Source organism: Stegodyphus dumicola, chromosome 5, assembly GCF_044657685.1.
Source record: "Stegodyphus dumicola isolate Sdum_Otavi_A_Nest chromosome 5, ASM4465768v1".
NCBI lineage: Eukaryota > Metazoa > Arthropoda > Arachnida > Araneae > Eresidae > Stegodyphus > Stegodyphus dumicola.
Window position 1 is genome coordinate 206,263,901 of NC_140772.1, and position 67,173 is coordinate 206,331,073.

General features: G+C 33.2%; 1 protein-coding gene across 1 annotated transcript; it reads right to left on the reverse strand.

Annotated features, from left to right (window-relative positions):
• Window positions 1-33,473: 33,473 nt before the first annotated feature.
• Window positions 33,474-58,590, reverse strand: LOC118185220 (uncharacterized). The gene is made up of 6 exons (XM_035355045.2): window positions 58,462-58,590; window positions 43,356-43,443; window positions 41,214-41,333; window positions 37,235-37,332; window positions 35,511-35,613; window positions 33,474-33,745 (listed from the first exon to the last, which is right to left on the reverse strand). The coding sequence occupies exons 1-6, from the start codon at window positions 58,473-58,475 to the stop codon at window positions 33,506-33,508; spliced, it is 663 nt and encodes a 220-aa protein (XP_035210936.1). The 5' UTR covers window positions 58,476-58,590; the 3' UTR covers window positions 33,474-33,505.
• Between the last annotated feature and the right edge of the window lie 8,583 nt (window positions 58,591-67,173).

The window sequence follows — 67,173 nt, forward strand, 5'->3', positions numbered from 1 at the left end:
CTGGAAAATATTAAGATAAAAATTTATCTGCAAATCTTTGTTTCACAATATTATTTGCATTCTTATAATATCACTAAATGCCTTTAAAGGAAAAAATTCTCACATTTCGAATCTCAAATTCACTTGCATAATTTGTCCTCAACAAATAAACCACTTTATGCAAATATAATAATTTTCTACCACACAGTGCCTAATTTATCAGATGCTAGTGAATTCAGTATCTTGGATACCATCTGCTTAATCAAACTGAATAACGACTGAAAACTTAAAGTGCTTGTATAATTCATGTGTCATTTGGGCTATATTCCCTAAAGTGAGAGGTCATAAAAATTTCTCTGTTTCGTGTTTGTTGCTATGGCGAAACCAAGCGCAATTATTGATATTTAAAAGAATTATCTTTTTCCTACTTCGCAGAAACGTTATGCATGCTTACCTTAGGGTGTGTTTCTGTTTTATTACATTTTAATTTGAAAGATTTTTCAATTAGTATTTTCCGATTAAATCTATTATTTATAATGTTTAATGCTACGAAGATGGAGAAAATGCAGTAAAAAATCGATGATATCTGACAGAACATTTTAACGCGTTATCTCTTTCTAAAGAAGAACAAGCAGGAAAGTCATTTAAGTGCTATGTTTTATTACATGCTTTTAAGACCACACAATCCATTAACAACTCATTTCATTGGGAGTTTACTGCGTCGCTTTTCAACGTAAATCGCTATATTACTTTACAACATCGTTCAGGCTAGCATTTGACCTTCAAAACAAGGTTCAATATTCGCATAGCAACTTAGTTTAGGTAGAATTCGTTGACGTGGTACGGTTTAATAAAGCTACGTTAGTGTTCGACACAAAACAGATACATTAGTTCAAGATCATCTGATTAAAAATTACGAAAAAAAAATCTGAAAAGTTTCAGATTTTAAATTACGTCCAAAGGGGCGTTTTTTTAACATTTTGTGTGTTACCTTTATTTATTAAATATCATGTTATTTGCCCTTAAACCATAAAATTCACTTCAATAGCTATGTCACGAAATAATTTTAAAATGAGCCTATCTTTAGAATTTCCGACACACAGTTCCACGCGGTGGTGATAAAAAGGTTTTGTTTTCCTCCCGTAAAGTGTTGCCATTGCTCGTTTTTAAATCGTTGAGTTCGTAACTAAAAAATTCGATTCATTTTTGAAAAATATGAAATCGATAATAAAACAAATTCCAAATTTCAAATTTGTTCTTTCATATGCCATATTCGTAGGGGATTACGTCATTAAAAATTCCATGGCTCTATGTACCAGACGTTGTTTTATCACAATGCGAGAAATAGACATACATTTATGCAGATTTTTCATTATTTAATTTCTGCAAACATAATGCAGGACTCTAACATTTGGTGGCAACAGTTTGAGAAGTGAAACGGACATTTATAGTGATTCAACGCAAAATCGTAAAACGAACAAAATAGTCCTTCGGGGACAAAACCCCTTTGGTCTAAAAATCGCAAAACGAAAACAATAGTTCTTCAGGGACTAAAAAGACTCTTTGGTCTAAAAAAGTTCTTTTCCGTTTCGCCGGCGCAAATCTCGCCAAGCCGACTTAATTGACGGCAACATAAAGTATGCAAATAAAAAATGTTCACAAATGTTAGTTCTAAGAATTTTTTATTTTGAAGGCATAATCATTTTATTATCGTTTAAAGTTTTGTAAAAAGCCAATAAATTTGTAAAAAGCCATTAATTTAAGAATTTGTTATACTTTCATGGTTCAACAAGCTGATTCATATCACGTGACCCCAAGTGATCTCATCTCACGTAAACTATGCTCCAAAAATCTATTTCTCTCAGTAATTATCTACATTAATTTCAAGTTAAATCTTAATTTGGAATACCAGTGCAAGAATTATTTCAACTCGTACGAATATCTTACTAAGAAATTATGTAAAATCTCAGTTCCTTACTTCGCTAGTATATTCTCATTAGAATTGATGAATTTAATGCTTGGCTTTGCCTTTTCTATATTTTCGCCTTCCGGTGAGCGGTGTGATTGCACCCTAATTGACTTAATTACCGCGAATGGCCTTAGGGCATAAAATTGTACTATCTGGTAAAAATTCTATGCAATTGTATGCCAGTATTGAAAGAAACAATCAATTTGATAAGAAATGGTTGCGACTTGTTTCTCAAAATGAGACTTAAAAGGTTACCAGTGAGGATATTTTGTTTGGCATCAGTTGTACCATTACTGACGTCTTTATCGCCTGCGTCGGCAAAATTGGAAAAGTACCAAAAAAAATCTGAAAAGTTTCAGATTTTAAATTACGTCCAAAAGGACGTTTTTTTTTTTTAATATTTTGTGTGTTACCTTTATTTATTAAATATCATGTTCTTCGCACTTAAACCATAAAATTCAGTTCAAGGGAATATCGCAAAATAATTTTAAAATGAGCATATCTTTGGAATTTACGATACACAGTCGCGCGCGCTGGAGATAAAAATATTCTTTATGTACAACGTTACCATTGCTCGCTTTGAAATCCTTGAGTTTGGTAATAAAAAATTCGTTAAAGTTTTACAAAATACGAAATCGATAATAAAACAAATTCCAAATTTCAAATTTGGGCTTCCGCATGCCCTATTCACAGGAGGATTACGTTATTCAAAATTGAATGGCTCTAGGTACCGTTGTTTTATCACAATGCGAGAAACATACTTACATTTATGCAGATTCTTCATTATTTAATTTCTTTAAGTATAATACAAGGCTCTAATATTTGGTGGCAACAATTTGAAAAGTGAAGCAACGCTTGTAGTGAATCAGTCCAAAATGCCAAAACGAAATTAATATCTTTCTGGGCAAATTGCCACTTTGGTCTAAAAATTTTTCTTTCCGAAATTTATTTTTTTTAAAGTAAAGAAACTTTATCTATTATACTTTATAAAAAATTATTTTGTATATATCAAGTAATTATAACAATAATAAGAAAGGTACTACATTCTCCATTGAGTTCTCTTGATGGTTGGTACCTACAGCTGAAAAAGGGAAGATTCGTTATTTGAATCTTTGATAGGACTCAGCTGATTTTCCAAGATTTTTGTTCTAAAGAAAAAAACTAATAATCTTCCCATTTTCATAACATTTTTATAATAAGATGTTATTATATTAGTGCCTATACAGAGCTATTGCATTAGGAAGAATGCATTGATTTTAAAATAAATCTATCAAGTGCCCATATTCGATTACTTAATTTTGTAAAATTATTAACAGTTCATATGTTAAATGATATTTAACTTTCAACGAACTTCAGTTTTCAGTATTTTATACTTAAACGATGAATAAGTATATTCAAATGTATAAGCAAAATTCTCCTTAAGCTTTCTGACATGTAGAAATAAAGAGGCGTTTTTCTTGACGTCTGTACGTATGTACATACAACGCAAAACTCATAAATGATTAGCTGTAGAACATTGAAATTTTGTATATGGGACAAAACATCTAGTTGTGCAACTAACATTTAGATCATCAACAACAAAACATCTAGTTGTGCACCTCCCCTTGCTATTGCAATTGGCAGCACCAAATATTAATATAGGTATATATCCATTCCCTTACCCGGCTTAAAGCCCTTACCGGCCTTTATTTTCGTAATCGTTGGTCGTAGTCATATGCTTCCAATTACAGAAATGTTTTAAATGAGAAAAATAATCAAGTTTTAGTAATGTCCAATTTTAAAAAAAAAAATTAATTTTCGAATAACGAAATCTAACTTTTATTGCGTTCTTTCAGCTCCCATACTTATATTTGGGAGAATTTTATGAAAAAATAAAATTATGAGAGGTTTTGCCCTTACGACAAAAATTGACCGGGATATTTAATTTTAAAATTTGAAATTTTTTATGTCATTTTCAACTTGCCTTTGAGAGATCAGTTAATTGCGTTAGAATAATTCGAAGAAATAAGTTTAAATGAAGTGCAGAAAAAAAAATATGCATAATTTAGTAGGCCGTACAAGAAAGTCATTTGGTGTCCACATCAGATTTTTTTCCTCATAATTATACCAGTTAGTAGATCATTTACAGAGTCTGGTTATTAATAATTTAGAGATCTTACAATAAAGATATAATGAACTTTTTCATGATCATATGTAAACATATTTCTGCTTCATTTCATACATAATTATACTTAGGTTTTTGATTCCCAAATAACTGTTATTCTTTTGCATGCTGTGAGGACTTCTCTTCCTTATGGTTGGTATTGCTGCTTGAGATAAATTTGTAACATTCTAGATTTCCTTTTGCTATCGCGGATGAATATATATCTGCACTGAACGTCGTCTTTCTTAGGCAACCGCGTAGATTGAAATCAAAATCTCTGGAATTTTGAATGGTTACACAGGGTGGTCACCTGATCACCACAGGGTAGTTCAGCTTACCGAAAAATATCTGATATGGATACCACCTGACTTCCTTGTACGGACTATTAAATTATGCACATTTTTGCTACATTTAATTTAAATTTATTTTGCCTTTGGCGCTTAAAGTCTTTGAGCTAAGATTTTATGAAAGTTATAATGAAGAATTGTTTTCTTTTCCTTTATAAAAGTATTTAAACGTAAAACATATTACATTCCTGTCACATTTAATATTGAAAAATGTGATGGGAAATAAAATTATAACTCCGCAAACGGACTAACCTTAGAAGCTAGAGAATCTAAGAAGGATTTTTGGAAATAATATCAATTCAGAAAAGTATCCTAATATTACCAAATATAGCGAATATATCTACTTTTTTTAAGTTTTCATACTTAAGTGAATCATTTTACATTTTTCATACTTAAATTTCAAAAAGGCTAAACATCTTTCCTTACTCACTGATTCTAACAGTTATCATTATCTTTTTCCACTTATCATTATCCCCACAAGCTTTTTGGTTTTCTGGTATTAAAAGCTTCAAATGTAAACCAATGACGGCCTCGTTAAGCTTCCTATCACTTAAGCAACTTTAAAATTGTTGATAATTCTACAACTATTGCATGGAGATTAACTAAAGGCATAAAAAATCGGAACATAAGAACAACACAATTCAATCCCTTTTAAAGCAACAAATTCACAATTTACCAACATATAAGAACACAAAAATTGAACTCACTCATAAATATCGTTCGAATAGATTCGAGAGCGTACAAAATAGCTATTTTCGTTCTTAATTCATTAGCTTGAAATATTATAAACACGAAAAAATACTAAGAAGCAGAACTTCCTTCATTCAATTTTAGTAGTAAATGGGAGGTCTGATTAACAGTGAATATTATAGACTGTTTTAAATATTTAGATATTTAACAGCAACAAGTTATAGAATTATGTGAATCATAAAATTTCAAGGAAACAACGGTATTAATTTAGAATTCAAACAACAAAAAACAGCGTTATATTTGCAAATTTTCACAGGACTAGTTTCGATAGTTTTGTAAGAATCTTAAGTTTGACCGACGTTTATTTTGTTTTAAAACTTCACTATCATCTCTTATTTTCTACTTCCGGCCAGAATAAACGCGTTAACTTGTTTATGCAAATTTTATTTGCTAACGCTTAAATATTTAAGTTGTGGCTTTTTGCCAATAACAGAGTTAAATGGGAAGAGAGAGAGCTTTCTTGCGAGCTTCAGTCAGTTTGCTGTCCGCCTTTTTAAGGCCAGAGGTTTTAGTTCTCTTGTAAGCTAAAGACTTATTGTAGTTTCCGCAGTTTGCGTACTACTTACGTAGTAATTTAAAAGGCCAGTCTTGTTGTTAGTCATTTGTGTAAAATATTAAAAGTTAGCTCTTATTTAAATTTTAGTTAATTAATAGTCTTATAATTTTACAGTCAGACCACAAGCGGTTTGGTCTTTGTATCCCGAAGTGCGGGAGCGCCTGTAATAACATGGAAAATAAAGTGTAATTTAATCTTGTCGTCTTTGCTACACTCCATAGGACATAGTTTGTAGTCAAATTCACTGTCTAGTCAGGACATGTCATGTTCGCCAAACAGATAAAAAGGAACAGTAGTCCTGATAGTTTTACTGAACCATCATTCTCAGCTGCCAAAGCCAAGTCCTGTAAAAATTTGCAAATATAACTCTGATTTTTGTTGTTTAAATTTTAAATTAATATTTGTTCGGCGTGTTATTTTATCTTAATTTATCTTAAACAACGGTATGCTTCCATTTATTTACTGTATCAAATCAAAGTAGAGAGTCGTTAAATATTTTTGTAATGCTTTTGACAATAAAGGCATTGAAATCAGAAGCATTTCAAAAGAAATAATTACAGTATGTAATCTTTTAAACTTTGATTGAATCTAAATTAAACATCGTCTAGTCTGAAAATGGCTCGTGTAAACAAGATTTCAAAAGGAAAGCTAGATTTTCCCTCTTCGCAAAAGCAAATGTTCTCATTCCATAAGTAAATAATAAAAGCAAATGTTCTCATTCCATAAGTAAATAATAAAAGCAAATGTTCTCATTCCATAAGTAAATAATAAAAGCAAATGTTCTCATTCCATAAGTAAATAATAAAAGCAAATGTTCTCATTCCATAAGTAAATAAAGTTATAAAAATCCTGCAGTTAGTACCGTATTTATGCGAATCTAATGCGCATCGTTTTTGGCCAAATGTAGTATTCAAAATTAGGGTGCGCATTAGATTCGATCGCGCATTAGATTCGATCGCGCATTAAATTCGAGTGCAAAGTTTGCCGATGACGTCAACCAAATTTAAATCGTAACAAAGGATTACTGTATTTCTCGACTACATTTACCGTTACATTTATCGTTGACACATTATTGCATAGAGGATACAAACTGCAGAATACGTAGTCAAGAAATGGAGGGCAAACAGAGAAGAATGTCATATGACGCTACTTTCAAACGTAAAGTAATTCTTTATGCTGAAAAAAAGGGCAATAGAAAGGCAGAGAGAGAGTTCAACGTAGCTGAGAGCAATGTTCGCTTGTGGCGGCAACAGAAATTGGCACTGTTTGCAACTAAAGCTAGTAGAAAGAAATTCACTGGCCTTCGCAAAGGAAGAAACCCTAAAATTGAAGAAAACGTTTTGGAATTTGTACGTGAAAGGAGGGAGAATGGACAACCTGTGACTAGTGACACCATAAGAAATAAAGCAAAAGAGAAGACTGAAGTTCTTGGAATACCGAAACAAGAGTTTAAGGTTAGCCGTGGATGGGTGGATCGGTTTATGAAGCGGATGGGCTTATTTCTAAGACGCCGTACAACAATATGCCAAAAGCTTCCTGCAGATTTTGAGGGAAAACTACTAACATTTCAGCGGTATGTCATCACACTTCGGAAGGAAAAGAATTTTTCAATGGGGTAAATTGGCAACGCTGGCGAGACGCCAATTTGGTTTGATATGCTCGTAACTACACCATTACGAAGAAGGGGACTAAGGAAGTTATCATCAAAACTTCGGGATGTGAAAAACAACGCGTAATAGTGATGCTGGCAATAACAGCAGACGGGTGCAAACTTCCCCTTCCTTAATCTTCAAACGGAAAACATCCCTAAAACCCCTAAGAATGAAAAGCTGTTCCCAGATGATGTCCTGATTCGAAACCAAGAGAAGGGGTGATGACGGAATCATTAATGCTTGATTGGCTCCGAAATGTATGGTAACGCCGTTCCGGTGGGCTCTCCAATCCACCATCAATGTTTTGTCTGGACGCAGTTCGTGGGTCATCTCACCAACGACTTAAAAAAGAAGATGCACAGCCTAGGCAGTGATCCTGTTATAATTCCTGGAGGGATGACGTCTGTGTTACAATCCCTGGACGTTATTATAAATAAACCTTTTAATGGGTACGTTCAGGCGGAGTACAAAAAATGGTTTTGTGAGCCAAACCGTGAATTGACACTGACAGAAAAAATAAGCGTGCTGGACCGCACATTGTTGCACACTGGGTTTCTGCTGCCTGGAAAAACATCGGAGCACCAATGATTACGAAATCTTTCAAGAAATGCTGCATTTCAAATTCATCGAATGGCAGTGAAGATGACGTGCTCTGGAACGCCGAGGATGAGGAAAGAAGAAATGAATCTGCTTCTGACGAAGAGAGCTGCGAGGATTCCAGTGATGAAAACATTAATGAATAAAGACGTTTACTATTAATCACTGATTCTAGAAACTGTTAGCTAGATAGAAATATTACGATTTATTTCATGTTCATATTTTACGATAGGTACCGTATATACGGTAGTGGTAATTAACAATGATTGTTTCACATAACAATAGCCCACTAATAGGTTAATTCTATGTTCTGCTACTTTACGTATAAATCCATTGTTGTATAAAATATGGTATCTAAATTTAAATAAAATTATCATACCATTGATTGATAGTTTATATGCAAATCCATTGTTGTATAAAATAAGATTCAATAAATTCCTCATACCATTGATGCGCATTACATTCGCCGACAAACAGTTTTTTTATTATTTAAAGTTTTAAAATGGGGATGCGCATTAGATTCGATGGCGCATTAGATTCGCATAAATACGGTATTTTTAAATGCAAGATAGGTAATTGTATTCGTACCAGAGGTCAGAAACGCTAAGCGCAAACTATTTTTACGCTTTTTTGTTCATGTTACAGAAGAGCTAGAGGAATGATTGTAATCTAACACGCAAAAGTCTCTGATAATCTTGTTTACCAGAAACTAAGCATGAAAAGTTTCTAAACAGTGATATTTAGCCCGGGCTCAAATTCCAGCGCGCGGGGCTGTGTACATTGACGTTTTCGTGGTTTTCTTTATGTGTGACATGACATATGTGATCTATTCATGGACCTGTCAAGGAAAAGATTATTGTCGCAAATACGCTTCCCAACACTTTAAATTCTCTTTGCTTCGTATGTTAGAATTTCTCCACCCGGATGTGGACACTATGTAAATTTTGAATTTCGAATTTGTTTTATTGCGTTTTTCATATTTTGTAAAACTTTAACGAATTTTTGATAACAAACTCAATGATTTCAAGGCGAGCAATGGCAACATTGTCCGGGAAAAAACATTTTTAGCTCCAGCGCGCGAGACTTCCTATAGCAGATTTTAAAGATAAACTGCTTTTAGATATTTTAGTTCAAAAGAACATTAGCCCAAATGTTCTCGAAACGTGTTTGTGTATGTAAATGAAAAAAACGCCCCTTTAAGGGTAACATAAAATCTGAAAGCTTTCAGATTTTGTTTATTTTTTAAAAATTATCTTCATTTCTTCTCTAACTAGGAATCCACAGCAAGCTATGACTTTCTTTTACGATAGCTTACATATCTTATTTATGTATAATAATGCCATTAGACACACTAACAATTTTCCTATCAGGCTGACATGTTTTTGTAAGATCATCTCCGTTACATTATTTTGGAAGGTATAAAAATGTATTTAAGGGGGCTCGTACACCTTAAAACCTTTAAGATCTTTGAATATGTTACCTTTGCAAGAATTGGAATAACTTATTTATTTTAAAAGCAATTACTTCCAACTTTTTACAGCTCATTAAATAATATAGCTGTTTTGGGAACTAGTAACCAAAACGTTTTTGTTGCCACAAATATTTTTTATAATTTAATCCTGCTTCGTAACAAAACTTCTTACGCTTTCACATCATGTTTCCACCTTGCGCGCATGATATTTTAAAAATGGTTAAAGGTACATACTTGAAATTTGATGGAATTCTTTATATTGGCAGTATTTTCTAACTGAACGAAAAATCTGATGAATATTTTATTATTAAAAAAATTTATACATGAAAGCATTACAGATTTTTTTGGTAAAATACATTTCATAAACTAACTCAAAATAAGAATTTAACATGAAATTAGGATTTTGAGTTCACAGGAGTTCTCAAATATTATAAAAGCTATATATTAAATATGGAATTAAATTATACAAAAGAATGTTTTAAATTGTGCGCGCAAGCTGGAAACATTACGTGTACACATAAAAGATTTGTCACAAAGTAGTTTAATTTATAATAATATTTGTGGCAGCACAAACTTTCTAGTTACTAGTTCCCAAATCAGCTACATTATTGAGCTGTAAAAAGTTGGAAGTAATTACTTTTAAAATAAATAAGTTATCCCAATTCTTGCAACAGTAACATATTCGAAGATCTTAAGGGCTTTAAGGTGTATGATCCCCTTTAAAGACTGCTGAGTCGTCATTCAAGATGCTGGAAAGAAGAAGCATCGCTTAATGTTGCGAATAAAATATCAATTTAATATTGTATCAAAGAAATGACCATCGATCGCCAGTATGATTATCTTTCTAAATATATCTCAAAGAAGGTTTTCATTTAACGTGTCTCATCAAACGTTCTTCTTTGAGATTGAGACTTTTTTGTAATGATCTTATGAGAATAATCTAAATCAAATATATAGGATATAGCGTTCGTTTTACTATATATTGTTGCGTGCGTACGGATTCGTTACTAAATGAATGCACAAGTCCGATGAAAAATGAACAAAAATTTATTATTATCACAACAAAAATGCTTAAATTTTCTCAAATTATCACGCTGTATTACAATATCTCACAGTAGTTATCTTTTAACTACTCAAATATCCAATAGAACGTAATTCAAAACAGCTAAAGAACGCTAATCTGCGAATTCGCTACAATCAACAAGAGCAGTTTTCTAAACAACAACAAATTAAGCAACTACTACAAACTGAGATGTTTTCCTCCTTTTATAAGATTTTAAAATCACGCGCTAGAATTTTCCAGCACTTTCTCGAAATCAAAAAGAGATATTTATTTATTTAACGCACGCGCTCTTGTATTTTTAATTTTTCCGGCTTAGCTTTCTTTTAATATTCGTCACGCGCTGCACTGCGCGAGAAATAAAACCATTTAATTTATAATTGAACTAACATTAGCTTTTTAAATACCAAATTCGTAACACTGCCCCCTTCCCAAGGACTGCACGTCCCGGGCAGTACAATCCCTGGACAGGAAGCTAAACTTACAACTGTGGCATAAATGCAACTGAGGCATAAACATTACATCACAATATCAAACAACATGAACAATAAATGCAATAACTAACTTAAACACATCAAATGCTATCAAATACTAAATACAAAACAAATACTAAATACAAATCAAATCAAATACACATTTAAAAACATAAAGGACCATGGTCTGATACTATTTACAATTATTTACATTACGTACTATGGCCATAGTAATGAGCTAACCTGTCGTAATGAACGACTTTAGGTTTAGAGTTCGAAGACTTACGAATCCGAACCATGACGTCATTTAGTCTGTTCAGCACTGTATACGGATCATCCGAAGGTGACTGTAATTTAGGACTCAGTCCTTTTCGTTGAATCGGGTTCCACAACCACACCTTGTTTCCTTTGTTGGATCTATGTCTAGTAGCTCGCGTGTCGTATCTGGTCTTCACTTTCTCCGTCGCCAAGTTGACTCGCTTTCGTGCAGAACGGTGCATCCCCTCAAACTGGGCCTGGACATTTTGGATGTGTTCCTCAGGCGATGAAGGCGCATCCGTACGGCGAGCAAACAGGCGGTCACAAGGCAGACGAAGGTCTCGACCGAAGAGCTTCTGAGATGGAGAATAGCTGGTAGTCTTGCGTTTCTTTTCGACCCTAGCATGATTTCGGCGGCTTCCCGAGCTGGGTCTTTCGGACAAGGCGTCGGCATTTCCAAGTGAGGATCTCTTCTGAGGATGGATAGTCATGTCGCCAGATGCTGAAAGCAGTTTGTTGTTTTTGAAGTCTAAGGAAAAATTGTATTTCCTTAAAAAGTCCAATCCGAGTATGCATGGATCTGTGATATCCGCCACATAAGCCGTGTGATGGTAGGCGGCACTTCCAAACGTGATGTTTACGTTTAACTTCCCAGTTATGTCGATCTTATCACCAGACGCAGTCTGAAGGGTAACACAGGATGGCGTCCAAATAAGTTTATCTTTAAACTGTTCAGCTAAATCTTTCCTAATGATGGTAACATTAGCTCCTGTGTCAATGATAATATTGCAAGGAACTCCATCGATATTCCCATTGATGGACAGTCCGTTATTGTTGCCACTCACTATAGAGATCTTAAGCGCTTTAAAACAGGGTTTTTCATTATCTGGCAACCTCCGTTCCTTGATATGGTCATTAATTTGTTTCCTGCGTCGTTGCTCAGAAATTGTCTCAATTTTCGTACCCTGGGGTGTTCTGCAATTCTTTCGTACGTGGCCTTCAGCTCCACAGTTCCAGCACTTTGGTTTCTTGTCAGTCCTTTTCCTTCCCGTGGCATTTAATTGTCTGTTTAAATCGTATGCCTTATTTTCCGTGCTCTGGGGAGTTCTGCAGTTCCTCTGTAGGTGGCCTTCAACACCGCAATTCCAGCACTTTAGGGTCGGTTTTGTTTCACCACTATTCCGTCTTAAAGCATTCACTGGTCTTGTCAACTCACCCGTTTTATTATCCGTGCCCTGGGGTGTTCTGCAATGCCGTCGTAGGTGACCTTCAGAACCACATCTCCAACATCTTACAGCCACTTTGTTCTCACTGCTACTCCGTATCAAAGCATCGACTTGTCTGGATAAATCATCTAAACGAGCCATCAATTGGTCCCCTGGGTCGTGGACTCGCACAGCTCTGACTGGGTAGCGATCTCGACGAGTGGCTTGCTGGGCTGCCTCAAATTTCATGGCGTACACTAGAGCACTTTTTAAATCTTTTACATCCGCCATTCGTAGAGCTTTCTGTATTTCAGTATCTCGGATGCCGTCGATAAAGTATTGCAAGGACAGGATTTCCCTTGTTTCTGTCGGGCATTCCGAAAAGGCGAGATGGGACAGCCTTTCAGCATCCGCGGCGAGCTCCTGAAGTGTTTCGGTAGGCTTCTGTTGATGAGATTTTAATTGGAGCCTGCTGTAGTCTTTTAAACACTTCTCCCCAAAGCGCAACTCCAAGGCGCCGGACAGAGCTTCGAAATCTAACCTTTTGTTTTCGGGAAGAGTCTGAAGGATATCCGCTGCGTCGGCTCTTAGAGAAGCGGCGAGATGACAGGCCTTAGCTTGGGAATCTCATCCATTCGCATCCGCCACGATAGAAAATTGTGTCTTATACACCTGCCAGGAGGTCTTCCCATCATATGTGGATAGCTTCAGAGGTGGACGAGCAGGCATTGGTAAGAATTTAAAATCATCACTCCTGCTCCCTGCCGATGCTACGAATTTCTTTAAAGTATCCATTTCTTTGGCAACTGCAGAAACTCTCTCATCAATTTGTTGTTCGATTTGGTGTTGGACGGCACAAACTCTTCCTTCAATTCGTTCCTCCACAGCAGAAACTCTCCCTTCTATATGTTATTTTACAGAAGAAACTCTTTCTTCTATTTCTTCTTTCACCGAAGAAACTCTTTCTTCAATTAGTCCAACTTTATTTTCAACTGTGTCAATTCTGCCTTCCATAGCTTCAAATTTATTTTCTATTATACAGGTAATCTCTCTTTTCATTTCTTCTTGACCTGCTTCAATCTTTTCTTGACCAGCTTGAACGGCTTTCATTTCGTCCTTAACAGATTCCTGGCCCAACTTCATTTCTTCTTTAACGGACCTAATTTCTTCTTTAACAGAGTCTTTCATTTCTTCTTTAAATGTAGCAAAGGCTACCATGAATTGTTTTAACTGTTCTTCCATCGCTCTTGTGATTGGCATTCAAATCCCACTTCTGACACCAAAAATTGTTGCGTGCGTACGGATTCGTTACTAAATGAATGCACAAGTCCGATGAAAAATGAACAAAAATTTATTATTATCACAACAAAAATGCTTAAATTTTCTCAAATTATCATGCTGTATTACAATATCTCACAGTAGTTATCTTTTAACTACTCAAATATCCAATAAAACGTAATTCAAAACAGCTAAAGAACGCTAATCTGCGAATTCGCTACAATCAACAAGAGCAGTTTTCTAAACAACAACAAATTAAGCAACTACTACAAACTGAGATGTTTTCCTCCTTTTATAAGATTTTAAAATCAAGCGCTAGAATTTTCCAGCACTTTCTCGAAATCAAAAAGAGATATTTATTTATTTAACGCACGCGCTCTTGTATTTTTAATTTTTCCGGCTTAGCTTTCTTTTAATATTCGTCACGCGCTGCACTGAGCGAGAAATAAAACCATTTAATTTATAATTGAACTAACATTAGCTTTTTAAATACCAAATTCGTAACAATATGTATACGATTGGTATATAATGTATTATTTAACTAGATCATTGATAGCTACTGAGCTTTCATAATGTATAAATTGATTTCAGAGCGTCAAATTTGCTTTAATGTCCAATGTGATGTTAATTTATTAAACTGAGCTAATCTGACTACTTAGACGTTGTTAAAATCAGTTTAATAGAGAGAATAAAACAATGATGGAAAATGAGATAGAATTTTTCGAGTACTGAATATACTGCGTAATCAAGCTCACAAGTGAACACGATGAAGGTAATGAAATCTGAGCACGCAATTTTCATCTTATATTGTTTTTATTTTTTACATGTAAAGACAAAATAAATGTTTGTGCATTAATCCAGTTCTGCAAATTTTCAGTGTTTTTAAAACATTCGTTTCACTGAGCTTCGTGTTACTGATGACCTTAAAATTTACAATATTTTAAAAACGAAATCTGTTGCGGACACCACATGACCTCCTTGGGCAGAATATTAAATTATACACATTTTTTGCTGCATTTCATTTAAATTTATTTCCTCGAATTTCATTAAATAAAGATTTCTCATTCAATTAATTCAGTTTTCACTTCACGACAAGGTAAAAATACATAAAAACTTCAAAGTATCTTATCTTCATTAAAAATTGAAAAATATAAGAAAAAACACCAAATGCAATTAAAAATAATTTTTTACAATTAAAATTAGAGTTTCTGCGCTAAAACAAGCAATTCAGCCAGCAGACCAGAAGGCAGAGTTTTCGGTGCACAAAACTAAAAATTACCTTTTGGTCTCACCAGGCAAAAAGACAATGAAAGTGCAAAACTGACTTAAATCACTATTCTGAAAAGTTTCAAATGTAAACAAATATTGCTGCTATAGTAAAAAAAAAAAAATTTAGTCTTAGCCACACTTTAACTTTACACTTTTAAAATGCGGATAATTCTACAACTATTGCATGCAGATTAACTAAAGGCATAAAATCCTTAACCGGAAGATAATAACATAATTCACTCATTTTTAAAGCAAAAAATATACAATTTACCAACATATAAGAATACAAAAAAAAATTGACCTCACGCAGCCTAGTAACAGACAGAATGTATATATATATATATATATGTATATACTAAAGAAATATTGATTATATTATCTCCTAATATAAATTTAATATATTTATATATATACTTTTAGTACAACCGATTACAGGGGATGCACAACTGCATGTTACAGCAGTCCTGTATACAAAATTTCAACGTTTTAAGGCTACTCGTTTTTGAGTTATTATTTCGTGGCGTAACATACGCACATACGCCACGAAAAAATCTATCATTTTAAATCAGTTTTTATAATTCGTTTGGGGAAAAAAAGAGTCCTTTATTCTATCCTTACGTCCGGATGTCAAGCAAAAACATCGTTTAATTGCATTCGATAGCGGTCAAAATGAATATTTTCGTTGAAATATGATACCCGGAATTTTTCATAATTACAATATTTCTTTACTTCGTACAAGGAAGTAAAAATTATAAAGGTTCAGAACTTTTCTTCGGAATTTGAGGTCCAGAGATGTGTAAATAATGTCTAATCTTAACTCAGTCTGTAGTGAATAACACCCCGTAAGTCACGATGACTCCACAAGGAGGTGGTCAAAATAAGTCCTTTATCGACACGGAACGTTCCTCAGGCCGTAAAGGACAATTCGAAATCAAAGCAGTTTGAAAATACCAACGAACGAAGAATACTTTGCAAATGCTGGCTCTTAACTCCGGTGTGAATTAAATCTTGCGTTAAATTCTTGATATCAGTCTTCAGATTAGAAATTCCTGAACCACTGTAGGTCACAGCTACGAACCATAAAGTTGCCCATATAAACAGTAGAATAGAATATACATTCCGAGTTGTTTCAACAGCGACCATGTAATTTGTAGCAAAAATGCAAACAAGTGATAAGAATGATACAAAAGTAAGAACATAAACTAGGAAAACACTGAAAGAAATTGAGCTCTCAGTAGCCTGATGTAATCGTGTGGCTTTAAGTAGAACGTTTATGGACTTGGACACATTTTCTTGATTTAGACTGAATATCAGTGCTTTGCGTATTTCAACAAGATTAGCTTGAAATGCTTTTATGTATAATAAGTACAGGAAACTGAAGAGTGACATGACAAGACCTGGAAACACGAAAAAATGCATCATGAAAATAGTCTGAAAGACAACTGAAAAGGTTACGAACGAAATATTAATTTCAGTCACGTTGCTGTGTTTAAAATATATCTCGTAAGATTCTTTATATGAATCAAAATCTTTCAACATTACTGTAATAAAAACAACGTTCATTGTCAGAGGAACAACAAAGCACAATATGCAGGAGACTTTAAAGTACTTCTTTAAAGAAGGGAGCGGAGAAATGTCGAAAATCTTTGAAAATTCTTCTATATCTCTTATTGCTTTAACTATTTTCTTCCTTCCACAGAATAAGGAAAATCTTATAACAAGTATAGTTACATGTACACTTGTGGTTACTAGCTTAAAATTTTCAGTTGGATAAGGTATGAGAAAAAAATTTACATATATAATACTGATGGCAAACAAGATAAATATCACATCACCAGTTGTCTTAATAAAAAACAGTAATTTATGTTTAAGACAATTTTCACTGCATTTTATGTTACCTGAAACCTTAAACCAACAAAATTGAAGTAGAAGAAAGAAATAGGATTCCCAGACATATTTGTTGATAGCTTAGTCTTCTTGGAGATTAAAAAACAAGTTTTGAATAATGTGCAAAGCTATTTCATATACGTCAAATCTGCTGATTTTCTGCACATAAATTTTCAACAAGTAATAAATATCAGCACTGTTTACAAATAAGAATATATGACATAGTTTGATTGTTTTTAATCCAACAATTTAAAATTTCAGTTTGAAGCGATACTTGATTTTGTATACATTACGCAGGATAACTGCATCTCGTGCATTAAGCACGAGATGCAATGTTTGATGAATAAGAGACTCGTAAACTTATTATATCTCTGCTCTTGATAATGAATACTTGAAGCACGGCAGAAAATTCCATTTTCAACGGTAAGTTGTTGCAGAATGAAATTTTAAGAAAAGTTTCTGGATTAAACTTTAGGGATGAAGGTATAGCTGACTAAACTTTCATACAAATCAAAACATAACCAATTAGACTGTTCTTTCTCATTCAATAATCTAAAATTTCACAAAACAACAATATGTCGAAGAAACACTACAAATATTGCTAATTGATATCTAAATTATGAGTTTTGCTGATTAAACATGAGCTTTCAGCATGATATTATAAGTCCAGTTGAAAAGATCCAAAGATGGTTTAAAGCAAAATTTCGAAATACGCATCAGGTGGTTTTGGAATTTCTTATAAACTGTCTAAAGTAAATTCCAAATATTGACTTTTCTTCAAAACAAATAGATACTCGTTCTTTTTCCTTTCTCCGTAGACAATGCCAGTTGCTTATGCATGTAAAAATGACTTAACTCCACAAAAAATACATCAATCATCCAACAATCGATAAAGTTCGACAGCTTTTATTTTTCTAGTTAAACTGTTATTCATTCACGATACATGAATGCTTGTATTTTCATTATAAACCAAGAAATTATTACTTAGCATTACTTTAATGGAGATTAAATGGGCATGCATCAGTTTCCTTTGATTAAAAAGCTAATAAATCATATGCAGACAACAGAACTATTGTTAAAATTAGAAAGGCATTAGACAAATCATAGACAAAACCAAATCAGAAATGTCAAAGCTGAGTATATTTAACAGACAGAACCAGAAATGTTTATAGCGGCATTTAATATTGGTTTGTATTCCTTATTTTATAATGAAGAGTTTTTACCGTCAGGTTCTTAGTTGCAAAAATTTTACAGACGCTTTGGTTACAAATTTATGAGTTTTTAACTTAATACACAGCTTAATCCAATTCAAGCTAAATAAGCTAAATATCAGATGACTGTCTCTCGTAACGTTTATGTAATATTCGAATATCTTCTTGTACCTAAACTAACTTGAATATATAGTTTTCTTTACCTAAAATTCTATACATTCGTATTTTGTGAATTTTGATGTGGTCTATTTAATTTTAAACTAATATGAAAATTTTATATATAAATAGTAATCTTTGTGTTGCTGAGGCTTGCCTGCCACCTGGGATTGAAAATTCAGAGTATATTAAATCCGATATTAGTACAGCACGGAAATTTGATCATATTGTTATGGATTTGGTATTTAAATAGCTAATTTAGTAGAATTATAAATTAAATTGTTTTATTCCCCGTGGAGAGCAGCGCGTGTCGAATATTAAGAGAAAGCTGAGCTGGAAAATTAATAATACAAGAGCACATGCATTTAACATTTAATAAACAATTATCTCTTTTAATTTATATTTAATTCGAATAAATGTAATTGCCTAGTGTGTTTAACCTTAACCGCAATTCTACTCTTTTTTATTTCGAGAAATTGCTAGAACAATCTCGTGCGCCCGATTTGAAAAGCTATAAAAAGCCAGAGAAAAGACATCTCAGTTCAGTTGTTTTATAAGTTTTGTTTAGAAAACTGCTGTTGTTTGATGTAGCGAATTCGCGGACTAGCTTTCTCTATTTTGAATTAGTTCTGTTGAACGTTTTTAGTAATTTAAAAGATAACTACTGGGAGATATTGAAATGTACACGCACAGTAAGATAGCTTCTCCGCAAAGCAGTTTTAGGGTTGCCATAAAATGGCAAGGGAGGGCGGGGTTGCCACATTTGGCGAGAAATCGTCCATTTGGTGATATTTGGCGCCAAAATTGGCGATATGACATGGACGGATGGAGAACCTTCTGGAACGAATTCTTGCCGGTTTAGCCCAGAATGTCCTCGAGCACAAGCCGAAAGCTATATAAACCCTGCTAGTCCTCAGACAGTTAGTGTGCGAGATAGTTAGTGTCGAGTTACTCAGTCCGTGCTGAGTCGATCGAAGTGACAGCCGGGCAGCGAGTGCCGAGTGGGTCGTCGAGTGCATCGAAGAGTCTCTTAGTGTATCGCGGTTAGTGCGTCGTCGAGAGAGTGTGTTAAGCTCCGGAAACGACTAAACCGAAGAGTCGGGAGCTGTGCTCTGTGTGTCGTCGAGTGCATCGCGAGTTGTAGCGTGGAGAGTCTCGAGAGTACGTGGAGTTCCGAGAACGACCGAGCAGAGTCGGGAGCTGTACTCTGGTGCTTTGCAGTGAAGCTGTCTCCACCGTTATAGCCTGATAACCTGAAGGCTGTGTAGCTGATTGTTCCAGAGAGTGTTTATTGTAGTTCTTCGACGACTGTGTAAACGTGTTATTGGAGCTGTCCTGATTAATATTGTCTAAGTAAAGTGTGTTTCGATATTCCATCAAGTGCTGTCGTCGTTATTCACTCCAAATCTACGAACCCCGAACGAACGTTAAGGAAGAAAATAACGTAACAACTGATGTCAGGAAAAAACGTAACAATGTAATTTTATTCGTTCAAAGAAATCATCACAGATGGCCCTTTCTCGGGTTTATAGGAAAGCCTCCACTTGGGCTTTTTAATCAGGATAAGAAAATAAGAAACTAATCTAAATAGCCTTAGCCGAAGCGAGACACAAATACCTAACGTAGTTGCACCTTAAATTAACCTAGCCGACGATTATATACAGGCACGTACAATACGGCCGAGCATAGTAGATTCAAGAACGAAGTAGTCAGAAGGCAAGCACGCCCACTAAGTACTCCTAAGTACTTTCTCTCGAAGTAAGTTGAACTATTCTTAAATACTTCTTCTAACTCGTTTGCATAAAACGCGATACTAAAAACTCAATAGGGAATTCTAGATGGGAAACGAGAATAGACAGTAAAGCATGTTTAAACTTAAATGTTAGAAACTTAAAGTAACCTCCACAAAGATTTTAAAATTATGCAACAATTTTTGTTGGTAAGGATTTTAATTCCAGGCATTTCATTTGGTGCGGGGGAAAGAGAATAATATTCATTCTCGGGGTGTTTTGGCATTAATTTTATTAAATAATTACAAAATAAACTGATTTTAATTAATGACTTTGATTTAGCACCAACTTTCTCTTCGCCGGTAGGTGATGGATGAATGAATCTGGTTCTGAGTTCACCGGACACCAAAGCTCACAAGATTAAAATGAATATTTTGGATGAAGAGACTCTTAATTGTCATAAATATATTTATATTGAGGTACTGTTCTGTTATCAACACCGGATTCAGAAATGTATGTATATATGCATGTATGAATGGATGTACGTGTTCATGTTCGCATGTATATGTGCAAGCACGAATGTATGTGTGTGTGTATACATATACGCACATATGCACATATATGCATACATACACGCATACCTTCATTGCATTTCTGAATCCGGTTCCAATAACAAAACAGTACTTATATTGATTTAGATTACCTCGCGATATCAAAATCAAATAAAAATGGTATTACTAGAAAGAAATTTAGGGTTTCACATTTACCGTAAGAACTTGAAGTATTTTACTTTCAGTCAGAAAAATAGAATAATATCAAGTAAATGTGTAGAGTCATTAGGTTTATTTTGGAAGCAGGGGAGATAAAAAATTAGCAACGTCTTCGCCAAGAATCGAACCGCGGACCTCTGGAAAACGTGCCCAGCTTGCAGACCACCATACCACGAAGGCAGGAGAAGGAGAAATACTGTATAAATGCAGTGAAGAACTCCAACACGAATTCCAAGACATTTTAAGTCATCTTGAAATTTCAAAATGCTTTAAGAAGAAATATCACTAAGAGCTCATCAATTGAAAATATGAAAAGATATTTTTACGAATTTTATATAACGTAACATGAAAAGTCTGCAGAAGCGAAGTTTTGCCGAAAAAAATAGATTACAGGGGCAAGTCTATTTAACATTGAGTAAATGATTATCTGGCTAAATTGGAGAGATATCGCCAAGCTGGCAATAATTTTGGTTACCAAATTTGGCGATAGATCGCCAAAAGTCGCCACATTTGGCCTGCACTTTGGTCAGTATAACTGTAACTGATACTGTAAGTGAATAACTGTAATCAATCCCTATATATAACTGTAACTGTATCCACCCCTTATTTAGTTCAGAATCGACTTCGGAGTATTGAGAGATCTCTGTGAGAACTCGCCTTTTAGATGCGCTTTGCATTGAGTTGTGTTTAACGTCCTTAGTAGTTTGAAGTGCAACTACTGATTGTGCTCTGTTATATTGAGAAGAGCCGTATGAGTATTTTTGTGGAAAGTTCCAGAACTGTAAAGTGATTCTTTTGGTAAAATAAATTTTATCAACCTATCACCGGTTTTGTGTGTATTCGATAAATTACGAACCCGTACACACGCAATAATATCAATAATTAAAGACCTGGTGGACTTTGAAACTACATAAACACCGAAGGAAAATTAGAGCTTTAAGGAGTCAGTGAGAATAAGATTATTGGCACAAAATCAAAAATGATTATAATGCGCCAAGCACGAGGTAGATGAAATCATGAATGAATGATGCTTTGAAATTTTTTACCAAATCCAGAGGATGAAGTCATATAAAAACAAAGTAAAAGCACACATTCAAATACTATACACAATCTTTCAAACAGATTACATTAGATAATAAAAGCCAGTCTCTTTTAAATAATAAAATAAATTACAATTGACCTCTCTTTCGATTAAAAGGTCGAAAGGTAAGTCACAGCTATTAAAATATTTCTGACGAAGATTATTAAAACTTGGACACTCAATTAAAATATGACGGACAGATACACAAACATTACAGTTTAACCAAATAGGCTTGACTTGTGTCAAATGGAAAGAGCGTGGAACTTTGCTTCAAATAAAAGAACGTCTGGAACAACAAAAGGATGATTACAAGAATTGAGACGGTAGAAGGGATATTTCAGTCGCCATCAGTCGGCGAAGAAAGATGTAATGAAGCTTTCAGAAGATAGTTATGTGTCACTCTAGTGTGACCTATCCTGAGGCGAGCCAAAAGAACTTCCTCCTTTCGATTTCTATTAAAACCTCAACGCTCAATTCTAGGCTTTACACTTCTTAACTTGTTGTCAACTTGAACTTCCCAAAGTTGCTGCCATTTTTTGGGGGGGATCTTTCCTTTGATGGCATAACAGATATCTCTGAAAGGGTTGAGGCGGCTAGACGTTTCAAAAGCAGATTTCGCTGTGACATCCGTCAGCTCATTTCCCTTTATTCCTGCATGTCCAGGAACTCAGCAATACAGGATTTCATATCCATGACTCGTTAAGTTTATAATGTATCTTCAGAATATCCACTATTTCAGCATTCTGAGTGTCGGAAAAAGATTTTAACTCTTTTAGCGCACTATACGAGTCTGTATACAGTATAAACTTCCTTTGGCAGAGCTTTGAGGTGTACAAAAGACAATAGTATATTGCAGTTAGTTCAGATGTTCAGACTGAGAAAGCGTTGTTCAAACGTCTGCCCTCTATGTGATCTTCAATTACAAATACCATTCCAACTTGAACATTTGATTTGGATCTATTTGTATATACTGGAATATAACTGCTATATTTATGCCTGTGCTCAGCAAAGAGTTGTCTGTAAACGATGTCGTTAGTGCTTGCCTTCAAGTGATGGTTGAAAACAATAAGAAGCTGGATCCGTGCATTTTCCCAAAGTGGAATTTCAAAATTCTGCACTGTTTGGAGGCACATATCAGAGAGGGAGAGTTTCTCAATGACGGCTAAATCTTAAAGGAAAGATTGGCACACAGGTAGAGCTTTAAGGAAAAGCTATCAGTATCAAGACAGCAAACATAAAAAAAAAGAATATGTTTGCTATACAAGAATTATCAAGAAACCCTAAAAAACATATATATGTTTAAAATGCTTACGGACAGTAAAAAAAAAAAAAAAATAACCGATAATAATTTTAAGACATTTGCAGACAAGGAGAAAAAGCCGTTTTCGATTAAAAACTTTAGTGGATAGGCTTTTTTATCTTACAGAGAATTATGTATTGATCTGAGAAAGAAAACCTCAGACCTAGAACAAAAAGGAGAGCTAGAAGTAAGAAATTATGCTAATGAGGATACGGTTTTTCAGCAGATTAAAGAGGAAAGATTTACGTTGACTGAACTAGACAGAATAATTGAAAGTTTAAAAATTAATAGCGCCAATTAGTTGATGGCATACATAGAATTGCAATGGAAAACTTTCATTGCAATTCTATGTATGAAAGATTCTTCCTTTTTTCTGATTCCAGACAACAAATGCGCAGAATTTAGTGCTTTTTCCAACACTTGGAAAATGATTCGACTAGCTTTGATTCGTAAAGATAATAGTTCTTACAGACCTATTTGTTTGTTAAAAGATTTAGAAAAAATTCTCGAGAGACTAATTTCAAATATTTTTAAATCATATTTTAAGAATTGGTAATTTGATCTGAAAGTCATTTTGGTTTTGGGAAGGGTAAAATCAAAGATAAGGCTCCGTGTAAAACTATTAGATTAATTAGACACAAGAAAGTATAAGAAGCATCAAGAAAGCCAAAAAAGCTTATATGCTTAAAAATGTTCACAAACAAAAGAAAAATTCTCGATAATAATTTAAAGACATTTGGCAAACAAGGAGGAAAAGCCATTTTCTATTATAAACTTTACTGGATAGGCCTTCTTGATGTCCACCACATAGCCCTTTTTAACCATATAGCCCTGATATCATATGATGATGTCGTACAATATAGCCCTTTTTAACCATATAGCCCTGATGTCGTACGATGATAGGGGTACTTTTGATTTTGTCGTCCTTGTCTCTGCTTTTAAAACTGCAAAGATTTCTAAAAACTTTTAACTTCTCTTGAACAGTTATTTTAATGAAATAATACTTATATATTTAGCGGAAACGCTTAAAGAAATTATTAATAAAGATGCCAATAAAGTTACTGTAGTACCAATCTGCTTTGTAGTTTCATAGTAAGTAAACTGATTGATAAAATTAATGTTTCAAATACGGAAATTGTTGTGCTGGAAAAATATCGCTATTAATTTAGCATTCTTCACTAGAAAGGACCGAACATACTTTTAAAAAGATTGGAATTATAATGAATAATTGGGTTATAAAAATTAATTATATTTAGCCATTAGAAAAATTTTCCCTTGTTTTTTCGTTGTGGTAGGAAGTTAAACAGGCAGTCCGTATTAAAATTTATTGTGAATTAAGTTTAATAAGAAAATCTGGCTAATTTTCGACGAGAAATTGAACTTTGAATTGAGGAATTGAAATACTGTAGAGTTAATAGGTTATTTTTTGAAGCAGGGAACATGAACAGTGCCCTAGCTTGGACTCGAACCTGGACCTCCGGAATACGCGCCGAGTGTGCTACCGTTACACCACGGAGGCATGCGAAAAGGAGGGAGAAAATACCTTATATACTCCCACTTTTAAAGGGCGACTGGGGATTAGGGGAGCCAATCGCCAAATCTTGGTGGTAAAGAATCATCATCCACCACTTTTTTAGTTCGGGCGCCGCAGCAGATTTATTAGGTTATTTTGAAGCAGAAGACATGAAAAATGAGCAATGCCTTCACCGGGACCCGAACCTGGACCTCTCAAATACACGCCGAGTGTGCTACCGCTTACACCACGAAGACATGCAGAAAGGAAGGCGAAAATATCTTATAACAGAACATTTCAAATTTATACATAGAAGAACTGAAATAATTTTAAAATACTATAAAATAACTGTTCCCGGAGATGCGTTAGCGAGCAAAAATAAAATCCTGAGGATTATCTTCCATAATCGTCTGTGGAACTGAATTGTGGGGCTGCAGAGCAGAGGGGCTAATAGGACTTGTATAGAAATTAGACACAGAGATGCCAGATACTCATGATTGTCCGAACCTCCCAGGGTATCTTAACCGAAAGTGTTTGCATATTGGCTGATGTTCTGCCTTTCTCTTTGTAATTTAAATATTCCTAAAACAAATTCATAGTTTCCAATAATTACCTAAGCAAAATTCACTTTATTGACTCTACGAAATAGAAGGAAATAGTTGATAGTATGGAAGAAGGTCCTTATCATCCGTCAAAAGTATAGTATATGTACTTTGACAAATTATTTCTTGAATTCGATGAAATAATGGCTCTGGGTATGAGGAAGGTGTTGGGTGCACAGTTTACTTTTAAGGTTTGATAGTAATATAAGATATTTCTCCTGCCTTCTTAGCAGGCCCTCGTAGTGTAGTGGCCAGCACGCTGGGAGCGTATTCCAGAGGTCCGTGATTGGATTCCCGGCGAAGGAGTTGCTCATGTTTCAACTCTCCTGCTTCCAATTAATCTAATGTCTCTACAGTAATAGTCGATAGTAAACATTTTATATAACAAATAAATTCTGCGTACCACGCTGAACTAACTGCAATAGATTGTGCTCTTGACTGGATCCCTGCTCCATGAACTATTAAACATAAAATAAATATATTTACATTGACGCATTGCTGGCACACCTTCGAAATATAACGGAACTAAGTAAAAGGAAACATGCATTGGATTAAAATTAATTTTTGACTTTATAACAGTAATAAATTGATGCACCGACCAAGGAGGCTGCACCTGAGGATGGAAATATAATTAGCTATATTCCAGGCTTAAAAGTAATAGCTTTAAATGAAAAAAAGAAGCTATTGAAGAATAAATTTTGTACTGGGAGTCGTCCTAAAAAATCAAAATTATTCGAAACTCTTACTATATCGTAAGAATATGAAAATATATTATATGGTATTGATTTAAACCAGATTACCACTGGTCCCAACAGTTCCCAGCTTATTTAGATAGGTTTCACGCCATGCCTCTAATCTATATGAAGAGTGTAATATTGTTGTATACGACCAAGCACTTCGTTTAATTCAAGTCCATTAACTCAGAGCGCAAGGAACTTATGTCCTAATTTAATGAAAACACAGTTCCAACATTTTATAAAAGGGCTATTACTTTTCCATAATAAATTATTAATAAAAATAGAGATAGAGTATATACTGAATATCGATTGAAAAATGAGTGGAAAACTTTGCTTCATCGATTTACTCTAACATCAGTTGTTTTAATTCACATCATTTATTGATTTTTGTGCATGTATTCAGATTTAATGGGTAAAAGTTATCCCCTTAAATCTGTTTTATTCCTGAGTTATATATGAGTAATATTTATAGAGAGCACGGTTATATATTAACGGTTAATATTCATACAGAGCTCTTTTTCCTTTCCCTCCTTCTTTAGATATTGCACGGAGTGGTCCGATTACGCCCTTATAGCTTTAAGTGTTGATCTGGCTAAGTGGGTCGGGGACACGCCCTCAAACTGAATCAAATAAAATCAGGTAGTTGTCAAATATTAGTCTATGATCATTAACTGTTGAGGAGCATGAAATGTCGAGCACAGCTTGGAAACAGATTTAATCAAAATTTCTCTAGCATATGATACATGCAAGTTTCAACTGCACTGTCTCCCTTATACAAATATATTCTGCTTTCAATATATATTCTATTCTGAAAATTTTGGAAGATACACAAGATTTAAAAATTTGTAAGAGTTTAAATTAAGATTTAATATGGAAATTAAGTATTGCTTGTGTGTAAAATGTGTGTGGATTATAGTAGGTTGTTTTATTTGTTACTACTACAAAATATATATAAATATAAAAATGTATATAAATGGTGTATAAAAATTTAATTTTTGATATCTACAGAAATTATGCACCATGTCTACAAAAGTCCTTACTCGGACTTTATTTTCGCAACTGCTGGTCGTAGTTCGAATTTATTGCCCTCGTTCAGACTTCGGTCAAGAAATTAATATAAATCGAAGCTTTATTCCCCTTTACTGGCATTCAGTAATGTTTATTTCTTTAGGAATTACAAATATGTAACGTTCTTTAATTTGTATTTTTACTTCTGGCATTTAAATGTACCAAAAAATACCGAAAGGGACCAAACATTAAATTTAAAAACTCTGCAAAACAACTTTATCAAAAAAAAAAAAATTCAATGAAAATGTATTATACATAAAACCATTACAATGAAATAAGGAGTATCCCTTAATACAAACATTAATTATCCTAATAAATAAATTAACCAACTTTCCGTTGCAAAATCTTAAGAATTCAAATGATATAAAAGGATAGCCAAAAACTTTGTTTTCTAAAAAAATCAGGCAAAACTTTTCAATATCTTAAAAAGAGTAAAATAAGCAATAAATAAAATGAAAGAAGCACAAAAAAACGAAAAGTTCTGAAAAGGAAAGTATAATTAATAATATTTTATCTCATGTCTTCAACAGTCAGCAGTCCAGTATACAAAGTAACATCATATATTAAATGAAAAACTGTTGCCAAAGCCGAATTTCTAAAATACAAAAAATGAAACGATTCAAAATGATACTATTTCATCAAAAAAGATAAAATTTTAAAAAATCTGATTCGAATTTTGAAAAAATTTGCTTCGAGATGCACTGGCTCTTGTCTAGATGCACCTATGTACCAAATTTCCTAGCCCTGGGTCTATTAGCTTACGCGCAGCACGAACGAAAGCCACATACACACACAGACTCTTTCTTTTATTATATGTAGCGATTACATCTGGGTTGTCGGAATCATTTGCATGTAAATAACCTAAAAGTTTTTGAACTATTAAAAAGACATTAATAACATTCACAAGCAACATTAATAAAGTAATAATGTTCACATTGTAGAGACATTAAGTATTTTTTGGAAGCAGGACAGATGAAAAATGAAGAACGTCTTCGCCGGGAATCGAACCACGGACATCTGAAATACGCGGCCAGCGTGCAGATAAAGGCCCACCTATAGCAGGCGGGAGAAATACTACTAAATCTAAATGCCACTTCCTCATTACTTTAAATAGTTTTCAAGGAAATATTGTCGCTAAGAAGGAAGTTTATATTATTCAACTAATAAGTGTTGAAATCACTCAATTCGCAGAGCAATGTAAAGATATTAATAGCTATTTTCAGTTAGTAGAGCTTCTGAAATGTAGAAGAAAAAGCACAAAAAATTGTGTTCAGCAGGATAGCATTGTAAACTTCCAACTTTTTTAACGTTCGGCATCAGATCATGCATCTTGTTAAATGAGTTCGCACATAAATTAAATTACTAAGTTATTCAATACATTTTTTTAAAATTTTGGTCACAAAGATATCGAAGTATTATCAATCGGGATTCAAGTTGTAGTGAATAGTACACCGTAAGTCACAATAACACCACACGTGGACAAAATAAGTCTTTTGTCTATGCGGAACATTCCCCAGGCACTAAAGAATAATTCGAAATTGAAGCAATTTGAAAACACTAACGAATGAATAACATTATGTGAACACTTGCTTTTCACCCCAATGAGATATACATCTCGCAATAAGGATTTGATGTCAACTTTCAGACTACAGATTTCTGAACCACAATATGTTAAAACAGCAAACCATAAACTTGTCCATATAAAAACGAGAATAGAGTACATGTTTCGAGCTGATTCAACTGCTCCCATATAATTTGTCGCAAAAATGCATACAAGTGTTAGAAATGTTACAAAGGTGAGAACATAAACAAGGAAAACACTAAAAGAAATTGTGCACTCAATTGCTTGATGTAATCTCATCGCTTTCTGCACAAGATTGATAGATTTGCATAGATTTTCTTGACTTAAACTCACTGACAGCATTTTGCGTATTCCAGCAAGGTTTGCTCGAAATACTTTTATATACATTAAGAAAATAAAACTGAATAGCGCCATAACAAGACTGGGAAAGACGTAAAAATGCATCACGAATAGAGTCTTGAAAATTATAACAGCAGTTAAAGTATAAACATTCAGCTCGGCGATATTTCTTTGGGGAATGTATCCTTCATAAGCTTCTTTGTTCGAATCAAACGTTTTTAGTAATATAACGAAGAAAATAGTATCTGCAATTAAAGGAACAGCAAAGCACATTATGCAAGAAATTTTAAAGTTCTTCTTCATAGAAGAGAAAAGTGAATGATCAGAAACTGCAGCGAATTCTTCAATCTCCTTCAGTACGTTAACTATTTTTGTTCTTCCAAAATACATGGATAGTCTTATTAAAAGTATAGTCCCATGAACGCTTGTAGTGACTAGCCTAAGATTTCTTACTGTATAAGGCACTGCAACGGCATTTACAGTCATAACATAAATTGCAAACAAGGTAAATAACACTTCGCTAGTAGACTTAATCAGGAATAGGAGCTTCTGTCCAAGGCAATTGCTACTGGTTTTCGTTTTATTCGGGAAATTCAAGCCAACAAAAGCGAAGTAGGATAAAGAGATATAATGCTTAGACATATTTGTATACCTTAGTCTTCTTGAACATCAGAATACACGACAAATTTTTAACAATGCGCCGAGTCTTTTTATTAATGGACTGGTCATATTCCTTGGTTTTTTGCATATAAAATATCCATAACAATAAACAAAAAAATATTACCAATTTGTTTTCTTCCGGATTTTAAGCAAATATATAGATTTTTATGCTATACAACAACCTATCTTTTTTCTTTCTTTTAGACATGTTTATTTATGCAAAGTATACCTGCTGACCAAATCGTCAGCTTAGTACATATATTCTTTTGTGAGATGTCAAACTTGCCCTCAGCATTTAAATACACTTATCACAAGAAAAATATTTCAAACTACTTTCATGATTACTTAAAACCTAATACAAAAGTTTGGGTGTTAAAAGCTAATTCATGAACAGTTTTGATATTTTTAGCGACAAGTTACCTATAACGCAATTCAAATTATTGACTGGGGGAAGAATTTCGCACATTTTCTACATTAAAGTAATAAAAATGTCAATAAGTTTTGTTGCCTTTGATGCGTCTGAAGATTTATAAAACGTTTGCGAAGAAAATACATCACTCATCAATCATTCCGTGAAACATAACTGCATTTAATTTCTTTAAGAGTGCTTTTATTTTAATACATTCAAAAACATGGAGGCTTATAATAGTTTATATTATCATTGTTAATTAGCGATACAATATAAGCTTAACTGATTTTGTCACTTATCATTATAAATGATAGTTTTCATCCACCGTGGCAAAACACTATATAAAAATGCCTAATTTATCAAAATTTGAGGAACAATAAGCTTTCTATATGTCAGCTTTCTTTTATAAAAAAAAAAAAAAAAAAAAAAAAAAAAACTTGTTGATCGAGCATATGTATTGAAAGCGATATTTTGAAGCCATAAATTTCTATCAAATTAAAAATGTCAAATTAAAGTATATTTAATAGTTAGAATACAAAAAAATAGGACAGTTGTTTATAACATTGCATTTCATTTATTTCAATATAATATTTCAAGGAATTTAATTTAAAACCTAAATGATTTCGGTAAATAAATTTTAACTCAATGATAAATAAAAAGCCGTTTGAAAACTAGTGACACAATAAATATCGGACAATTTCTGTAAATAAATAGTTACTACATTTTAGAGCATTTTTTTATTTCATAAATGAAACTGCTATGAATAGCAGTTTGTTTCTTCTATAAATATAAGTCTGTTTAATTAAATTCTTAGATCGGTGTCTAATCTTCATAATTATGTGACACCATATACCTACATGTCATGTATTTACATGTGGGAATTTGTAATTGCATGACACATTGTCCCATGAGACAGGATTTTTAAGAAGGTTTATTTTATTTGCTAATAGAAAAAAGTAAACTTCTGAGTCCAAGAGATTTCCAGAAAACTGCCAGGAGGTTAAAGTTATTAGAATAGGTAAATGACAATTTTCACTCCATTAATGATGAAGATCATAATTGGATCGATTCAGGAAGTGAAAGAGACGAAGTATTAGTAACGGCAAAGTTGATGTTACAAGCTGAGTTAGATCTGTTGCGATCTATAATATCATTTGAAAAATCGTCCAGGATAATGTATCAGAAATTTTAAAAAAATGAGGATTGTTCATCAATGAGGACACGCGTTTTACTTAGGTCCTTATCACATCTAGCGGCGGCCCTTTCTAGACGGGACTTTTCTGAGAAACGAGATTCTGATAGCACTGGTTTATACGAGAGGATTCCTAGAAAAAATGCTTCGCTGAAAGCGAAGTCCTGCTTATCTACGGAAACGACGTACCGGCTAAGCGAATTTTTTTTTAATCTCGGCGAAAATATTTCGGCTGCAGCTCTATCCGACGTAGACATCAACCAATCAAACAAAAGTTCTGCTTCTGAAGAATCACGTGATCCCAATCTGAGCGATAATCGATTTACTGTTTGGTGTTCAAGTCTTTGTAGTAAGTGAAAATGGTAACCTAGCTACGTGGCTTTCCTGGAAATGGGCGGTTTCTGAGAATTGTCCCTTTTGACGTCAAGTCCCTCGTAACAGAAGCATATGATTGGGACTTTAGAAAACGTCATAAAAACTTACAAATAATACATACGTTATTTTTAAAACAAAGAAAAGGTTTCGAAAAAGGCGAATAATTCACATCCAAAATTAAGGCTTTGTCAATGGCCGAAGGATTAACACCACTGAATACTAGCAGTCCGACCCGAGATCGATCTCAGGCAAACGAGTTAATTATGTGATTGATTTTCGTGGTTTCCTCCATGTGTAGCATGAGTACGAGTCTGTTTCCCTTGGGAAGTCCTCCGCGAAAACATCTTTTCTCTTAGGCAGATAGCCATCGTGAGCTTTGCCATATTCAAGTAACCTAAACTAACCAAAATGAAACATCAATGCGGTAAAGAAAATTCATTTCAACGACAAAAACCACTCTTTCGATAATAAAGAAAAGAAAAGTGTAATAGCGTTAGATTTCTCTGGCATTTAATTAATCTCTTTAAAACATTATATCTCATCCCGTGAAGTTCTTTTCTAGAAATATTTATCTAAAAATACACGCAAGGTATATTTTTCTTTCAATAAGAAACCAAAAATATTAAAAATTTGGTATTAGACAAAAGAATATATTAAATCAAATTTTTAAGCATAATAAAGACTTATTCCTATGTTGATAATGATATCCAGGTGTAAGTTAAAACTAACAACCAATTCATTTTCTGAATGATCGTAACATCTTTTATCTTACTAAGGCCTGATTTTCTAGGCCGCCCGACCCTAAGCTCTCAAGATCATCCCTCAATTCCTCATAATTCTATTTCCCTCTCATAAAAATATTCGTTACAGGCATTGTTGACCTCTAAGAGATTACTGAGCTTAGAGCCACTGGCTGTGTTAATTTAATTCCGCTTTTCGTTCCATTGCAATAATTAGATTTGGATTTATTATCTTATGACAAAATGTACTAGATCTAACTGCCTAAAGAAATCAATGAAATTTTTGTTAATTAGTAACTCGATGCAATTAAGGCAGACACTGCTTGAACTGTTTCCATAAAGGTCAGCTGCAGTCAGTAGATTCCCCAAAAGCGAAGGAAATTACAAACTCAGCTGCGCAACAGAGACCTCAGTCCCGAAGTAGAGGCCTTTAAAAAAACTTTTTCTTTTCAAACCCCCAAAGCTGAACTAGCCGCTCGGGCCTTGTTTAAACCTCAAGCGCTTAGACCAAGCGTGGGGGAGACATTTATTGACTCTGTGTCACACTTCTCACTCGGGTGGCCGAAGCCACTACCATCCGGGACAGCATAGGCTGTGCTTTATGGCAATAGGAATTAGGTTGGTGTTCTTTTGCCCCACACTCGCGACGGTTATAGAATAGTATTAAGTCAGTGCATGCAACCTTAGGGGGGGCTGGTTAAGGGGAAAAATGCTTTCGTTGTAATCTTTCTAGGTGAAACTGCGAGCATGAAAATCCACGAAGAAGCTCATGCAGTCAACCCGTTTGTCAACATTTGAAGTATTTTCGAACCACTACTATTTAGTGGTGATATCCACCGGGTCACTCGTGAATTCTTCATTTCAATAACTGAAATACGAAAGATTTAAGATATGAGTTATCAGATAAGGTAAATTCGAAATCTGCTATCCATTTCTGCTTTCTCCAAGGCGTCGAGTGCGAAAGCAGAGGGAAGAAAAATTATAAGCTCATTATTCAATTCTACATTTCGAGAGCTAAATTTTTCAAGAAGAGAATTAAATCCTCCACAGTGTAGAGAAGTTACAGTAGAAATAAACAAAAATACCACAGAAAGAACAGCAGACGCCTTTTTTATTTTATATTTATAAAAAAGTCAATACTATATGTTAATGATAATTAGACTGAGTTCTGCAAACACATTGTATTTCTGGACTATTACCTTCACCAGGCTTCATAATTATTGCATATTCTCCTTTACATGGATTCTCCGGGTCGCACTGTATTTGTTTTAGAAGGTTTCTGCTGTAATCAGCACCATATTTCTCGGTACATGCAGTGCATATGTCATTACATGTCTTTGCAAAACCATCTGTTTCAATATTTTTTTCAAGTGATCTATTTAGTGACTGAAAAACGAAATAAATACTGTCATATATGGGTAATTTTTTATTTACTTAATAAATATTATGTTGCATTTATTCTACGAAAATTTTAAATGTTATTCAAATATTAAAATAAAACTGTTTAACAGTAAAAAGGCCTTTGTATTTTGCATCGATATATATCGATAATTATCTCTTAAATTTAAATGTAATTTTTAGTGTAATAATTTGATTATTTTGAAGGAATGTAATGCGATGTTATTTTTTTTTTTTTATAAACGCAGAAGTTTTGTTTGGAGTATCGAATTTCTATTCATAAGAATATCAATCCTTTGCGTGAACTTTTTTAAAAAATGACAGAAAAGATGGACTCAGAACAAACATGTTAGCAATCATAAGTAATAAATTTAGGAGTGAAACTCATAAATACATAGAATATTAATAGGTGATATTAAAAATTCTGAAAGCATTTGTAAGGTTTATTTTTATAAACACATCATTTCTTTACGTTGGAGATTTATGGCACTTCTACTATTTCTTCTACTCGAACAGAAAATGCTAATGAAATGAGTTTTAAATAAGAAGCTCAAATCTAAGCTTATGATCCAGAGTTAGCAGCTGAGCTTGTACTGAAACTCTCCTATTGCTGCCAGTTTTTAGCCCTGCGCTACATGTTTAGTGAATAAGTCTTTAATTTGACTGAAAATTGCCTTAAAAATCACGAAGTAGTAGCGCCATGTTGTTAGGCTGTAAATTTTAATTTGTAAATAAAGTTTTTGCTTTAAGTTTAAAGTTTTTGCGCGCTGGGCTGACGTTACAGAATCTAAAACATCAGCAAGTTAATTTTGCAGATGTTTTAAATTCTGTAACTTCAAGATGAAGTGAAAATAAAAATTTTAGTTGTTTTTTCCATTGATATAATTAATTAGTACACTGAAATTGACTGAGAAAGGCAAGACGATAATTCTTTAAGCACTTTAAGAGGCTCAGACTAATATTTAGATGAAACCAAGTTAATTTTAACCTTATATATCGATTCCTTTATTAGCTTGTATTTTAGTTCCGAGAATCAAATATCTGGGGCGTCGAAAAACAGCATTTTAAAATTTCTCAAAATAGAGGTATATTGGAAAAATAATTTCTTTTTGTAATGTTAACTGTCTATCTGTAGCATTTTTTAATCATTATGTACATTTAGACGAGACGGTGCATATTTTGTGAGAAACTCTAAGTTGAAAGACATTACCTGTTAAAACGTTTCCATTTCAAAAATTTCTGTTACAGTTTAACTCTTTATCTTCTTATTTGATTTAATGTCATAATCAAAACTATGTAATTGTATAAAAATTATAATTATAAAATAAGAATTACAATTAAAATTTCTTTAGATTTTGATTCGAGCATACGAGATGTTTTTATTGTAAAACACGCTTAATCAAATGACATCCTAGAAAGTGACCCCAAGTGCCTCTTATTTCTTTCATTTGGTAGATATTATACTAGTAGTTTTATGTTCGCTTGGTATATCGCGTTCACTCAGACACTCAGCTTCCCTTCTATTCATTAATGACTCTTAATTTTAAGATTCATATGACGAAACTTTGACGGAAAAGTATTTTTTAGTAAAAGTTTGAAACTTTACTTAAACGAATCCGTTAGCAAAGACGATGAATACATAAAGAGGTTCTTTCGACCATATCAAGGTCAGTCATGCAACAAGGATTGATAGAATGATGGGAAATACTGAAAAGCTATCTTATTGGCTAAATGTATATTTTTAAATACATACTGAGAATACGTTTAAGCATTTTCCACATTCTTTTCCAACTGAGCAGTTAGCTTCCCAGTCACGGCAAGCACCTACAGCCATTGCTTCGGCTGGTTCATCTTGCCTGAAAAATTTGAAGATCTTTTTATAAGTAATCAAACACGTAAATAATACATTTTGCTAAATTCAGTTAATTTCTTCAAGATACGTGTTTATAATTGTTTTCTTTATTTTTAAACCCTTTGAATTCTATGCTTAGTATACTTATTCACTTATATTTTCTCGTTAGTAATCCAAAAGTTAATTTTAATCACATGATTTGTGAATCAACTTTAATGACCACCTCGCATTTAACTATAGCAGGTTTTGAGTTTCCATCATATTCTTGGCATATAAAAGACAATCTCCTAAAGGTTCTGTAACATTAAATCTGTAACAGCGATCACATTGATTTCAGCAGAGGGTCAACTATGCCTGATTACTCTGCTTCATCTGAAATTACTTGTTTTATTCAGTGAAAATACTAAAGCATTATTAATCGAAACAAATACAATTTCTTTTAGTTATAGATAAAAGATCCAAGGTTCAAACTTTTCAAGATCAAAACGCTCGAGATAGGCTTCCATTCAAACGACCACAACCGCCCGAAACAGCGATGCTGATTTCTTCCCTTCCCCTAAGGTATGCAGTAGCAGGTGCAGTTTCCACAAATGCATTGCATCAGTTTACTGCAGATAACTTGTCCTAGCTGGCATGATTTATGGTTTCTTATCTTTATTTGTTAGGAAGTAGAAAGAAAGTCATTTGAAATCTTCACACCTCTTTGTAGATTAATGGATGGATTGGAAAAAGGATTAAACTGCTGTGAATCTCAAAAGACATTTCGAACGTTTCGGTATTTTAAGGATACAGGTTAGCGATGGCTTCGGTTTTGTAATGGTTAGTTGAAAATATCCCGGTATTCAGAAATAAGGAAACAATAGCATAATACAATCCCGCTTATTAAACTCAATGGTTAACGAACTCTTCAGCCGCTTCTTACGTTCAAATTTTCAGGAACCAAAACCAAATATTTACTGAACAACAGAAAAACTTCCATTTATTTAACTCATCTCCGCCACTTATAAAACTCAAATTGGCGAAAGTCTGATTCTTCAGATCCAGAATAAAATATTTGAAATTGATAAAAGATGTTTGATATTCATTCATTTATCTTTCAATCATGTAATGCTTCAATGAAACGGGTTTAGCAGAAATTTCGGCCAACGTATTTAGAACCAAAACGTCCTGGATGTGTTGGGTATCTTTTCCTAGTCCCCGGCAGACAGTGTTTGTAGATTTGTTTATATTCGAGCATGAAGCTAAACAGAATAAGGTTATAAATTTATTTGTATACAATTCACAATAATTTATTTCAGTATATATATATTGTATAATCTTAAATTCACTTAGTGCGAAATCGAGTTATTCTACTACTTGCGCAATAGCTGCAAGTTAATAGTAATTTATTTACTATATATATACATAGATAGATAGATAGATAGATAGATATAGATAGATAGATTGGTAGCTTTGTTACTAGTTATACGCAGTTTTGTTACTAATTATTATGAAATATACACAAATGTGTACCTTTGCTACTTTGGCTAGCTTTGTAATTTTAGATAAATTTTTTATGATTTTCTTTATATTTAACAGTAGTATCTACACTTATATTTAAAAGATTTGAAAACAAATTTCCTTACGTAACTGAATGACAGGATGCTTTCGGAATGTATGGGCTATGGTCAAAAGCATTTCGATGTCGCTCATCTTTAGAGAAACTGTCACCATGAAGTAGAACCTAACGGAAAGGCAAAGCAAAATATTTTATTTCTTGCTGCTATAAAAAATTGAGTGTAACTGCAATATTTTCATATTTTTACACAGCCAAAAGTAACATTATGTTTCAAATGGTATTTTTAATAATTAATTCATGTAGAATTTTCATAAACGGAGAACTGGGAATAGAGTGCCAAATGGAATTAAAATATAAACAAAGTGGTAGTAATGAACTTTACTGATAACGGAGCGATTTATTTTTATGTTTGTTCGTTATAGGGTAAAAGATTTGGCTTAAAACAGCCAACACTTTTTTCCAGTTCCAGAAGTGACGAAGGAAATAAAATGATGGCACTAGGACTAGGCATTAACAACTCTGCAGTATTTCAGTACACATTTCAAACTGAAGTAGTATCTGCAATGCCATATTTACAGCATTATGGACCCCCGGGAAAGCCAGTGTGCTGGTGCATTACCACGGGAAAAACCACCGTTGTTCAGCTGGTGACGGCTGGGGCTTCTACGAGCACAACTCACAGAAATGAAATGTAAAAGAATTATAGATGGACTCCTATACTCCTGCCACCCCTGGGTCGATTCCCATTGGGCACAAGTGTTAAGATGGTAATGCATGTGTGTTATCAAATTCACTGTTGAAGCAAGACAGTATTTCAGTTCAAAAAGTGATTGGTATACTTCGTAATAAAATCCCATACCTTTTTAGCAAATTCAAAAAGAGATTTGCGACACTATTTTCATTCCAGGATTCAAAAAAGTATTTTTGTGGTTCTAACAAATGATTCGCCAAGTGCAGCAAGATTATAAATAAAACTTCTGACGTTTGAACTAAAGATTCTATGCAGCGGGTTCATTGTTATATATAAATACTAAAGTTGTATTTATTCCATATATTTTTAATGCACATGCATGGAAATAAAGCAATAATGTGATATCATAGTCCTGATAATGATGAACCCAGGCAACCAAAGGGAACCGTGTAACCAGTAGAAGAAATTATTGAAAATATGGTAGAAGTAAAATAAAGTAGATGGATCATAAAGTAGGAAGAGTTTCATTCAAGAACGGTAACAATAAAAAAATTTTTTACGAGAGTGAAAAGTGTTATTCCAAAAAAATAAAGTTAATCACGATTATAATAAAAGATGGTATAATTCCGTTAGAGCGCCTTCAGTTAAAAGTGCGCCAACAACCACGCCAAATATCTTGGCTCGAGAATTCTAGTTTTAGTTTGAAATATCGTCGCTTATTATTTTGAATATTTTTTATATACGTTTAAAAAATTGTGGCTCTAGAGTTCTAGTTTTCGTCACTGGTTATTTTTTGCCATATTTCGCCATTTTTTTAGTACGATTTGGCATTTACCTAATGACGAAGAGGCTGCCATAAGATTCTTTCAGGATAAAGGAATAATTCATAACAACAGACTTCGTTCTCAAAAATCATCCCATGAAGCTAACTTTCGACTCAAACAAAGCTCCTATATGGCGTTGTTACGTACGTTCTTGATGTGAAAAAAAAAAGAACTGAGAACCAAAACATGGTTCGAAGGCTCGCGTCTTACTTTCCTCAATGCCGTTCGTTTCATCTACCTGTGGTATCAAGAATTGACGTCGACTGAATTTTGCAAACTTCAATTAAAAATGAGCCGTAATACGACAGTAGATTGGAATAACTACTTGAGGAAGGTATGTGCAAATAGCTTGATATCTCGTAAAAGAATTAAAATCCTTGGAGCCAACAAAATCGAAGAAATAGACGAACTTCTTTTTACAAGAAGGAAAGTTTGTGTATGCGATTATGGCAAAGCCGCAAGGGCTATCTGCCTAAAGGGAGGAATGCCTTCGTGGAGGACTTTCTAAGGAAAACTGGCTCGTATACACGTTACACATGGGGAAAAACCACAAAAACACTCATGCAGCCAGCCTGTTCTCGGGATTCGAGCCTCAGACCGAACTACCAGTGTTCAGCGACTTTACCGCTCGGCCGCTGGTGGGCTCTTTTTACAAGAAGGAGAAACAACATTGGACGTATTTTTCCAGAACAATGGGTATTCGGGGATTTATGCCGGGAAAGCAAAGAATGTTTTCTGGTCGTCATTCCTGATCGTTGTGCTACGACATTGATGACTGCCATTTACGAAAACATCGCGGATGGCAGCATTATATTTTCAGGCTGCTGGAAAGGATATAAGCAAGAAGAACTAAGAAAAGCTGAGTATGAACATGATACTGTGAATCACAGCTATAATTTTGTAGACCCCGAAACTGGATGCCGTACCCAAACTGTGAAGCGATTGTAGGGTAGTGCTAAATAAAGAAATAAACATCAGTGGTGCACTGCTCGCCACCATTTAGAATCATATTTAATAGAATTTATGTGGCGTCGACTATATTCAAAAACTCAAAATTTTTCTGCAATACTGAACGATATTCGTAATTTTATGCCACCTGTTTAGATTGTATTTCGTTTTGTTTTGATATTTTAGATTCATGTGTAGAATATTCTAAGTTCCAAAATTAAAAAGAAAAAATTACTTTCTTTGAGAATTAAGAAATTAAAAAAATTACTTTTTACAGAATTATTATTTTATAATTTAATATTTCGCGAGAATTGGAGGCAAAAAAAAAAAAAAAAAAATGGCGCTTTTTTAACTGACGCCGCTCTAACGGAACAGTACCTAGAAGATAAAGACGAAAAAGGATTAAGATAAAAAGCCCTCAATTAGTAAGACTCAATATACACACACAATCTAAGAAATTAACTGTCCAACACATTCACTGCAGACATCTGGAAACCATCCAAAAGTTGACTCTATTGTAAAGTAAATGCTTTCACTCTCTCTCTTCAAATTAAATTCGAAAGGTAATTATTAATTCTTATTGTAAAATAACAGGATGGTTATGAACAGAATTATTTATGCTATAAAATTCGCGGATTGTGTCTCGCCTAAAACTATTTTCGGAATTTGAGAAAAATAGCTTTTGTGAGATATGGAAAAAATCCCAAGCCCAAATGAAAGAATATGTTACAATATAGTCAACAGTTGAAGTAATATTACTCAACTGAAATTAATATATATATAAGTTACAAAACTAACGAAATTAATATATATATAAGTTATTTTAAGAACGATGCCGTAATTACCTTAGCAACGTTTTTATATCAAGGTCGTTCAGTCTGAAAAAAAGGCTATCGTATTAAACTAATATGCCATAACAATGTCGCTTGTTTCTCTAACATACACATTAGTGAAAATTTTGTGTCTTCATACAAATAGTAATTCATATGGCTTTCTCAAAAAAAATAACTTCCTGGAGTACTGTTTTAACATAAGTATAATTGATGAAGTGTTGTTTACCTCTTCCAGAGATGCTAATCTATTATGAAAGATTTAAAGGTCTATGACCTCAAGAATTGATGATACTTCTCATAGAGCTCTCCAGGCACTTCCTAAAAGATACTTTTTTCCATTAATATCTACAGTGCCATTAATATATGCAATTTGAATTAAACAATACCTCTTTTTTTCTGTCTGGAAGCTTGAAACTATGCATTCCCATAGGTATATATTAGGTATCGCCATGCTAACTGTAAAGCTTCCGCCCTAATTTTGAGGAAGAACACCTCGGGGGGGGGCAATCCTAGGGTCTCTTATGACTTTTCCTGTTCCCCTAGCATTAACCTCTAGACAGGTGTTTCTGCTCACAGTGCATTTTGAGTGACCTCTTACCATGCAGGCATTATTCTCTTACAAACATTACAGTTCAATAGTTTCTATAAGACTCTTTAAAACTGAGGATGATATTAAAAAAAATAAGATCACATTTTTAAGGAAATAGTAGAGGAATTAAAAATGAAAGGATTTGAATTTAGAAGACTAACCTGGTTAATTTTAGGGATATTTTTCATTGGAAACTTAGGCTCCAGAACTTCATTCATCCAGTTCAAACTAAATGGCTTTAGAGCTTTCTGTAATGGCTGATTGTGATACCATATGTATTTCTAACAGAGAAACATACGCGTAAATCTTTTTAATCCAGTAAGTATATGCTACAAAAAAAAACATTTTTATGTTACAGTTTTTATAATTAGTGAGATTTAATACTGGGAGAAAAAAAGGAAATGTTCCATATTATGAAATGTGTACATATTTCTGAACAACAAAAATTAGGTTTGATATCTAAAAATTGTAATTCTTTAATTAAATAGCGAAGGATTGCATTCTACTAAATAAATCAAGCAAATTTCATTTTCATTAACCACGAGTAAGTTTTAAGCAGTTAGTTCATTGTTGTCCAATTTTTATCATTCTGTTGCAATTTTAAAAAAAAAAATAATCTGAAAAGTTTCAGTTTTCTGAAAAGTGTTTTTTTTTTTTTTTTTTTTTTTTTTTTTTTCTTTCTTTCTTTCTTTCTTTTCCAGACCAATTCTTGAGTTTATCCATGTGTCGACTAGCTCCGCCATACCTGAAGTTCAGATTTTTTAACTGAAGAAAATCGTGTTTTTTTCGACGCCATGGAGCTATGTCGACTTTGCCAGACGTCACCGTTATCTTGGATAAACCCAGGACCGGGGTTAGACATTTTGACATCCAGTGCAAATTCTGCTACTCCGTAGTTCTGCTGCCCAGTTCCTTGCTAAATTGTAAATATTTCTGCAGTCCCTAAACCATGCCGCCCGGTGAGGCTGCGCGAGTTGCAACAACTGTAGTACTCGCTCAGGATAACCCTAGCCTGAACGGCCCTTTTAAAAACATTGGTGTCCTTAAAAAGCCTTCGAGAAAGACCTTCTATTAGCATTTGGTTCGTATTTATTTTATTCTTGAAGAAAAACATTCGTGCAGCCTGTCCGTTCTTCGGGATCCGAGCGTGGGTCGAATTATCAGCATTTAGCAATTTTATCCAGTCGACCACAGGCGGGCGGCAGGAAATTGAGAATCAGCTTTATATTCTGCATGGAATTAATGGACTTGCATGTATCAATGCGTACAAGAAGACTTAAGGCACTTCTTTTTAATATAGGGAGAAAGGCATAAAGCTTTTCCACAGAAATTAATTTTGTAGGGTTTCCCTTATTTTGCATAACAAATTTATTTTAAGTTTGATATCTTTCCTGAACTTCTAAATTTCCCTTCGCATTTTCTCGCCAGGATGTAAATTTAAAGTTAAGCGAAGTGAGTATTTAAACGGATGAATCTCTGAGTTTATTCAGAGCGTGTTTTCGCTAGCCAGCACACGTTTCGTTGCTATCTCCCTGTTATGCTAGTAGACCTCCTGGCAATTTCGGATTATTATCACGCCTTAGTAGGTTTTTGTGAGTCAGCCTGTTAGGCTTAGTTTAAAATGCTAATACAGCAATATTTTATTTTAGATTTCGACTAGAATTATATTCTACGTTTCAGTTTTACCGCAAGTTGACGGTGCCATTGTAAAACACAAAGATCGCGCCTTTCTTTTAAATTAAATTTTAAATTAAATAAAGGGATGTTTTTCACCCTTCTTCTATGCTGGTAATTTATTCACGCCTGTGCAAGAATTCGCCAGGTTCACTGTAGGATCTAATTTAGTTTATGTGGAATAATAGAGTCAGATCTTACAGTTTAAGGATATTTTATATGGGCACACCGCATACCTTCCAATTCACTATATTTCAAGAGATTTTAAACATTAGGCACAGTAACGCTTTCACAATCTAGACTGCAGATAATAATTATATGCTCCAAAAGGTTCATATCTTTTTATAAAATATAATTTTATATAATGCAGCCATAAAACTTTGAGAAATTAAATTCTAAAAAAAAAGGCTGCTTAAACAATATAAACCTCGTGAACAAAAGAAATTTTAAAATGTATACATTAAAACAAAAGTATTCTTATTCCAATAACTATAAATTCATACTAAAATATGTTATTTATAATTAAGTAAATCTAACTATAATTTCTTTATGCATTAAAAAAACTCTTCCTATTATAACATTGGGAGTAAAATCTTCCTTTAAAAAGAACTTCTCTAATTTCTACAAACCTCCTGAGCTTCTGTTTTTGGTAAACCTGATCGGTATACATGGGGCTTGATAAAATCTTGAGTGCGTTTGTGAAGACAATGATGAGCTCTGAAATTCATAAAATAATTACTTAATTGATTTTAGAAAAAAAAAGGGTATTGTTTGATAACCCTCAACTACCTTCAGTTGAAACTTTTAATACAAAATGATGTATATCATAGTCAACAATAAGTATAAAAGAACTAAGAAACATTAACTAAAATTAAACTTCCACAAAATCTGCCCTTCATCAGCATCAGCACAATTACTAAATTATCTTCTCATATCAGGACTCCTGTTCCTTCTAATTGCTTTTGGGAACATTCAGTAATCCTGAATGGGAGCATGGAGCTTACTGAAACTATGCTCGTGTGTTTAGAAGATACGACAAGGATGCGAAAGGTGAAATTACTCTATGCTTCTCACAGTTGACAGCTGTTCCCGCACTTCGGGATAAAAAGATCAGCACTTATGGTCTCAAACGTAGAAAATAAGAACTACAAACTAACTTAGCTATATAAGAACTAAGATAATTTACAAAGACTAGTAACTCGAAGATTGGTCTTTTAACTCCCCGTATGTAATGAGCAGAATGCGGGAAACTACAATACGTCTTCAAGTATCAGCGAGAATTAAGTTTTGGCCTTAAAGGCAGACAGGAACTGACTGAGAAGCACTCTCGTGGTAAAGCAGCGAGAAGTATCTCTGTAACTCTCTCTTTTGGCTAAAAGCCATATATTAAATACTTAACAGTTTGCAAGCTCATTTACATAAACAAAACTAGTCGTTCTTATTCTAGCCGGAAATGGAAAATAAGAGAGGATAACAAAGCTTTAAAATAAAATAAACGTTAGTAAAACTTAAAATCCTTACACTCACAAGTCAATGATTAACAATTGATTTGTGAAACGTATGTTTAAATAAAAGAATACGTATTCATTGAATAATCTGAAAACTGAATTTAGCAGGCTTAATTTCTTATGCGGGGGTCACTAAAAATACAACTTTTCTTTTTGAGCTCCTCGGTAGGTTAACAGGAACTCTAAATATTTTAAGAGAAAAATGATTATTCATTTATGTGCTATATATAATTTGACATATTTTAGCAAGTTTTATTTAAAATGCTAAAAAAAATATCATATGAATGAATTCATATTATATTCTATGCAGTATGTCATGCAATAAATCCAGTTATTATTAATAAAACAAGTATAATAAGCATTAATAATACAATACAAATATTAATAATAAATCTTATCTTTTGATCATTACATTGAATAACGCAGAATTATTAGATTTACTGGTAAGTATTAGTAATTAACAATGAATTCTAGTGAATTTAATAAAAATATGTTTCATAGTATTTTAGTATTTATTTTTTTATATCTTCATTATTTATTACATAAAAAAGGTCTTATGTTTATGCTTTATAGAATGGTTAGAAATAAATTACTTATGTTTGCAAGAAGGGTCTCATGGCATTTGGAATTCTTTTTTTTTTTTTTTTTTTTTTTTTTTTTTTAAATTTTATTGAACAACGTGCATAAAGTATTTAAATATATTATAATGATTTCTTCTGTAATGTTTTTATGCTTTGCATTAAGCTCTTTCGTAATTCTGTTTCATCCTCCAAGACCTGTTGCAATATGAATCTCATGAATAATTTTAAAATGATGAACATTTTCAATTCGCAGCTTGTGTAATCATTGATAGCTTTCTGGTGAACTTCATACAAACGAATAATATTATTCTCTTGTAAATAACTGATTATTTCTTCCTCTTTTCGATTTTAGCATGTTAATATGATGTAGAAATTGTGTTTTCGGTGACCCTAAATCACCCATTACTTTTATCAGTAACGTAAAATTAATGAAAATGTAAAACAATTATGCACTTATTAGCAATGACAGCCGTAACAGTCTGACAACACAGAGCATCTAGAATAATCTAAACTGTTAAGTTCCAATCACATGATGATTTTTCGGTCATATGAATGAAGTATAAGCCGAACTTTATTGCTAGGTAGGCAGGCCTTACTACGTCGCGAAAGCTGGTTTAAGTATTTTGCCTAAGCCTTCTAACTTTTCAACTTTATTCCAACTTGGTGTAAGAAGCGACCAGTTACAGCGGAGCAAATACAAACTGACATTCGGTCGCCTACTTCACTGAGGCAACTCCCATTTACTTCCCTAATTGGGAACACAGCAATAACTTTTATTTAACACTCAAAAAAATGGCGACATACAAACAAGAAGAAAAACATATTCTAACATTTAAAAATAAATTACATTCTTCGTGCGAGAGTCGCACGAGGCACTCGAGTCTGGTTTCAAATATTGCCATTCACAAATACCTTAATGTTCATCTATTTAAATTATTTAAACTACAAGATTTTAATATTATTTAAAGCTGTTACAACCTCGAGGCACTCGAGTCTGGTTTCAAATATTGCCATTCACAAATACCTTAATGTTCATCTATTTAAATTATTTAAACTACAAGATTTTAATATTATTTAAAGCTGTTACAATGCGTAATGGCGAGTCTCAAATTGAACTTTTTGAGAAATATTACATTTATTATTCATAATTACGAATTATTTTCAATCACCGATTCATGTGATAAATTCTAATAAATTATTCACTATAACCGTTTTATTTGGGTTCAGCAGTCGATTATTATTAATATAAATCGAATTATCACTTGAACGGTAACATATACATGACATCCTCATTAACTCTACAATCAAATTTGTTAAAATATATGCATTTAAATGAATATGCGCATACATAAGCAAGAGAATTTTAAAATGATTCACTTAAGTATGAAAATTTTAAAAAAAGAAAAAAGTAGATATATTCGATAGATTTGGTAATATTGAGATACTTTTCTGAATTAACGTATTTCCAAAAATAATCCTCATATTCTCTGGCTTGTAAGGTTAGTCAGTTTGGGAAGTTATAATTTTATTTCCCATCACATCTTTTCAATATTAAATGCGACAGAAATGTAATATGGTTTACATTTAAAATTTGTTATAAAAGAAAAAAACAAATGCTACATGATAACTTTCATGAAATCTAAGCTTCATGATTTCAGTGCATTTTTTGATGTTACAAATACAATTTTGAAATTTTCTTAGGTGATCGGACATATTTAGATAGCGATTTCAATTGTTTTGTAGAAGATCTATAGGCATCATAAATTTTGCTCTGTATACATTAAATACTACCGATAAACTCAGTGACTGTACTTTTCCCTTGCAATTCTAAATTTAAATCTATTAATTTCGATATAAAAACTGTGAGAAATGATAAATTACTGAATATCTTTCACTTCCCTTGCGCATATTTTTCACTTACATTTGCGCACTCTCAATTTTATTCTTCGAGAAAAAATGTTATCTCAGTTACTAATCACGATCTCGTTGCAGAAATTTACTTCTACTTAGCCACCTTACATCGATATGTAATAATAAAGACAATCTTCCATAAAGCTGCAGTTGGAAGAGACGTCGTCCGAGAGAACTTACTTGAACGGAAATAACAGTTTTCAACATTACGTCTATTATATCTTTTGTTGTTTGAAAGTTGTTCTGGTTAATACTTGTTCCTGAATTATGCATTAGTAGTTCAAAAACTTCATTTTTGGCATAGAATTATAAATCTATTTTTTCGTCCTATCAGTGCTCTTGCTCAGTATATGAGCTAAGACTAATATAAAACTATTTGTTACTAAGACTAACTAATTGTTACTAAGACTAATATAAAAACTGGTAGTTTCAAACTAGTGAAGAAGTTTTTTAAAGAGGTTCTATATCTACATTTGTTTCAAAGAGAACATGTCCAACAATTCTTCTTTATATATACAATGTTTAAAAACAGTACGAATACGATAAACAGTTATTGCTGAGTCACATGACGTGTCGATTCATCAAATTGAAGGATAAAACAAGAACATCTGTTAATGTTCTTATATAACTACTCTCTTATATTTTCACTTATTTTTTTAATCCGAAGCATCACAGTATTTTGAGACAATTATAAGCCTTTAACTGCACCAATAGTTTCAAGCTTATTCTTAAAATCATTTAAAAGTGAATCAAACATTTCCAATAAAGTTCCTTTTATAAATTCACCTTCAGAAAATGGTTTACATTTTTTGCTAGAACAGGGCTCACTGTTAATCAATTACATTATTAAGAGTATATGTTGAAATGTCAAGAGTAATGTTCAACATAATGTGTAGCATAGAATATATAGTGTGTTAAATGTAGCAATGGGTTTCGTTAGTGTGCCCTAAGTACAGCACAATGATGAACGCAACGCACATTATAAAATGTATAGTGTATTGAGTGTAACAACTTGTATAGCAGTGTGTTAAAGTGCGATGTAACCAGAATAACGCCTAAATACAAAGCTATTTTTCGTATGTATTCAGAGAATAGCGAAACGTATATGACAAGAAGCTTTTAGCATAGTGTTCTTCAATCGAAAGTAGTACAGAACATATTGTGTTCTCAAATGTGTTACCCGCATTTTGTATATTATAAGTATACCGTTACGTAACCAACTTATGTTTCTGTTTATTTCTATGTTCGCAACGTTTCTGCTATGCTCGCAACGTCAGAGTCTTTATTTCAGGAATTAAAAAACTAAAATGAAATAATTTCAGCTACAAAAGCTATGTCTCTGTTACGAAAGACGGTGGCATGACGAGTGGATGGTATGGCGAACGACATCTTCGTACAAATGAGATCTGATTTAGAAAAATGTGTTTTTCCCCCTGCAGTTTGATTAATCTACTGATGGTATTGATTTATCGTAATTTCTAATGTTCACGAGAATGTTGTATCCTGACTTTTCCGTGAAAGAAACATTTTTAACTATGCTAACTTTGGAAAAACACGCCGGGCAAGAGATGTCTGACGCAAAAAAAAACAAATATACTACTAAAAAGAACGTACTAATTTAAAAATTCGTCGCAATCACAACCGATGGTGTCTCAAACTATGATCGGGAATGCTCGGTTTATTAGGCTCTCTAGGCAGGATGGCACATTTCCCAAATTTAATTTATACCGCTGCATTATTCATCAGGAAAATCTGGAAGCTAAATAGTTCAACCTCAATCATGCCATGACTGTTATTGTACGCAATGTAAATTTTATCCGTGGATGGTAAGAATTGGAGGCTCCCTTCAGCCCACCTGGACACGATGTCCCCATAGCTCAAAAGAAGGGGCCCCGTATCTCCACAAACGAGGGCAGCCACCCTTAAACAACAAACAAAAATATTAAATCAAAAATAAGTAAGCACATCTAACACAAATTTACAGACCAACAAAAAAACAAAAAAAAATCCATAAACAAAAATTCACAACATAGAACACCACAGATATCTAAAACCCATATAAATACAAAATTCAATTTTAACAGAAGATTCCTACCAGCGCCCTATTTTCATTGATAAATTTCATTAGAGTAATAGAATATGATTTTAAAACTTTAAAATTAATGACATTTACATTAAAATCAGTAATGTTAAAAATCTGTCTAATAGGGGCTATTAAACTACAATCAACCACGAAATGCCTAGCATCACCATCAACCTGAAAACTATTACAGAATTTATTTTCCTGCAGATTAAATCGGTTGAAATAGAACGGAAACCTACCATGCCCAGTTAAAACCTGATTAACATCAATATTATTCATACATTTCATTTAATTTGTGATTTTAATTAGTTCCATAAATCCTTTGTTTTTAGGTGAAGAGAAACACTGTATCTTCCATTTGTTAGCGTAAAATTTTTTCATTCTTCGAATAGCAATTCTCTTCGAACCTGTTACTTCAATATCCATTGCACTGACATTTGGGACCGCCTGCTGGTAGACGGTCTTTGATTCATCAATTTTTTAAAGCTTTGCTTGGCGAGCTAGATAACGAGTAAGGTAATATGGTTTACCATACAGAAGTAAGGTATCTGAGTCAAAGAATAGTTTGAACATTTGTTACAATACTATCAGAACTTAAAACTTAAATTAGGCAATTATGACCAAAAAAATGGATAGCATGGAGTAACTTGCTGACTTGGTATTTTTAACCGATATCACTGCAATATTCAAAGACCTATATGCTGTATTACAAGGAAAAGGTAAAGACGTATCGGAAATGAGGAACTCAATGTCTGCTTTTCTGGCTAAAATCGATTTGTGGAACCATGTATTGCAAAAAGACTACCAATATTTTCCGTTATTTACCTCCATTATAAACCCAGAATTTATTATGGAGTATGATTCATATAAGCAAGTTGAAAACCTTCTGTTAGTTAGCTTGTAGAGTAATTAGGTTAATTAGGTTATATTTTCAATGGAAAAACATTTTTTGAGCAATTTTAATGTTTGCCTTGTTCATGCAATAACGCAGAATTGTGCCTTGATAGTTTACCTGTGAGACAAATATAAATACCGCGTCCTTACATATAGTCAAACTAACCATATCCGTAATCTTTTAGTTTTAGTCTGTAGAGACATTAGGTTAATTGGAAAAGCAGGAGAGATGAAAAATATGCAACCGCCTTCCCCGGGAATCGAGCCACGGACCTCTGGAATACCTTCCCAGCGTGCTACCGTTACACCACGAAGGCACGCTAGGGAAGTGGGAGAAATACCTTATAAGCTCAGAGTTTAAAAGAAGATAACGAGACATGTTTTCTGTGGAGAATATTTTATTATTCACAAAATATCCTTTCTTAGAATTAGACATAACATAAGGGCTCTTCGTACTGATATAACACTCAAAAGCAGAGAAAAAACAAGTGGTGAAGGTTTTTAAACTAGTGCATCCTATTAAATACAAAAACATACTCCGATGTATACTAACGATGAAAGCATACTTTGAATCAACAATATCTCTGTGACAAGGCTACTTCATAACTTAAAATAATAAGAAGAAAATGCGGAAAAATATTGATTCCAGAGCATGTGGAAAGCAATATGGTGCTGGCATGCCCGTGTATCAGAATACACTCCAAAATTTAATAAGTTGTCAGAGAATATTAATAATTAAATATCTTATTAATATCATGTTAAGAACTTAATGCAGTACTCACTGAATGAGATATTTGAGGATGACAATTTAACAGTTACATTTTCTTGTATTAGTACTAATTAGTTTATTAGCATATGCTTTTCTTTATTTTCTAATTTGAAATAAAATTAGTTTGATCCTGCTCTACTTTTGCGTTTTATTAGTGGATGTTCTTCAGTTTTTTTTTTTTTTTTTTTTTTTAATTTATTTATTTTTTTCGTATTAATTTTACTTATTGTTTTGAAACATAAAATCATACAGTAAAATGATATATTTTCATGAAATTAATATTTTTTCAAACATAAAACACAAGGAGGCACGGCGGAAATTTAATAACCCTTAAGGCTAAACCGATTGGACACTACTTCTGTAAACCACACGATTATAGTAATGACACGGAGAGGGCGAAATTCTCTCAGGATCTTCTGGGTAATAATGCCGAAAGCCTGCGCTATAGATCCCAGCCTAGAGTGGAGATTATCCATATTCAATGTTTCAAAGCAACGTTTTTCCTGGTTTTCTATCCGCATTGCTTTCTTTTTTGCGAATGACAAAACATAGTAATTTTTTACACCTAATCGTTTTTATGAAAAGCAAATATATTGAGTCATATAAAATGTCTCCGCGCTTTATTGCTACTAGATGGTATTTGACGCCTACATATCCGGCAACACTCACCTGATTGTCTTAAACGAACATGTGCTTAAAAGGTGACATTCAGCTTCCATTTAATATTTTCTGAATCCATTTTCTATCCATTTGATTTCCTGTGAAGATAATTTTCTAATTTGTTGCTCGTGTCAAAAGTCATATTTATTTGAAAATGAGTGAAATATATGAAGAAATACGGTATGTAATGCTTTTTTACTATAAAAAAGGTAAAAACGATTCAAAACATGCCGAAATTTTTGGGAAGTATACGGTGAGAATGTTCTGAGTGAACGAGAGACCCAGCAGTGGTTTGCTCGATTCCATTCCTGAAATTTCGATGTCGAGATTGGAAGGGAATTGCCCATTATCAGCTGCAGCAACCTGGCGAAATCATCAATTCGGCTCTGTACTGTACACAAGTCAACCGTTTTAACAAAGCAGTCCAGAAAGGGCGACCAGACTTGACCAACAGAAAGGGAGTTGTGTTCCATAATGACAATGCGCGGCTACACACATTTTTGATGACTCGAAACAAACTGACGGAACTTGATTGGGAAGTTTTGATGCACCCACCATACAGCCCGGACTTTTCATTATCTGACTACCATTTGTTTCGGTCTCTGCAAAACTCTTTTGATGGTAAAAAATTCGCCGACCGAAGCGCCACTGAAAATCACTTGGCCAGATTTTTCGACGATAAACCATAGAAGTTCTACACCGATGGAATTATGAAGCTACACAAAAAATGCCCAAATATCATAGATAATAATGATCAATATGTAGTTGGTTAAAATTGATTTTCAATAAAGAAATTTTTGTTCAAAAATGTACCAAAAAAGACTTTTTATATGACCCAATATATATGTATTTACCTTCTTAAATTATCTTCATTCACCATAATCCTCTCAGATAAAACTTTTACAAGGAAAATCACTTAATCCTTAATTTTTGTACATCAGATAATAGACTAGTGTAATACGACTTCTTTGCTTGTATTACTGTAGTGATATTATTTACCAATACTTATATTACAGTAGTAATATAAGCATTGGTAAGGACAAATGAAATCTTAACAATATTGCATATTAATTTCTTCTAATATTAATGATAAGTAGTCCGTAAGTAAACAGGGAACCAAATGCTGAAAGAATAAGTCCAGGTCTCAGATGCACAACACCACAAGCTGACATAACTGGAAATTCAGTCTCCATAAGAACTTGGATCAATTTAATAACCTTCTTATCTGCTTCGGGCTTGCAGATTAGATCGCCGATTAAAGACTGTAAATACCGTCGCATTTCTTCGTTTTGGTTGGTTATCCTTGAAGCACAAAGTGTAACTCCAATCGCAGCAACTGGTACTAAGGTTACAGCTGGAACACATTCCGCAAAAAGTGAAATGCTTAACGTTGAATAATCTACCAAAACGAAAGTGGAAAGAGCAATATACATGTCTACCATCTGAGAAAATAGCAACAGGAAGCATATGGGTGAAAGTATATCTCGCAGCTGAACTGAAAGTTGAAAGAGCTGGTTGTGAATGCCCTTGATTCTCTGCATCTCTTTCCATGATTCTCCCATAAATTTTCTCTCGCGAACTTCTGCATAAAAATTCTGAAGTAAATCTCTATACCTATAACATAATGCTCCGCATAATATGGAGATTATAGCTGGCAACTGGTAGTAAACTGTAAAACACAACTGACAAATGATAGTTCTTATAATTGGTGTAGTAACATTCTCTTCATCCAAGGCATAAAAGAAAGAGAAAAATAATTTATAAGTTTCAATAGCAGAATTCATGTTAAGAACACAGAAACTTGCAGAAAGAGCTGGAATCAGTACCGACAGAACTAAGGCTAAATTTATGAAATGTGAGGGTTTTTCCGTATGCTTGCCTTGCAGTTGATGTATTCTATCATATTCAATAAATAGGTTTCTTAGATGTGTTTTCTTCTTATAAATAAAATGCCATAAAATAAGAGGTAACAAACTTGTAAGTATAGAAGGGAAAGCAATTTCGACCTTCAGAGTTCTCACCAACACGTATTTTATATCAAAGTAAATCGCATAAGCTGAAGCTAAGTGAATAACAACTGGATATAACTTGGAGAAAATGGTGCGCAGGAGTCCTTTTTCGGTAGATTCAAAGCTGATATCTATTCCTAAGCATTTCATGAATATAAACAACAATCCGAAGCAGTCAGACAAGTAATAATTCTCTGAAAACATTTCAGAGATGAATTTGAAGTCGTATGATTCCCCACAAAATTTCGCACCTCCTTCAAAACTTGGTAAATTTTACGTACTGTGTTGTCTAACATTAGCCTATACCAAAAAGCTTTAAATTAATTGGATATCATTTTTTTTTCTTTATTTATTTAATTGATTTGAAGATGGGGCGGAATGGCTCCGCACTTTAGACGTATTTTACTTTTATCTCGTGAACCTATCAAAGTTGTCTAGAAAATGAAAAACTTTTTATAAGGCAATGAAAATGCAAAATATGGTATTGATCATATTGCAAGCACACTTCAAATAACGATAATTGAGTATATTTTCTTTTAGTGATATTAGAAACATACACTTTTTTGGGGGGAGGGGTGTTAAACGAGCATGAAAGATTATTGTCTCTTTTATCAGCAGGAAAACTAGTAAATCGAAAAAAATTGCCTCCCAAAAGGTTTAAAGGACGTTGTTTTTTTCTGCTTAAATTTATTTCTTTCAGGTATAAACTTCTAAATCAGAAATGCTATCTTTCTTCGCATGGAAAGGAAGACTAATTTTTGGAACTGAATATTTTCTGTTTATTAACAGCAAGTCCTTGTATGATTTAATTAATCAATCAAAGGTAGCAAAAATGAATTAACCAATTTAACTTTTATTTTCTCTCAGGTTGGTCCCAATTGTTTTCTAATGAAAGAATAAATATAAAAATCTGATGTATACACAGCATGACTTCCTTGTACGGAATATTAAATTATACGCAATTTTTGTTGCATTTCATTTAACTTATTTCCTCGAATTTCATTAAAGACGTATTTCTCATTCAATTAATTCTATTCTCAGTTCGCGGCAAAAATACATAAAACCTCAAATTATCTTCATTAAAAATTTAAAAATATAGAAAAAAAATAAAACACCAAATACAGTTATAAGGTATTTCTCCCGCCTTCTTCGCATGCCTTCGTGGTGTGGTGGTCTGCACGCTGGGCAGGTATTCCAGAGGTCCGTGGTTCGATTCCCGGCGAAGGCGTTGCATATTTTTCACCTCTTGCCTGCTTTCAAAAACATCCTAATGTCTCTACAGTGGCGCCCTAACTAAAAAGGGTGTTGGATGATGATTCTCCTCACTCAGGATTTGGCGATTGAGTCTCCTGAAAACCGCAGTCGCTCTTTAAAAGGGACAGTATATAAGGTATTTCTCCCGCCTTCTTAGCATGTCTTTGTAGTGTAGTGGTTAGCACGCTCGGAGCTTATTCCAGAGGTCCGTGGTTCGAGTCCCGGCGAAGGCAATTGCTCATTTTTCATGTTTCCGGCTTTTCCAAACACCCTAATGTCTCTCTCTACACAGTTAAAACAATAAACAAAATTTTTACAATTAAAAATTAGAGTTTTTACGGAAAAACAAGCAGTTCGGATAGTGTGCAGGAACGCAGACTTTTCGGTGCACAAAACTGAAAGTTTACTTTTCGTCCTACTCTGCAAAAAAAAAGTGGTGCAAAAAGGCTTAATTCACTATTTTGCTAAGTTTCTAATGTAAACAAATATGGCTGCTGTGGTAAAAATATTAGGCTTAGCCGCACTTACACAAATTTTAAATTGTTGGTAATTCTACAACTATTGCATGCAGATTAACTAAAGGCAAAAAACCTTAACTGGAAGATAAGAACAACATAATTCAATTATTTTAAAGCAAAAAATGCACAATTTAACAACATATAAGAATAAAAAAACTGAAGTCACGAAGCCGAGTAACAGAGTGGGTATATATATACTTTTGGTTGCGGTCGATTGCAACCAAAAAGGAAGATGCACAACTGCATGTTATAGCAGTCCTAGATGCAAAATTTCAACGTTCTGAGTTTAATCATTTTTGAGCAATGCGAGATACATGCTTACATACGTACATAGAAACGTCACTAAAAATCTCTTCTGAATCCATTTTAAAGCCTTTCTGCAACCCGTTTTGAGAAAAAGTCCTTTATTCTGTCCTAGCGTACAGATGTCATGCAAAATCATCGTTAAATTGCATTCGATAGCTGTCAAAATGGATATTTTCGTTGAAATATGATACCCGAAAATGTTCGCGGTTACAACACTTCCTTTACTTCGTACAAGTAAAAATTGGTATATTTTTATTTTATTTTATGTGTACTTTTTAATTCCCTATTTATGCACTTCATTTTCCAATTACCAAAAATAAAAGAATTTTTTCCTTTGGTATACAATAATTTAACACAGTTTTTCAATTCTTTAAAGCGCCAAATCTAGTTTAACCGTAGAGACACATTATGGTTCCCTTTACCTTCTAACCACAGTAATCTCAACCCATGAAGTTGTAAAATAAAGATTATTTATCAACACGTGAGCCTGAGAGTTACATAAACTTAAAATTCTGATCGAAATGAACTTACTTCACAACATGATGTTGCAGCCTACGGTTGGATTGAATAATGCACTGTAATAGATTGAATGCACTCAGGACAAGTTATAACATGATGAATTTATTTTACCAAAACAAACGCTTTAAAGTTCTGAAACTTTCCACGAAAACACTCGTACATCTCTTCTCAGCATCATTGAATACAGTCAGAAATTACACTACCTACTAAGAATGTTACGCCTTAAGAAACCTACTGAAAGTGTTAAACACAGCGCAGTGCGAAGCACGTCTAAAAGTCGAAATTCTCGAGGACATCTCTCAGTACTCCGAGTTCAACGCTAAACTAACAACTGAGAAACTAATTTTGTCTCCGGTCCTATATATTTTTTCCACGGTCGCTGAGAAATATCCAGTACTTTTTAGTATGATACCTCCAATACCATATTTCCAAATTACTGATAGGCACATACGGTTAACGTTACATATAAGGGCCGGAAACTGTTACAATTACATATAGGGATCAATTGTATTTTTCAGTTACAGTACCAGTTACAGTTATATAGCGACTGGACCAAAATATGGTAGTCAAGTTTGATGACTTTTGGCGATTTTTCGCCAAATTCGGTGACATCACAAATTTAAGGATATCTTGCCAAATTAGCGAGATAGCCATTTACTAAAAATCAGTGTTAAATAGACTTGACTCTTTAATCTTATTTTTCCGGTAGAGCTTTGAATCTTCAGACTTTTCATTTTATATAATGCAGAATTCGTAGCATTGTCCCCTTCCTAAATTTCATAGAAATCGCGGTACTTTTCCGTTTCGCCGGCGCAAATCTCGCCAAGCAGACTTTATTGGGGACAACATACAGTATACACACAAAAAATATTAAAAAAATGTTAGTTCTAAGAATTCTTTTTTTGAAGGCATAAACATTTAAATATCGCTTAAAATTTTATAAAAAGCCTATAAATAAAGACAATAAATTTATAAAAAGATATTAATTTAAGAATTTACTATGTTTTCATGGTTCAACATCCTGATTCGCCGGTTCATATCACGTGACCCCAAGCGATCTCATCTCACGTAAACTACTGTACAAAAATCTAATGCTCTCAGTAATTATCTACATTCTACATTAATTTCAAGTTAAATCTTAATTTGGAACACAAGTTTAAATGCAAGAAATATTTCAATTCGTACGAATAGCTTACTCAGAAATTATGTAAAACTGCAGTGCTTTACTTCGCTAATGCATTCTCATTAGAATTAATGAATTTAACCCTTGACTTTACCTTTTCTATATTTTCGGCTTCGGGTAAGCGCTATGATTGCATCCTAATTGATTTAATTACCGAAAATGGCCTTAGACATAAAACTCAACTATCTGATAAAAATTCTATAAAATAATGTGCCAGTATTGAAAGAAACAATCAATCTGATAGGAAAAAGCTGCGACTTGTTTTGAAAATGAGGCGTAAAAGGTTACCAGCGAGAATATTCCGTTTGGCATCGGTTGTACCATTACTGGCGACTTTATCGCTTGCGCCGGCAAAACGGAAAAGTACCGAAATCGCTTTAATAATATATTCAGAGCTTTTCAGAGATTTTTCTGAATAAACTATATTCTCGATGAAATTTTACCCCAATTTCTTCCTTTGTAGCCCCATTCTGCAAGCGCATACTTTAAGGTGGTCTACTACAGCAGCATTACAATACTAAAAATTTGTTTACACGCAGAATCGATAATTAAGAAACTATGTTGCGTGAAATTTGGCAGAAATATAAAGCAATAGGTGATTTTTGGAATCAAAATGTTAGAATCAGGTTTGGAATGAAATTTACTTAAATATTATATTTTAAAAAAAATTAGTTTGAAATACGTAATTTTAATGTGTAGTTTGGAAAGTCATCAATAGATAGCGCTACGAGTTAAAATTTAGCATTGTAATCTTATTTCTGCAAAAATTCACGAAGTAATTGATTTTGATATCAGTTATATATCATATTTTTTTTCTAAATAATATTTAGAAGCGTTTCATATATTCCTTTATACACAGTTTTCACTAAACAGTGTCAGCTGTCAGCGGAATGACGTTTACGGCAACCCTATTGCATTGCTATTCCGCGCTCGTTTTGTTTACATTTCATCGTGTCGAAGCTCGGTAATGACGGTTTTTTTCTTCCCCCGTGACTGGATCATGGAGGTAGGAAAGGAGGTTACTTCCTACCTTTCCATGGACTGGATGGTTCATGTGCTATTATCCGCCTTCCCACGGGGAGCTCTTCATCGAAATTGGGTAGGGGGCTGAGCAAAATTGTACTGTCACCTGCATGGTTTTCAAGGCTCTTGCCAACAACAGGCACAATCTTCATGAATATGATTGAATTGTTATTTTACACCTAGGCAAACCACTAATTAGATGAATGACAAAACGAAATATTTTCACTTTTGCATGAGTATTAAGTTAACTAATTGATGCGACTATTATGGTTTATGGAAAAGGATGTATTTTCTTTTTAATTTTACAAATAATTGCCAATTAAATAAAATAAGACAGTTGTTCCTGTGCATCTGAAAAGTATTTAAATAAAGCTCATAAAGATTGTATTTATCAAAAAAAAAAATTCTTCATTACGCTCAGTAATGATTCTTAAAATTAAGATCTACATCCTCAATCATAGAATCAACAGTTTTTCCTCTGAGAAAGGAAAAGTGTGAAAAGGAAGTAAGAACTCACCCACAAATGCACATTAAATCTGCACAAGTATCCGTGTTTATGGAACAGCTTTTAATTGCTAGGCTAAATTTTCATTGACTTTGTAAGTCTTGTTAAAAATATTAATATAGAGACAAGCTAAGATAGTTAAACTAAACGAGCTAGAAACGTGATAGCTTATTTCAGTAATCTTAAATTCAAATGCATGCGGGCCGAATGCGAGTTTTGAAACCAGTTGATGGGTTAGAAATTTTTTGATGAAAAAAAAAACTATTTTAATAAAAGTTTTTAACTAAATTTTAAATTTTATCTTCTGTGTGTTTATCAATATATACATAAGCAACCATAAGAACGATAACACATTTGAAAATATTCGAATTTATATTTATTTTCCATTTACAAACTAAAGGTTGGTATCTAGAATACATTTCTCTTAATAACGCTTTGTAATTCAAACGTACTAACTGCTACATATTAAATATTTAGCCTGTCATTTAAATAACTTGCTTCAGCTAAAAGACAAATTACAAAAACTTTTTAGGTTTTCACATAAAATTTTTCAAAAGTACAAGCATTAATAGTATTAATTGGGAATTAGGCCTTTATTAAATGCAGCGCATATTTCCAATAAATAGTTAAAATTAAAAAGCCGTTTGTAAAAAGTAAATTTTTACAAACGGCTTGCAAATGCAGGAAATTTGTCACATAAGTGTATGTGTACATTTATCAAGCAAACATGTGTGTTAGAAATGCTGTTTCTAAGCCTTTACTTATTCAAGTGTAGGAATCTGGCAACAAAAACTGTAACAACTATTTTGTAATTCTGTTTTAGTTTTATAAGTTTAGATTGCAGCTGACTGTTCGTAGGACTTGTTTATCTTATATTAAACATCCTTTTTAGTTTCAAATAAAAGTTTTTCCTTAAATGTTTTGCAATTTGAAACTCGATTTTACAGTATGAGTGGACCCTTTCTTCTATTTCATGCAGCAAAATATCTAAAAGAAGAATGGCTTCTTGAAGGACTTGTTAAGGACAACAGGTTCGTTTTCATGTTATATGTAGATAAACCATGAAGATACCCAAGCATCCGAGATTGTTCGCTTGAATTCAAACCTAAGTAAATCCTAGTATAGGGTATAACCTTGGCACGGTTTTGAAAATTGTCGCCAACACCAAAATGACTCGTTTATTGCTCATCATAAATACTGCTTTCACTGCTCATCATAAATACTGCCTTCACTGCTCATCATAATGTCTCCAAAAGACACCAAATACCATGTGTACCGTATACTAGGATTAAGCCTAAGCCTAAGCCTAAATCAAACTGCCTATATTGAACAAAAAATTGCCACTTGTCTTCCATAGCCGCAATCCGGGCTTAATAAAGCGCAATTTGTTGTTAAACATGAAAATATTCATGAAAATGAACTTGACTAAAGTAAATGAAAATTTATTGGTAAAATGCTAGTATAGGGTACGGCTTTGGCGCCATTTTGAAAATTGTCGCCAACATAGAAATGACGCGTTTATCGTCATAAAAATATACCGTTATCAAGGCAGGAAAAAAATCGCTATATATTGCTAAAACTAAAATCAGTCAAGCTCATAAATGTAAAACAGCCATACAATAACAACTCAGCCAAAAAAAAGGGTACTTTTCCGTTTGGCCGGCGCAAATCTCGCCAAGCAGACTTTATTGGCGACAACATACAGTATACACATAAAAAATATTTTTAAAAAATGTTAGTTCTAAGAGTTCTTTTTTTTTTTTTTTTTTTTTTTTTTTTTGAAGGCATAAACATTTTAATATTGCTCAAAATTTTATAAAAAGCCAATAAATTAAGGCAATAAATTTGTAAAAAGACATTAATTTAAGAATTTACTATGCTTTCATGGTTCAACATCCTGATTCGCCGGTTCATATCACGTGACCCCAAGCGATCTCATCTCACGTAAACTACACTACAAAAATCTAATGCTCTCAGTAATTATCTACATTAATTTCAAGCTAAATCTTAATTTGGAACACAAGTTTAAATGCAAGAAATATTTCAATTCGTACGAATAGCTTACTCAGAAATTATGTAAAACTGCAGTGCTTTACTTCGCTAATGCATTCTCATTAGAATTAATGAATTTAACCCTTGACTTTACCTTTTCTATATTTTCGGCTTCGGGTAAGCGCTATGATTGCATCCTAATTGATTTAATTACCGAAAATGGCCTTAGACATAAAACTCAACTATCTGATAAAAATTCTATAAAATAATGTGCCAGTATTGAAAGAAACAATCAATCTGATAGGAAAAAGCTGCGACTTGTTTTGAAAATGAGGCGTAAAAGGTTACCAGCGAGAATATTCCGTTTGGCATCGGTTGTACCATTACTGGCGACTTTATCGCTTGCGCCGGCAAAACGGAAAAGTACCGAAATCGCTTTAATAATATATTCAGAGCTTTTCAGAGATTTTTCTGAATAAACTATATTCTCGAAGAAATTTTACCCCAATTTCTTCCTTTGTAGCCCCATTCTGCAAGCGCATACTTTAAGGTGGTCTACTACAGCAGCATTACAATACTAAAAATTTGTTTACACGCAGAATCGATAATTAAGAAACTATGTTGCGTGAAATTTGGCAGAAATATAAAGCAATAGGTGATTTTTGGAATCAAAATGTTAGAATCAGGTTTGGAATGAAATTTACTTAAATATTATATTTTAAAAAAAATTAGTTTGAAATACGTAATTTTAATGTGTAGTTTGGAAAGTCATCAATAGATAGCGCTACGAGTTAAAATTTAGCATTGTAATCTTATTTCTGCAAAAATTCACGAAGTAATTGATTTTGATATCAGTTATATATCATATTTTTTTTCTAAATAATATTTAGAAGCGTTTCATATATTCCTTTATACACAGTTTTCACTAAACAGTGTCAGCTGTCAGCGGAATGACGTTTACGGCAACCCTATTGCATTGCTATTCCGCGCTCGTTTTGTTTACATTTCATCGTGTCGAAGCTCGGTAATGACGGTTTTTTTCTTCCCCCGTGACTGGATCATGGAGGTAGGAAAGGAGGTTACTTCCTACCTTTCCATGGACTGGATGGTTCATGTGCTATTATCCGCCTTCCCACGGGGAGCTCTTCATCGAAATTGGGTAGGGGGCTGAGCAAAATTGTACTGTCACCTGCATGGTTTTCAAGGCTCTTGCCAACAACAGGCACAATCTTCATGAATATGATTGAATTGTTATTTTACACCTAGGCAAACCACTAATTAGATGAATGACAAAACGAAATATTTTCACTTTTGCATGAGTATTAAGTTAACTAATTGATGCGACTATTATGGTTTATGGAAAAGGATGTATTTTCTTTTTAATTTTACAAATAATTGCCAATTAAATAAAATAAGACAGTTGTTCCTGTGCATCTGAAAAGTATTTAAATAAAGCTCATAAAGATTGTATTTATCAAAAAAAAAAATTCTTCATTACGCTCAGTAATGATTCTTAAAATTAAGATCTACATCCTCAATCATAGAATCAACAGTTTTTCCTCTGAGAAAGGAAAAGTGTGAAAAGGAAGTAAGAACTCACCCACAAATGCACATTAAATCTGCACAAGTATCCGTGTTTATGGAACAGCTTTTAATTGCTAGGCTAAATTTTCATTGACTTTGTAAGTCTTGTTAAAAATATTAATATAGAGACAAGCTAAGATAGTTAAACTAAACGAGCTAGAAACGTGATAGCTTATTTCAGTAATCTTAAATTCAAATGCATGCGGGCCGAATGCGAGTTTTGAAACCAGTTGATGGGTTAGAAATTTTTTGATGAAAAAAAAAACTATTTTAATAAAAGTTTTTAACTAAATTTTAAATTTTATCTTCTGTGTGTTTATCAATATATACATAAGCAACCATAAGAACGATAACACATTTGAAAATATTCGAATTTATATTTATTTTCCATTTACAAACTAAAGGTTGGTATCTAGAATACATTTCTCTTAATAACGCTTTGTAATTCAAACGTACTAACTGCTACATATTAAATATTTAGCCTGTCATTTAAATAACTTGCTTCAGCTAAAAGACAAATTACAAAAACTTTTTAGGTTTTCACATAAAATTTTTCAAAAGTACAAGCATTAATAGTATTAATTGGGAATTAGGCCTTTATTAAATGCAGCGCATATTTCCAATAAATAGTTAAAATTAAAAAGCCGTTTGTAAAAAGTAAATTTTTACAAACGGCTTGCAAATGCAGGAAATTTGTCACATAAGTGTATGTGTACATTTATCAAGCAAACATGTGTGTTAGAAATGCTGTTTCTAAGCCTTTACTTATTCAAGTGTAGGAATCTGGCAACAAAAACTGTAACAACTATTTTGTAATTCTGTTTTAGTTTTATAAGTTTAGATTGCAGCTGACTGTTCGTAGGACTTGTTTATCTTATATTAAACATCCTTTTTAGTTTCAAATAAAAGTTTTTCCTTAAATGTTTTGCAATTTGAAACTCGATTTTACAGTATGAGTGGACCCTTTCTTCTATTTCATGCAGCAAAATATCTAAAAGAAGAATGGCTTCTTGAAGGACTTGTTAAGGACAACAGGTTCGTTTTCATGTTATATGTAGATAAACCATGAAGATACCCAAGCATCCGAGATTGTTCGCTTGAATTCAAACCTAAGTAAATCCTAGTATAGGGTATAACCTTGGCACGGTTTTGAAAATTGTCGCCAACACCAAAATGACTCGTTTATTGCTCATCATAAATACTGCTTTCACTGCTCATCATAAATACTGCCTTCACTGCTCATCATAATGTCTCCAAAAGACACCAAATACCATGTGTACCGTATACTAGGATTAAGCCTAAGCCTAAGCCTAAATCAAACTGCCTATATTGAACAAAAAATTGCCACTTGTCTTCCATAGCCGCAATCCGGGCTTAATAAAGCGCAATTTGTTGTTAAACATGAAAATATTCATGAAAATGAACTTGACTAAAGTAAATGAAAATTTATTGGTAAAATGCTAGTATAGGGTACGGCTTTGGCGCCATTTTGAAAATTGTCGCCAACATAGAAATGACGCGTTTATCGTCATAAAAATATACCGTTATCAAGGCAGGAAAAAAATCGCTATATATTGCTAAAACTAAAATCAGTCAAGCTCATAAATGTAAAACAGCCATACAATAACAACTCAGCCAAAAAAAAGGGTACTTTTCCGTTTGGCCGGCGCAAATCTCGCCAAGCAGACTTTATTGGCGACAACATACAGTATACACATAAAAAATATTTTTAAAAAATGTTAGTTCTAAGAGTTCTTTTTTTTTTTTTTTTTTTTTTTTTTTTTGAAGGCATAAACATTTTAATATTGCTCAAAATTTTATAAAAAGCCAATAAATTAAGGCAATAAATTTGTAAAAAGACATTAATTTAAGAATTTACTATGCTTTCATGGTTCAACATCCTGATTCGCCGGTTCATATCACGTGACCCCAAGCGATCTCATCTCACGTAAACTACACTACAAAAATCTAATGCTCTCAGTAATTATCTACATTAATTTCAAGCTAAATCTTAATTTGGAACACAAGTTTAAATGCAAGAAATATTTCAATTCGTACGAATAGCTTACTCAGAAATTATGTAAAACTGCAGTGCTTTACTTCGCTAATGCATTCTCATTAGAATTAATGAATTTAACCCTTGACTTTACCTTTTCTATATTTTCGGCTTCGGGTAAGCGCTATGATTGCATCCTAATTGATTTAATTACCGAAAATGGCCTTAGACATAAAACTCAACTATCTGATAAAAATTCTATAAAATAATGTGCCAGTATTGAAAGAAACAATCAATCTGATAGGAAAAAGCTGCGACTTGTTTTGAAAATGAGGCGTAAAAGGTTACCAGCGAGAATATTCCGTTTGGCATCGGTTGTACCATTACTGGCGACTTTATCGCTTGCGCCGGCAAAACGGAAAAGTACCGAAATCGCTTTAATAATATATTCAGAGCTTTTCAGAGATTTTTCTGAATAAACTATATTCTCGAAGAAATTTTACCCCAATTTCTTCCTTTGTAGCCCCATTCTGCAAGCGCATACTTTAAGGTGGTCTACTACAGCAGCATTACAATACTAAAAATTTGTTTACACGCAGAATCGATAATTAAGAAACTATGTTGCGTGAAATTTGGCAGAAATATAAAGCAATAGGTGATTTTTGGAATCAAAATGTTAGAATCAGGTTTGGAATGAAATTTACTTAAATATTATATTTTAAAAAAAATTAGTTTGAAATACGTAATTTTAATGTGTAGTTTGGAAAGTCATCAATAGATAGCGCTACGAGTTAAAATTTAGCATTGTAATCTTATTTCTGCAAAAATTCACGAAGTAATTGATTTTGATATCAGTTATATATCATATTTTTTTTCTAAATAATATTTAGAAGCGTTTCATATATTCCTTTATACACAGTTTTCACTAAACAGTGTTAGCTGTCAGCGGAATGACGTTTACGGCAACCCTATTGCATTGCTATTCCGCGCTCGTTTTGTTTACATTTCATCGTGTCGAAGCTCGGTAATGACGGTTTTTTTCTTCCCCCGTGACTGGATCATGGAGGTAGGAAAGGAGGTTACTTCCTACCTTTCCATGGACTGGATGGTTCATGTGCTATTATCCGCCTTCCCACGGGGAGCTCTTCATCGAAATTGGGTAGGGGGCTGAGCAAAATTGTACTGTCACCTGCATGGTTTTCAAGGCTCTTGCCAACAACAGGCACAATCTTCATGAATATGATTGAATTGTTATTTTACACCTAGGCAAACCACTAATTAGATGAATGACAAAACGAAATATTTTCACTTTTGCATGAGTATTAAGTTAACTAATTGATGCGACTATTATGGTTTATGGAAAAGGATGTATTTTCTTTTTAATTTTACAAATAATTGCCAATTAAATAAAATAAGACAGTTGTTCCTGTGCATCTGAAAAGTATTTAAATAAAGCTCATAAAGATTGTATTTATCAAAAAAAAAATTCTTCATTACGCTCAGTAATGATTCTTAAAATTAAGATCTACATCCTCAATCATAGATTCAACAGTTTTTCCTCTGAGAAAGGAAAAGTGTGAAAAGGAAGTAAGAACTCACCCACAAATGCACATTAAATCTGCACAAGTATCCGTGTTTATGGAACAGCTTTTAATTGCTAGGCTAAATTTTCATTGACTTTGTAAGTCTTGTTAAAAATATTAATATAGAGACAAGCTAAGATAGTTAAACTAAACGAGCTAGAAACGTGATAGCTTATTTCAGTAATCTTAAATTCAAATGCATGCGGGCCGAATGCGAGTTTTGAAACCAGTTGATGGGTTAGAAATTTTTTGATGAAAAAAAAAACTATTTTAATAAAAGTTTTTAACTAAATTTTAAATTTTATCTTCTGTGTGTTTATCAATATATACATAAGCAACCATAAGAACGATAACACATTTGAAAATATTCGAATTTATATTTATTTTCCATTTACAAACTAAAGGTTGGTATCTAGAATACATTTCTCTTAATAACGCTTTGTAATTCAAACGTACTAACTGCTACATATTAAATATTTAGCCTGTCATTTAAATAACTTGCTTCAGCTAAAAGACAAATTACAAAAACTTTTTAGGTTTTCACATAAAATTTTTCAAAAGTACAAGCATTAATAGTATTAATTGGGAATTAGGCCTTTATTAAATGCAGTGCATATTTCCAATAAATAGTTAAAATTAAAAAGCCGTTTGTAAAAAGTAAATTTTTACAAACGGCTTGCAAATGCAGGAAATTTGTCACATAAGTGTATGTGTACATTTATCAAGCAAACATGTGTGTTAGAAATGCTGTTTCTAAGCCTTTACTTATTCAAGTGTAGGAATCTGGCAACAAAAACTGTAACAACTATTTTGTAATTCTGTTTTAGTTTTATAAGTTTAGATTGCAGCTGACTGTTCGTAGGACTTGTTTATCTTATATTAAACATCCTTTTTAGTTTCAAATAAAAGTTTTTCCTTAAATGTTTTGCAATTTGAAACTCGATTTTACAGTATGAGTGGACCCTTTCTTCTATTTCATGCAGCAAAATATCTAAAAGAAGAATGGCTTCTTGAAGGACTTGTTAAGGACAACAGGTTCGTTTTCATGTTATATGTAGATAAACCATGAAGATACCCAAGCATCCGAGATTGTTCGCTTGAATTCAAACCTAAGTAAATCCTAGTATAGGGTATAACCTTGGCACGGTTTTGAAAATTGTCGCCAACACCAAAATGACTCGTTTATTGCTCATCATAAATACTGCTTTCACTGCTCATCATAAATACTGCCTTCACTGCTCATCATAATGTCTCCAAAAGACACCAAATACCATGTGTACCGTATACTAGGATTAAGCCTAAGCCTAAGCCTAAATCAAACTGCCTATATTGAACAAAAAATTGCCACTTGTCTTCCATAGCCGCAATCCGGGCTTAATAAAGCGCAATTTGTTGTTAAACATGAAAATATTCATGAAAATGAACTTGACTAAAGTAAATGAAAATTTATTGGTAAAATGCTAGTATAGGGTACGGCTTTGGCGCCATTTTGAAAATTGTCGCCAACATAGAAATGACGCGTTTATCGTCATAAAAATATACCGTTATCAAGGCAGGAAAAAAATCGCT

Coding starts and splice junctions, on each gene's coding strand:
- LOC118185220 (XM_035355045.2), bottom strand. Junction 37,333..41,213: donor ATATCCCTAAAATTAACCAG/GTTAGTCTTCTA, acceptor CCTTTCCGTTAG/GTTCTACTTCATGGTGACAG. Junction 33,746..35,510: donor AATGCTTAAACGTATTCTCA/GTATGTATTTAA, acceptor TTCGTTTTTCAG/TCACTAAATAGATCACTTGA.